This window comes from Lycorma delicatula, chromosome 8 (assembly GCF_047948215.1).
Source record: "Lycorma delicatula isolate Av1 chromosome 8, ASM4794821v1, whole genome shotgun sequence".
Classification (NCBI taxonomy): Eukaryota; Metazoa; Arthropoda; class Insecta; order Hemiptera; family Fulgoridae; genus Lycorma; species Lycorma delicatula.
In genome coordinates, this window is record NC_134462.1 from 17,061,506 (window position 1) to 17,133,594 (window position 72,089).

General features: G+C 28.7%; 2 protein-coding genes across 3 annotated transcripts; both read right to left on the minus strand.

The window, feature by feature from the left end:
* Positions 1 to 5,188: 5,188 nt before the first annotated feature.
* On the minus strand, positions 5,189 to 11,454 carry LOC142329077 (dehydrogenase/reductase SDR family member 12-like). The gene is made up of 4 exons (XM_075373402.1): positions 11,343 to 11,454; positions 9,044 to 9,138; positions 7,949 to 8,168; positions 5,189 to 6,712 (listed from the first exon to the last, which is right to left on the minus strand). The coding sequence occupies exons 2-4, from the start codon at positions 9,110 to 9,112 to the stop codon at positions 6,657 to 6,659; spliced, it is 345 nt and encodes a 114-aa protein (XP_075229517.1). The 5' UTR covers positions 9,113 to 9,138; positions 11,343 to 11,454; the 3' UTR covers positions 5,189 to 6,656.
* Positions 11,455 to 22,732: 11,278 nt separating this feature from the next.
* Positions 22,733 to 55,079, minus strand: LOC142329076 (alpha-1,3-mannosyl-glycoprotein 4-beta-N-acetylglucosaminyltransferase B-like). Of its 2 annotated transcripts, XM_075373400.1 has the most exons (7): positions 54,847 to 55,079; positions 47,263 to 47,365; positions 44,705 to 44,855; positions 41,519 to 41,632; positions 35,124 to 35,262; positions 25,149 to 25,459; positions 22,733 to 22,852 (listed from the first exon to the last, which is right to left on the minus strand). In XM_075373400.1, exons 5-7 carry the CDS (start codon positions 35,168 to 35,170, stop codon positions 22,773 to 22,775), a joined length of 438 nt encoding a protein of 145 aa, XP_075229515.1. In that variant the 5' UTR covers positions 35,171 to 35,262; positions 41,519 to 41,632; positions 44,705 to 44,855; positions 47,263 to 47,365; positions 54,847 to 55,079; the 3' UTR covers positions 22,733 to 22,772. The 2 variants fall into 2 exon arrangements, with proteins under 2 accessions (XP_075229515.1, XP_075229516.1); XM_075373401.1 differs by lacking the exons at positions 44,705 to 44,855; positions 47,263 to 47,365.
* Between the last annotated feature and the right edge of the window lie 17,010 nt (positions 55,080 to 72,089).

Genomic DNA, 72,089 nt, shown 5'->3' on the forward strand with positions numbered 1-72,089 from the left:
CCTGAAAGTGATAGGGCTTTTTCTCGGTCTCCAGAGTGGCTTTACAAATATGTGTTTCTTGTGTTTGTGAGATAGTTGGGCTACAGATAAGCACTGTGGAGTTAAAGACTGATAAAAAAGAAATCAGTTTACCCCAGGAAAGGAAAATTTTGTCAATATTCCCCTTGTTGAAGCAGATCGTATTATTTTACCACCTCTACATGTAAAACTAGGCCCGATGAAGAATTTTTGTTACATAAATATGAAGATGACGTTAAAAATTTCGCTGAGATTTTTTCACAATTAAGTGAAGACAAATTAAAAGAGGGAATATTCATTGGGCCACAAATAAGAAAATAAATTTGTGAAAATGTATCTGACAGCAAACTGAATCCTAAATAACTAGCACCATGTTAAGTCGCTCAAAGATGTCATTGCTGGTTTTCTTGGAAACAAACACCATGATCAGCTTATAAAATGAACTCTTAGTGAACTACAGAGATTTAGGCTGCAGAGTCATTGAAAATCCATTTTTTACATTCTCATTTGCATTTTTTCCCTTTAAACTCGGGTGACATCAGCAACAAACAAGAAGAAAGGTTCCACCAAGATATATTGCAGGTGGAACAAAGCAGATGGGATGAATCTACTGCTGAATGATAAAAAGAGAAGACTTCACTGAACACAAAAGGAAAATAATAAAAAAATAAATTAAGTAAGATAAATGTAAATGTTTAAAATGGTAGGAATTTTAGTTGTAATTATTATTATTTTTGTATTCTATTATTTAAAAGGTTTCTTAATATTTTAAAGGCTCATAACTAAAAATCTTATGGTGATGAAGAAAAACTGATTTCATTTTAAGATTCAGCATAAAAATACATTCTACTTTTTCACATTCAGCATAATTCACCTACTTTTATCTCGGTTGCAAATTTTTTTTTTGTGTCATGTTATTAGAAATTAATTATATCTCTGATTTGATGGAACTCTAAATATACAGTGTTCCAGGTCGTATTAGCTGAATTTCAGGAACTAATTCAGGACATCAAAATGAGCTAAGAAATGCATATCGACATAAGTCCTAATTTACTTTGTTTTTGTTCTGGATGCCATTTTGTGATTTTCAACAAAAAAACTATTTCTCAGGAATGGGGAAACCTACTTTAATTAAATTTGTTAATTCCAAGACCTTTTTATTTGTTAAATAAAAAATGTTGATAATGTTACCTTCAAAAATTTTAAAATGGTGGCCATCTTAATTTTTTAATCTTCAATAACTTTGTAATTTTATTTGTTTGATCAAATTTTTATGTTTACAAAATTTATTAAGCACTTTATTTTTAACAAAATGACTTCTCATTTGTAAAAATCCATTGACAAAGAATCACGTTATTGGAGACAATTAACCTGGCAATATGCTTGTGCACTATAATGCAAGGTGATAATTTTTATTAATTTACTATTATTTATTACAATATGTAGAGTAAATAAAAACTGGTAAAAAATTATCAACCCTGTATAACAGATTCAAATGAAATAATAAATGTTTCATTAGTTATTAAAAATGCATTGCACTCAATATAAACTTTAGAATTTACCTATAACCCTTAAATTTATCTTGTACTGGTCTCACTTTTGATTGTATTAAACTTATTATTTAATATTGGAATAAAATAATAGTTGTCTCTAGGGCATTACACCCAAAATGCATCTTGCAGAAGTTGTGTAGTTGTGACTACTTTGGAGCAAATCTTGCAAGGAGTGTTTTAATGTGGTGTGAGCATGACATATCCAATAGGGTGAGCATCACAAACACAACTACTGTAGGAAGTTGCAACTTCTGAAGGATCTATCTTATACATAATGTTTTTGCAATGACTAACTCACTTGTTTCATTAAATTAAAACAAATATTTACATTTCATGAAAATTATGATACTACAATCTAAAATTACTATTATTATGCAATGTCCAAAGGCATAATGCTTTTGCAGTGACTATTGTCAATTTTATTATTCTAGTTTGACTTAATATATGTTTCATCAAAATTGGAGGTTTAGACTATTGTAAACACCATTACCTTGAAATTAAAATATATCCAGTTATAACATTACAGATAAACATTTCCAATTACAGCAGTAAACAGTACATTCTTACTATAAAAAAATTACATATGTAATTAAAGAAGCTCCAAATTACATAAATTATTTACGTAAGCGTATGATTACGATTAAACTAGTATGTATAATAAATAAACAGTTCTTCCTTTTATTGTGCCATCCTTGAACAAAGGTTGGCTGCCATTATTTGTATCTTATTCATAGCAATAACTCTTAATAACTTTTTTGATGTGCAATTAAACCATTTTATAAAGTTGCACAACCAGAATATTCTTTGTCTTCTGATTCCTTGCTTTTTGTTGATCTTTCCTTGCATAATCACTCTCAGAAGTCTATAATGTTGTCCTCTAATCATATGTCACAATATTCAAATTTGGGTACTTTTATAATAGTTATTAATTATCTTTTTGTTGACATTATATGCAGGACCTCTTCATTCATGACCCTGTCTGTCTAGGCTATTTGTAACATTTCTGGGTAACCAAATCTCAGAGGCTTACAGTCTTTGGATTATTAAGGGTAGATATGTCGTTTCCATAGAGGAGAATGTATATAAAAAATGAATATGAAAACATATAAATGTATTGTATTATCCTTGCCTTTATTTTTTCGATATTATCCTTGTTTGTGTTAATCCACGTCCCTTGATATCTATATTTATATACTCGCTTGATGTAGGTAATGTATATTTTTAACAAACAATTAAGACTGGTAGAGAGAAATTGCATCATAGTTGATTTAAACATTTATCAAATTTGGTAATTATCACTAGTTTTATAAACAATGATTTATAAATTGAATAACAGATTAGATGGACTGAACAACTCATTTACCTAAAAATGTGTAAAATGTCCAAAAGATGGTAATAAATTGGTAGTAATGAAATAAAAAATTGCATAAAATATAATATTTATTATTAATTTTTATTATCATTATTCATTTTTTTATCTTAGGAAAATAAGAATTAACCTATTTTTTTTTTTGTATTTTAAATTAATTTACAGATTGCTAACATTAGGTATTATAAAATGCCAATAGTATGCCAAACTGTCTATCATTCTAAATTTCAGTGATGTACAGAAACTACTGGATTAATTGAACACTGATACTGGCAATTAACCTTACTTTATTACCTCCAGTTTCCAAGAAGTTACTTCTTGAAACATTACTTCTTCAAACATTCTTGGAATAAGCTGCATCATTTTGTAAGAGATGCAGCTTATTCTCTTACTGAGGAGAGATTATTGTTCTGTACATTATTTTAAATTTGTGTATAGGTATAACTAAACATGTATTTGACAAATGAAAGGTTATACATTTTTATTAGAAACAAACACATAAGCTGTGTTTCATAATTATAATGGTTGTAGGTGACCTGACCTAAATAACAAGTAACTTCAAAAACTGATGTTGCATATCAGCATTCCAAACCCATTGAAATATAAAACACTCAACCACTCATAAGCATCATATAAACTTGGATAATGGTAGTGATTGGCTATATATTGAACAATATTACTTTAAAGCAACTCTTACTAACACCTGTAGTAATGCAGGTGCGTTACATGAATAACAATATTAGGAAAGAGTAGGACCTCTTTCTACAATGACAGTAGAAGTAAGTAAATTATCTGCCAGAAATAGAAGTAACCTTACATTTGGCACATTAATAAGTTTATATTTCAAATTATTCGTAACATTTTTTATTTACTCCTACTAACGAAAGCTGTTTCAGTTTCAGATGAAACAGTTCAGTGAAACTGAAACGGCAACCACATTTAAGTATTTTTTAAAACGTGTAATGCATACGCTACTATGATTTCCTTTTAATCACATAAATCATAAAATAAAGAATTTTATTAATCTTTCCAACACTACAACATACACAAGCACAGATTTCTTAAAGCCAGATTTCTAAACAAAATGATAATTGCTATTTTCAATATTAATACAATTTATTACTCATTAGTGTAATAAATAATAAATTATATACAATTTAACATAAAATAGATGCTGTTAGTTAATTATAAAACCAAACACAAGAAAAAATAATTGTAAATTACAGTGATATCAATCTAATGAAACATACATACTTTTTACAATTGTAATAGTTGGAAAAAGTTGGAATAACACTGTAAAGACATAGGTTTCACAAAAAGTAATTTCACAACTTTACCATTTAAAGGACATTATAATAATTTTATTTCATGGATAAAAATATTACACAAGAATGGTTATAAATGATCATGCTTGTTGAGTAAATTATAATAATGCAGAGAAAATTTATTCTAAAATTTTTCTTCCGCTATCACATATTTAAAAAGGATTAATTATGTTAATAAAATATAAAATTTTATTTTCAAAACAAACGTTTTTTAAAATTAAAAATTATTCTAAAGTGGCAAAAATACTGATATAATAATTAATGGAAAATATAAAATTAATAAGGTCTAATAAACGTAGGACATACAGCAAAAAGGAAATCTTTGAAAAGTAATAATATCACAGGAAATACATGGTGACTAACTTTGATCAACATTATTTATATGTGTATGTGAAAGAGACAATGAACCTATCAAAATTTATACGCAATGAAAATATTAGTAAATCAAAATTTCTGTTAATTCACAAATTTTTTATATGTAACCATTACTTCCTGTTTTAAGGAAGTATCCACCACTTAGTGTAATAAAAATGTTTAAATATTGAAAGAAAATGATCAACAGCAGTAAAAATTTGATTGCACTACCACTATGATATTTTACTCATTAAAACGACATCTGGGTGGCTAACAGTTAATGTAATGAAGATGTTGAATAAGAAGTTCAATCACGGCTGAAACAGCAACCCTCCTCTAAACAACTAGTCATAATTGTTATCAATCTTCATGGAATTTACTTTGAATTTACTTTAATTTACAAAATTATTTTCAATTAACTATTTTGCTGAATAAGTTTTTAACAGTCATTTGTGACTTGCTTACTGACACTCACATAATAGTAATTTAAACAGAATAAATCTTAACAGATATACTTTGTACTAAACTATTAAAAAAGTTATGTAATAAACACTTGGATTTAAAATATGTATAATGTGAAATTTATGTAATTTTACTTTTGAAAATTTTAATTTATTTTAAACAAACATGTAGGAATCACAGTACATTACACTTAAAAGTATTGTTTTTTTCTGTTATTTAAGCATCGTAAAGTCTTTAATAATTTTTTATTAAAATAACGACCGATTGCCAATAAAAAATTATTGCAATAATGAATCATATGATGCATATGCAGTAGCCTTAACTGTTTCATTAGGAATTGAAGCTACTTGTCAGCAATCTGTTGTTGTTTGCCTTATTGTTATCTGTGATTAATTATGGCTGCAAAAATAAACAATCCTGCTGGTTGTGAAATCCCTAGTGTGATTCAATTTCTCAACACAAAAGATCACAATGCTTTCAAATCACTGTGAATTGTGTGAAATTCACATATGCATTGCATGTAAAAGGTAATATACTTTACTCCCTTGCTGTGTTTATTTTTTAATGACCTACCATCCCTTTCTTTTGAAATATTTTGAAATACACCTCAAAAGATTACAACTTAAAGGTTTGTACAAAATGTTCTACATATGTCTGATGCAACTGTAATTTTTTTAACAGGCAACCAAAATTTCTAGTATTTAATATCTCTTAAAGAAGTTATGAACAGTGATATTGCACTACTGGGAAAAAAGTGAATATAGAGATTGTTTTTACAAGTAATTAATAATGATTTCTACAATTAATTTCAGGGCAAATTAAAATTAAAAATGGAAATATGGTATGAGTCTGATAGGTAAACTGTTCTCAGTCTGTTAAAACAGGTCTTACCAGTCAGAATTTTATATGCCCCAGACAAACATTAAATTTTATCAGAAAAAAAACAGTAAATATTAATTTATGAATAAAGCGGATTTAAAAAACAAAAACAAACGATATGCTTACATTCACTAGTAGCACTCAGCAACAGATAACAAAATCATGCAAAAAGCACATGTAACAAGCCAAAAATTATTATACATCTGCATTATTACATCTATATAAAAGAGTGTAAAAATATAATCTATGTGATTTATTAGTAATAAAATATAATTTTATTAAACGCTAACAAATATTATTAATAAACAATATTACAGTACCTAAAAATAACTTAGCAGGTGAGGTAAGACATGAGCCTTAGGAAACATGAATAAAGGAATTGCAATTAAAAGAAATGACAGCAAACAGTTGCTGCTATACAATGAAGTCTACTACTCATGTCTAACCTTGATTGTTATAATTACTATAAATACATAAAAATTATTGTGCTCCTGTGTATTTAATAAACATTACAATGTATCTAAGATTCGTTGCAAATTAAAAAGAAAGTCCAGCATAATACAAATAAATAATAAAAGATAAATGAAATATTCTGAAAAATTTCTTTGTACAAGTGTGTAAACATATTAAAAATGATTTAACGTTTTGTTTTTCTCTCCATCAGATGATCCAGCTGTTTAATAAACGATTCCTCTTCTAAAAGCGAAGCTTTTGTAAAAGACATTGCAAATGTGTTGGTATAGCTGTTCTATCTGTAAAAAAAAATTAAAAAATTTCAATCTAATATAAATGTATTTACGCAACAAACTTATTAAAAGAAATCATTAAATGAAATTTTAACATAAAAGATCTGAAATATTGTTAATTTTTTTTTTATTTTTACGTCAAAATCCAATTTATAGCATAGTTTTAAACCAATGGGTATTATTTACAAAAATGTGACGACTTTTTTTCAAGGATTCACTAATGAGAATGTTATCTTTGTTCACGTTAGCAACTGGCAACTTATTATAAATCTAATTCAAATGCAGAACTGAATTTTAGTGTTGAATTGAAAATTACAAAAGCAACTGGCAATACAGAAATTTTTATAACTTTTCACTCAGATTTATTTAATCCCTTAAATAATACATTTGCATTGTAAATTAAAGCGGAACAGTTGTAAAATAGTATTTTTACGCATCCATATTAATATTTTTGTACTTTGAACCTTAACATTTTGTTGTAGTTATAGTCCCATTAAAAGCGCTATAATTATTTTATACTAGCTTTATATTGCATATCTGAGAGGTATTTGGAGGGATAGAGAAATGGGGTTCTACATAGTTAAAAAAAAAAACCTGCATTATGGTGGGCTTTAAATTCCACAAATTTAAGAAAATTAGAGTTTCTCGCAAAGTTGAGAATTTTAAAGAATTTCTCAAAAATTTACAAAAAATTAAAAAGTTTCTTGCAAATTTGAGAATAATTTAAGAATTTCTCACAAATTTGCGAAAAATTTGTCTGCCATCTTGAATATAACTTAATTTATTTAAATAGTAAGGTGAACATATAACATATGATTGTGATTTAAAATTTGACAAGAGTAACAATGGTGAAACCTGTTTTTCTGTTAATGACTTGATTATCAAGTTATAAGTATTCAAAGTTACAATGACAGAAATATCATGTTAGCAATAAAACAAGGTAAAATGCATGAACAATTTTATTGCATTTTACATTCAATAAAATGTTTTTACACTATTTTTTTTTACACCATTTAAAATTTATTTTGCTTTATACCTTATGAATGATTATACATACAATTATAAAATTTAAATACTGAACAGATGAAATGTAAGATGCAAGTGCGATAGATGAAAATAATTACATTACACTAAAACAAAAATAATTGTAAAGGATTATAATTGTAAAAAAAATAAAAATCTGTAAAATTATAAAGGTTTTAATATAACCAATATTAAGTACAATAAAAAAAAAATTAGTACCTTGATAAAAAAGGCCACTGGTATTATTAATAGGTCGTTCAGCTAAAGCCAGCCACACAACAGTATCAGCACCTTGTTTAGGTGTTCTAAACCTATCTTTCATTTGATTATAAAATTCTGGCATCGATTCTTTCATGCCATCTGTATCTACCCAACCAGGATGCATTGAAGCACAAAATATATTTGGATATTCTCTTGAATAAATTTCAGCAAGTACAACCTGCAATAAAAAATAAATAGTATTAAACTCACAGTACGAATGAACTGTACTATACATCTTGCATCTTCACTACAAATCTAATAAGTCCCCTGAGAACAAGAAAAGGCAGAGATTCTCTTACCAATATATGGATGTGATATCTGTTATATTAGGTCATCTTACAAAAAACCTTTGTTGTCAGCAGGAAGGAGAATGTGCAGGGTTCACTTCACATTTTATTGCTTCACTGTTCAGATTGACTACCTATTAATATTCACTATTAAGATAAGTAGCTAATGACTATAATGTTTAGTTTTCTTTTTACATTATACAGTTACCATCATCAGTTTTTGATAACTACAATCTGCTTTACTCTCGAGTTGTCAATGGAATACTGGAATGAGATGGAAGTACCTTCATTGTGAGTATAAAGAGGGAGGGAGAAAAGTAAATATATATTTTTGAAATAAAATTAGTTAATATGATTGTGTTGAATTCTAGCAAATACAACTAACAACTACAACCTGTGAAAATGCTTGGTTTTCTGCACTTAAAATTTAAACAGTGCAAGTTGTACAAAGTAGGCTAGAAGGTCCTCAGATTGGCAAAGCTTTACATAATATTATGGACGTAACATGGACACATATTTTACATAAATATATCATAACGTATGCTTAATTTACATTATTTTTACGGTATAGAAAATAAGAAGCGCAAAATAATTTAATATAAAAATCTGTACTTATTATAACTTATCATTAATTTGTGAATATTACCATTACTGTAATTATGAAACTAAAAAGTAAGAAAATAAATAAAATAAACATAAAAGCCGATGTTAACTTACAGACTATGTTTTGAATTTTATTTAATAGAATTTTTTTTAAATAGTACACCAGCTCCAAAATATATGGCACCACGGTCAATATGTAGAATGGCTTGGAAGCCGTGAAAGCAGGTGTCATCTTGCTTCTTGACCCTTTATAAAAATCTGAAAATAAAAATGTTAATTATCACTCAAGATACTCACTTAATATACTCCTGAGTTCTTAAAATAACTAAGAATTTTTGGAGTTGTTGAAAATTAAATCCTTAATAAAATAAGATTTCTTGATGGATCATTTGTATTTTTAAACGATCAGTTATTTAAAAAGTAGGTGCAACTTTTGTCTTACTAATTAAAAATTATTATCATAAGGAATTAACATACCACAACCTTAATATCACCCCGCTACTTTACTTTAAGTGTATTCTAAGTTTTAGTCGATAAGACTGTTAAGACTGAATTAAATTTATAAAATTATCTGAAATATTTAAAATAAAAATAACCTGGACAGTTTTTGATGATTGAATATCATCATCATTATGACTTTGCACTTAAATTTTTTTAGAAGTCCAATAATCTGGCACAGTCAGGATTTCAGCAACACTGGATTACTAAACTGCATCTAGTAATAAAGTTAGTATTAAGAAAAATTATCCTAAATACAAACATGGTTTATTTATTATGAACGTAATTTAACAAAAAAATTTTGATAAATGAAAATAATAATAAAAAAAAGTAGGTTAAAACGCTATATTTCTTTCACAATGCTTACAATAAACAATACATTTTTGTTTATTATTTAATGTGGATTCCATAACATTTTTTTTATTTGCCATCAGTACTGATGATGCAACAGAACTTGAAGTTGATAATATATAATGCTTGAATTATATATTGACAAATACAATAAATGAATTAATTTTACTAAGTTAATGCTTGAATTACATTGTTTGAAGCCCATTTTGAGTAATGTTTGAATGACCATAGACTTTCTACTCTTTTTCTTTAAATTAGTCATTACAAAAAATATAAAGATTTGTTATTTTTGCAATGTTTAGTGATTACAGCGATTTTATGAACTTATTTAACGCATCCAGAACCAATCCTTAGTTATGTTATCTTCTTCATTATTACTTTCCATTTCTTTTGCAGAGTGAAAGTTTAACACATTTTTAATTATAACCTAATCGGTTACGTCTTTGACAACAGGCTCATCTTTGTTAATACACAGCTGTATACAGCAGCTCAGACTCGTGATAAATCGCTAAAATTCATTAGACACCTCCTGAACATCCACTGTAGAGTCCAAATGTCACGTGTAATTTCCACAAGTGGTTTCCTAAAAGAAGCTTTAGGAGGGAAAAATTCAATAATGAGTCAAGCATTATGTGTGCAATTTGTTGCCGGGGCGGCCATCTTGTTTTTTTGATGAGGGGATCATGAAGCTACCTATCTGATGGAGAAAATGTATTTCTGTTGAAGGAAACTATATAGAAAAATAAAGTAGTCTATTTGCAATTTTATTTAATATCAATAAAGATATGTAAACAAATTCCGGTTTATATTTGAGTGACCCTTGTAGATATATTTTACTGAACGTTTCAGAAAAAAAGTATGCAAGGTTCTTGCTTCAGTTAGGTGATAAATAAAAAGAAATTATGAATCGTGCGTAATATTACACGGATACTTCAACCATACATATTCTACTAACTACAAAACGCCTAAAAACATATTCTCTTGTTTTTTCTCCATAAATTTCTTTTGTACTGTTTTTGATCCGTAAATTAGCAAATCGGTTTTAATGAATTCTAAAGAACATCAAATTTGATTATTTACTTTTAAATCTTTTAGAGACAAAATTACAGATTTTGCCAGGATAGTCAGCATGAGCAACAGGGAATCTAAGGGTATTCTATTTTTACCCGTTTCTAACAATTAATTAAAATTTCCCCTAATTTCTTAAATCTTTTATATTCTATTTTATAACATTCAATATGATACCTTCAATCACAAAAAAACTATGTTAATAATTGATAATTATGCTCCTAAAGATGTATTCATGTTTGTCAGTTTGCAGGCCATGTTAAAGTTTCTAAGGTCATCATTAATTAAATCTACTTTTACTTCAAAAGTAGCTTGAGTGGTTCTTGAGATTTTTCAATTTTAGGTTAGTAATAATTGAATTTAATATAATTACAGGGTTATTTATCAATGTACAGATTTTATAGTTCAGAAAAAAAAACAGTAATGACGGTCATTTTTTGACTAATTATTTCTCAATGCAGCTTAACTGGCCAAAATTCATACAACAATTATAGATCTAAAATAAAGTTTAGCAAAAATTTTAATATACAAAAAATAAAACTTACTTCACTAAGAATGGCCCAATTATCACTTTCAGAATGTACGGTTAACCTCAATTCTGAAACTGCTCCAAGTTTTTGACTAACAACACCTTCTGCAATACCTCTTGAATCGAATTTACCTTAAAAAAAAAATTAACCGGTTTATAAAATAGATTAATGTGTAATAATTATATTTTCTTATTACCTCTTCAAAAACTAATACATTAATTCAGACTGAAAAAATTAAAAAGTTCTAAAATACTAAAATAATGTAATGTAAAATATTAAAAAAATGTAAAAAATACAAATTCGATCAATTAGTATAATCTCACTGTTAAGAAGTCACATCAGATTCACAACTAAACTTATAGACTGTTGAAGTATTTTTTATATTCCTCATAAAGCATTTACTACAGAGATGCTTATGACTAAAAAATCTTGGAACGATTAGAAATCGGGGAGGAAATTATTTTATTTATTAACAACAAAATGATAAATAAATCTCTATAAAGGGCATTTTAATTAAAATGATTTCTAGATTCAACGGATAAGCAATGATATATAGTGTAGTTTAATAAAAAAAATCAGCTATTAGTTTTTGAGTATTTCTAGTTCACCTGAATCTATAGATGCAAAGAATTTAATGCAAATGGAATTTGCATTTGACAATGAACCCTTAGACTCTGGTAGTAGTAGTAACTACTGCTTGAATATAAGTTCTGAGCGGATGAAGTATAAACAGGCACGAAAGGACACAAATGTGTAACATATTACTTATGCTAGTACTAATTGCATTAAAAGAATTAGTCAATTTTTGAGAAATAGCAAACATATTAGTGCATTTCAGTCAACTAATAGTAATTACCGCTACAAATACAGCTTAAGTAAAACATTACTAACACAAACATGATCGGGTAATTCCGTAAAGAATTACTATAACTAGTTAGAGCTTAAATCGGAATGTCAAATCCATTTCAAGAGGCTTTAACAAGATAAATATTACTAAATCAATAAATTACTAAATATTATTAAAGATCTGCAAATTATAATAGTCGATTTCTTCAAATTAATCAAACCGTTATAAAAATTTAGTTACCCAAAAATAAAAACGAATTTTTGTTATCTTTAGAGAATCTAACTTACCTATTTTACAGCGCCCATTTCATGACATTTTATTATTATTATCATTATCATCAATTCTGTAAAGCAGCCAACATCTTTTTTTTACTTGATGAACAGCAATTTGGTCTCATAAAAAAAAGATAAAAAATTGACTGTACAGCCTCCAATTATTTTAGTTCATAGAATATAATTAAACTCACACACGAGTAAGTTAGTTTCACGCAGTCACCATATGAACCTTTTTTTTCACGATTACAAATCATAAACTTGATAGAAAAATAACAGAGGCAGACACTAGCCAAAGTGAAATTCTTATTTATTATTCTCAAATAAAATCGAGGAAAAGTATATTATGTATTGTATTGCAACAAAAAAAAGTTAATTAATTTGTCGCTCTATATTATTTATCCTGTACTTCTTCTTATAACAGCTCTGAGATAGAAGAGGTATAAAAAAAAGAAGGTCCTTCATTTGACATTACACATCTTAATTGTGAACAAATATTGATATCAGCTAAGTGCATATCAATAATATTGATATGCACTGATCTGCAGCAGTATATTCAACTCATAAGGACATGCGGTCAGCTTAAAATATTGTTTACTGATGCCCTTTTTCAGAGGGGAAGGGATCTCTACTTTAAACTTAAAATGACAGCCTCCAATCCAATCTGGAGCCTTTTCCAAGAAAACTCAATTTAAAATTGTTTGAGTGATTATAACAATTTATTTGCATACCTACAATCACAGCAGTGACAGCAGTTTTGTGGCAAATATTTGAGTCTTATAATCTAGAGTTCTTAAGTTCAAGTCTCCTTGAAATTTTTTTTTAACTTTTATTCTTTTCTTACTCACACTAACGGAAAAGATTTCTTATTATATAGAATTTATAAGAATCTAGCAAAAAAAATAAGAACTTGATGTACCTGATCATCATTTTATTTTTTATTTGAGACTCAATTATCCTAAAATTTTTTATGAGAATAACAAATAAATTTATTTTAATTTTTCAGTATGCCTGTTACAATCCATAGTATGATAATTTAAAAGAATACTAGTAAAATACAAATATTTTCAGATTGTAACAGGAAAACTAAAAATATAAATAAATTTATTTATTTTAATTTTTTTCAAATTTTATAACAAAATCTGTAAGGTTAATAATAATTATTTTATTTGAATAATAATTATTTAAATATTTGTTAATAATAACAAATAATTATTTTATTTGAATGCAACAATTGTTGCATTCAAATAAAATAATAATCAGTAAATGAGAAATTCACATATTTTTTTCAGATTCTTATAAATACCACAGTAAAATTCCAATTATCCGGACTGATCTTTGCAAGGCAAAATCTAGGTAATTAGAAATCTGGATAACTGAAAAATTAAAAAAAGGGTTAATCATACATTCTGGGCATATCACTCACGTGCATAACGGGCATCATACTTAAAGAAACAAAAATGTAAAAAAATAAAAGTATTTCAGTAAAATTAAAAAGATACTTCAGAACTCAAAATCATATACGAATTGAAAAAAGTAAATTAAAAGACCCACTAAAAACAAAGGTAGATAGAAATACATTTGTTGCTGAAAACTTTATTTGAACAGTATTTTAGATTTTTATAATAGTCTATTAATTTATTTTAGATTGCCTAGTGCAGATGTAAGTGGTCCAAATAGTCAGACATCTGGAAAATCGGCATTCGGATAATCATCATCCTACTATATATATAAAAAAAATCATCTGCATCGGTGTATATGTTAGAAAAGGTAAATGTTAAAACGATAACATGGAGACTCAAACTCAAGCCCTCTACATTATGAGACTAGAATGCTCACCACTCGACTGCTGATACCGCTATAATTGTAAATATTCAAATAAGTTACTTGAACCTCACAAAAATCTTTAAATGGAATTTATTCAGAACGGGGCTGACTTGGAAGTTGCCTTTGGATTTAAAGTAAGGATCCCTCTCCTTCTACCATCCTGCAAAAGCGCATCAATAAACTCTGTAGTAAGCCGACTGCCTGCCCTTGTCAGTGAAGAAGAAAGGAGCTATGATGCCAGGAAAGTAAGTGTTTTAACACTTCAGTCCTCGCTTTTTACATAAGCTGAACACGGAATTCTTGCTATTTTATGTTGTTAGGCGTGACAATATTTTTCAAGCAATATCCCAGAAATCTTTCACCAGAATGAAAATATTGTTCATACTGCACCGCCTAGAAGATAAGATGTTAATAATTATCTTTTTTATTTTATTTTTAATACAGTTCTCAACAGTTCTCTCTCCAAATCAGATCCTTCAAATTTTAAATACAAACATATTTAAATGAAAAAAGAAGAAAGTATATAAAAACATACCGATTATCACATAACCGTCACTTGTCATGTTCTCTGAAGCTTCAGATAGCGGAACAATTTTTGGTAGAACCTCTAAAACCTATCAGATAGATGCTCAGCATTTCCACTTCTAAATAAATAACCTAAACAGAAAAAATATCATAAGTTAAATTTATACTAATTCTTTCTTCATAATTTTTTATGAATCTGCATAATAATCTGTGACTTTAACTTAAACCTACTTTCCAATCTAAAATAGCATTACCTTCTGGTAAAAACAATCGTTTAAATTTTGTACAAATGTGAATGCTGGTGTTTTTGTGATTTTGAGTCAACCTTCTTAGAACCCATCTCAAAAACATCCTGTGGTATTTCAGTTTATAACTGAATGATAAGTACAGATATGCCCGCTATAAATTTCAGCAATTTACCAAATTTCAATGCATCTGTTCTTTCAAATACGATTATTAATGTAATTCTGCAAAACAGCAGTTGAAATTTCCACCAGTCTTCTACTGTCATGGAAATCTGTGACACTTGTTCAGCTCTATTTAAACTGTTTGATTTTTACTGTACTATTTTAACATCCGTGAGTGAATTTCAACCGGTTTTACATCTTCAAAAAATAAAAATCTTATAACAGTACACGTTTCAAGAGGAGAGAAACAAAACATATGAATTACTGTGACTGGTTTCTCAAAAACATTGTCGATGGACAGATAGACCAGATGCTGTATTTCATATTAGATGAGGCACGGCATTTCTGGTCATGCTATTTCACACAACACTGGCTACTGGATGACTGAAAATCTTCGATAGGTATTTGAGGTCCACTTCACGATGAGAAAATTGGTGTACGGTATACCATTTCTGGTAATAATAGAGCGAGCCCAATATATTTTGACCAGACTGTCAATTCAGAGGCGCACTGTATAATTATCAAAGAATTCTACTCTTAGTTAACAGGTCATGAAAAATAGTGTGGCTTCTTTCAACAAGACAAAGCAACATCTTGCATATAAAACAATATTGCACATTGAAATGGCTTTTACAAATAATGAACAGTCAGCAGAAGACGGTAGCTTCTGCATTCCCCAGATTTATCTAGCGAGTTCTTTGGGGCTATTTGAAGGATAGAGTTTACGAATCAAATCCCCGATCGATGAGATTGAAATGCAAGTAACCGTATAGCTCAGGCAAAGCCACGATAGGGATATTAAATATATAAGCGGTAATGCAGATAGATTCTAGCACCTTGGTACAATACTGTGTATCAAATGATCAAGAAGAATTTGACATACAGTAATGCGGCGGTTATCAAAAGGGTGCATTTAAGGACCACCAGAAGACATGAGGAATCCACGCATTAACCTGCCCAAATGCAGATGACTGACACCTTCTTCATAGCGACTGTCTTGCACCGACTATTTCCAAGGTAATATTCTCCTTGGGGGGGAAATTCTTTTTAAATGGTTGAGACACATTCACACATTTACTGAGCTTAATATGAAGCAGAATTATGTTGGCAAAATTTTGAGAAAATTGATCCCAAAGAAACTATCTACCCCCCCCCCCCCCCGCGGAGATATTGATCCGATAGAAGATATTGTATGTATATCCACGTGTACATATGTACATACAAATGTTACCCCCCACTTTTTTTGTCGTTTTTTGGGGTTCTGGCTCATGGAACATCAAGAAATGCAAAAAAAACCCATACCCCATTTTTGACTGATTACCATACTTCCTTCTTGTAGCATAGCTCTTAGCTATGATCCCAGGAAATTAAAAACAATCCTGTAACAAAAGACTTGTGAAATCTTACTGATATCGTATTTATTGTACATTATTCAATATTATCTTCTTCTTTAAAAGTGTACATGTATCTCACTTTTTTTATTATCAAATCCATTATTGATTCTAGAACTATTTTTGCTATTTATACAGGAATTATACATGATGAAGACTATAGTGTCAATGATAAGATATGTCATCACGGTTATGGCAACATCAATATTAATATAATTAACAAACTAATTAAAACTTTTACATTATGCACAATAATTACCCAAAATTTTAACCGTTAAATCAAAATCTTAATTATATAAAATTGTATCTTTAATCTTACAGAATGAACTACTATCGACGAGGTTAAGTGCTAAAAAATTTGGATGTTCATTAGCCTTTGTTGATTGATTTGAGTGTTATTTTCTGCCTGTACTAGCATTGTTACTCTAGCATTTGTAGTTGATACATTTCAGAGTACCTCCATTCTTAACTACTTTTAGCACTGAGTCTTCCTGAGATGGGATCATCAAATAAATATCACTCCCACTAACCATCCGTACTGTCATGGTCTATTATACTTTGTCCCTCCTGCTCTAATAGTTATATAATTTCTTGAAACTAATCCTGATTCTTCATTTTAACAATTTTAAATTTTTATAAAAAAATTTCATCAGATTGAGTGTTTATTTGTACATTAATTATCGACTGATCTTTAAATTTCAGCTTGAATATTTCCATGTCTTCTAGAATATTTAAAAGTTTTCCTTTAGCTGCGTGTAATATTTTAAAGGATTTTTATCATTTCACTGGTAATATGTCCTTTTTGTACCAAAGGTGTTGCATTATTTGATTCTTTTTTTCCATATTTATATGATTTTATACTTCATTAAATCCTGTTTTAAACTGTCATCTCATTTGTCCTATAATAGTTTCTTTCTTCTATATTATTTCTAAATTTACTCGTGATGGTATTATTTGTGGTAAATATTTTATTTATATTTATTTTTAAAAAATACTTTATATTTTACTTTCCTGTAAATTTTGCTCAATTTTGTTTCTCTTCTTCTGGCCTTCTGTTGTACCTTTTTTTGCTTTTTTATCTTTCAAAATAGTTTTCTTATTATTCCTTTTTCATAATCATTACTCACTCTTATTTGAAAGATACCTAGTTCTTTTTTTTTATTACACTTTACTTGACGATAAACTGATTACTCTTTATTGATAATTTGAACTGAATTTGATTATTTCCTGCATAACAGTAATCGATTTAAGATCTTCATATACTTGTTGCTGATGTGCATTAGACACTTTTGTGAGCGTTTTTGGTTTCAAATGCTCAATTATTTCGTTTATATTTAAGTCCAAGTAACCAATAAATTTTTTGTAGACTTAGATGTATGCTCCTTTTTAGATAGTATATGCTTCTTCATGTACTGGTGATGGTCAAGAAAAAATCCTATGTACATCATCTTGGAATAAAGTGATGTCAACAAAACTTACTGGTGAGTATTCCTGTATAGGAAGTTGTTCCTAGATACTGTAAACGTGACATAAGTAGACCTGACTAACTGACCTTCACCCTCCATTTATCTAACCGCTTTCAAAGACTATTTAAAAAATTTACAGTTTCTCCGAGGTAACACGTGGATTTCTATAAACAAGAATGGCTATCAGTTTAAAGCAAATCTGCAGTGTACATTTAGTACAATATTGGGCCAAGAACACTTCCCTTGTTGAATACTGGATTTTATATCGTACAAATCTGTGAGAACATCTTAAATCTAGTTTAAAACAGCTTACTTCCAGGTATAGAACTATCTATAAAACATTATGGTAAGTCTTTCTTCTTTTTACATTTTAAAAAAATGCCGCACCTAATCAAACATCCAGATACACAGACAAAACAGTTCCTTTGATTCAAAAATACTGTTGTCCGATCTGACAACATGGAAAAACTTGCTGTATGACTGTCCTTTCATAAAATCAAAGAAAAATGATTTCAGCTTCTGAAGAACAGTTAAACACTTTAAGCAATACTGGAAGGAGAATAATGGATGAGATTTCACACCACCTAAATATTTACCAGCTTATGAATCATAATAGTTATGCTATTTTCAATAGTCTGGAGAAATGTCTGATTCATAAAATGATGTTGAAAATAACTGTAACTAAAAAATAGATTTATTTTTATAAATATTTAAAAATATATATTATGTAAATATATATATTTAAAAATATAAAATTAGATTGTAATGTTTCTAATACGTTCTTCTGGTGATGCTTCTAATACGTGACCGGTGATTAAATTAAAACCTGGAGTTAAATTTGCATTTATTTATTTATCTATCAATCACTTTCAGAACTTCTCATGGACTAAAACATTTCACTGGCAGAGACACCTTAGGAAGGAAATTTGTTTTTGTTATTGCCTTCTGTACTATTTGAGACTGATAAAATTGAAATACTTAAGGGTGATGTTCCGCAAATAACCTCACTTCAGAAATTACATCAATGTTGCTATATTTAAAAAATATCCTGTTCTTGTTTTCCTCCTAACAAGCTGTTTGCATCTTACAGTGAAATTAGTAATGAATGCCCCGATTGACTTGCTGGAAATAATTTTCGCAAGATCAATTATGTGATCCATCATCTATTCAATAATATGTCAAATCTGTAAAACATTTGTTAGGTAGCAGTCCTAACATTGCCAGAATTTGATCATGACTTTGTTCTGTGTTATTAATAGTATTTTGATAATAAAAATAACAGTCAGCCAACTTATATCAGATGTTCAACTGTGTGTGTTGAGTTTAGCAGCATAACTGTCTGCTTACACAAATGTATGTATTAGGTGAAATTAAATTAGGCTTACCATATTTTTTTGGGTCCGACCCAGGACATATTTTTGAAATAACTTAAAAGTCTTAGCAGTTTACTGAAACATTAAACTTTATTTATTCAGTTGTATTTTTTACTAGACATAACAATTTTTTTTCAGAAAAGATTTCTTTTAATTACATCATAAAATTCATAACAAGAAAATTCTGAAATAATTTTAACATTTAGCAGATGGTTAGCAGTAGATACTTATAGTCTACCCCTTTCTACAAACCAAATGTTCCCCGTAATTGAAAAACTCTCTCAACTGGAGTAGATGTCCCAGGCAAAGACATCACAAACATAAAATATCGGTCTTCCAAAACACCTTAAAATTTGCATTCCACTTTTCTTCAATAATATCTGGTATTTGTCAGAACTTGAACCACAACCTACCGTTTGGTTTTTTAATTACTGGTTCAACAATGTACGTTCAACAAATAGGTCATCAATATTTATGGAATCTTCTTTTATAATTTCATTAACAACTTGTGTACTCTTTTCTAAATCAGACCAGCCAATTTCAGTTCATAAATTTATCCACTGAAACTTACTAACTTTATCAAAACTGGTTCTCCACAACTCTAGTACTGAATACTAGAATTATAACAATTGTCTACGCTCGACAAGAATATTTGTTCCTGAACATCATTATTTTCTTTTAGAGTGCATAGCAATTCTATGGCAGAAGATGGTATAAATTTGTGGGTTTTTCTTTTCTGAAGTCGACAAATTAGTTCAGAATATGTCTGAAATGCTTCTGTTACATAAAATTAGCTTCCAATTTCAGAACTACATTATTAAATAACTGTAGATTACTGTATAAAAATTTCAAAATCAGTCGCTTTCTAGATTTTCAAAAAAATCAATTAATAATTTTGGCCATTTTTCACAAGGTAAGTATGATTTTAGGCCATCAAAAATGGAAAGAATTCTTTCTATTGCAGGTAACAAACTAATGAACCTTGTGCTGCTATGAGATAATACTTTTTTGTAATCCATTTCTATAAATTCACAAAACTCTTTTTGTGAATTGAAACTTTTTTTTAAGTTTCGTTATTCTTACTGTATAAATGTGAAAATATTTATACATTTTTATAATAACTTTTATGTCCAGGGGGAGAGAATCACATGTTGTTTGTACTGAATTGTGTACAATGCGGGCTGAACAACCGGTTCCTAAAATAGGTCTATCTAAATCACTTTGATCTTTTCTGAACACATTTTCATTCCTCTTTCTCTTCACACCACCAAAATTACTGTTAGTGTTATCAGCAGTATAATAAACCAAATTTTCTTCAAGTTTGTATTTTTTCACACACTGCAAAAGATACAGAGTCAAAATTAAAGCAGTTTCACCTGACACATCATCAAAATTTAAAAGTTTAACTTGAATCCCCTCGTCCAGACTGAAATATCTTATAACAATCAAAAGAAGTTTCATTTCACTTCTGTTTGAGCAATCCATCATTATTATTACATAATTAATATTTTCCAAAAAACGCAACACAATATCAAACATAAATGGTGAAATAGCGTTAACAATAATCGCCTCAGTTTTGATTCTAGCAAATGAAAATTTTGGGTCATATAACTTTTTAACCGGTTTAGATGTGCGTCTGATGTTTTGAAACGGAGTTCATGTCTAGCAGTGCGGTATGAAAATATAGATTCTTTAGCAGGACACTCCAGATCAGTGTTATTGTTAGTCCCATCTTTGGCTTTAAAAAGATCTCTTATGTTTGCTGAAGCATTAGCATTAATAGCACTCCTATGTTTAGCCATTTTCACGTGGTCTTCAATATCACCCTTTCCTTTATATACATACTGGAGAAAATTCTCCAGTATGTAGTGTGCAATAAACACGTTCATTGTTACTGTCATTACACAATTTCAAAGTTTTGTATTCCTTTTGCAGGTTAACATTAAACGTGCATTTTCTTTTGCCCATTGCTAAACAATGAGACAGAAAACAAATAGAGATTAAACGATCAAAAATGTATAGACAAGTCAGTTCACACACAACATAAACACATTGCCCCTGATGTGTTGCCAAGTGACTAGGTAAAAAGTTGTGGCAAGACCGGTAGCCATACCTCCATCAAAATCAGCACCAACGCTTGCTCCAAGGTCGACTGAGAGATGTACAATCATAAGAGAATATTTAAAAATGCAATGTCGAACATATAGGTCTAAAATTAAAAACCATCCTCACCGGTCATAAAATTCTCAAACCCCGGACATTTTTGGAACCCTGGACAGCACTAAAAAATCAGGACTGTCCGGGCTAATCCCAGTTGTACGGTAAGCCTGTATTAAATATATGAGAAAGTTGCCAATCTGTGTTGATCGGAACGATTAGATTAGATGTGTTGGAGAATAAGTAAATTATCGGTTGTAAAGGCTTGTCTATAAATTTTAAAGGTATTTTTTTACATAACTTTAGTATGGAGAGATCAAGCACACTGGAAATTTATTGCGTTCACAAACTATAATGAGATGTTGTAAGTAGAGATGTTATTAATTGTTGAATATGAGGACTCTATAGTAGTTTTACGATGTTGTTTCTGCACAGGATTATGAAATCATCAATATAATGATGCCCAGTGTATTATTTATTTTTCTATATATTTCAGCTTTCTGATAAAAAAATGTCTTCAACATGTAGTAAATGTATTTCAGTCAGAAAGCTAAAGACGGGTAAACTTGCCGGCAAACTAACTTTAGTGCGTATTTGTTTTTAATTTTAGTAATATGATCCTTGGACACGACACACAAAATACGTCAATGAAAATAAATAAATAACGGGGAAACAAAATCAATAATGGGGAATGTAAGATGGATGCAATGTGTGAAAAATCTACACCTTGATCAGGAATTGAACCAAAGTCAAATGCATCTAGAACCCAGGCAACTTTGGTATTAAGTTACAAATGAAGTAAATTTTCTATATAACGGTTTGCGTTAAGGTTTTCATTTTGATGTGTTCTGATATTCCGTTATTGCTTTTTAATTCTTCTGGCAATATATTGGTTTCTTTAATATATATGTATATAGGACTAAAAATTAAATTATACCAAAGGATACAAGTTTAGATTTTTCTGAAATGTATTAATCCTGAATTTTATCAGAAAATTGATTCTTATTATAATAATCATTAACTACATACCGCATTCAAAACTCATTACAGATTATAAAATTCTTATACATATATCTCTTAAATGTAAGAACCGAATTAAAACTGTTCAACAAAAGAGATTTGTACTAACAGAATCTTTTTTCAAGTTGCAGGCCTTTGAATAAATCATATGATCTAACGATCAGTCAACAGGTTTATCACTGTAGAACATAAAGAAAAACTGTACAAGCCATGGCAGTTCCACATAGCTGAACATTTTACCTGAAAAATAAATGGTTGAAAAATTATTAATTTCTAAAAAAGATACTTAAATACAAACAGTAACTTATATGATGATCAAACGATTAACTGTTGCAATGTCATTTGTCAAAAGTAATTAACAGTTTAAACTACACTTATTTTTAATGATGCAAGCAATTACTTTTAAATAACCAAAAATAAACAAACGATGATAAAGTAATACTTCAAAACACAAAACAAAATATATTTAATTAAAGTTAGAGCTGTTTTAATTATAAAAGGATTACATGGTGCATTGCATTTTCCATATATAATAAGTAATATATAAAAATATACGAGAATATTATTCAACGAGGCTAACATACTAACCTACAAGTGAATCGACCTTAGTCGCATGAACTTAAGAGGAATTTCTGGAAATTAAAATCATTATTTCTAATTGTATTACTTACATCATTTTGGGAGCACAATTTACTCCTACGATGAATAACTAATTAATTAAAAAATAATATACAATCGTTAACTCACCCTGCCATAACAGCTTTTAACAGTTTAAGTTTTGTAGTTTTTATTTTCAATTTTTTAAGTAACAAAGTGAGAGTTACTCAACTTTTGAACATTAATGTCATATTAGCTACTGAATAAAATTTAATCGAAATAATTAGATATATTTAAATCTATCCCTAAGTACTTAGATAGATAAATACTTAAATTGAATTGAAAAATTATGATATATTTTTTAGACTTGATATGTTATTCGCTTTCAATTTTTTTAAATAAAATTTTCTCAAAGTGTAATTTGATTGTAATAATTTTACCACTATTAGTACAAATTACAGATTTTTAACAGGGTTTTACAGGAAAAACTGTGAGGCAACTGTAATCATAAAAATAAATAAAAATTACTTTAATTTTATTGTGCAGTGTAAATTATCATTTTAATTTTTCTGCACCCATGAAATAGCTGTTTTTTTTAAAAAATGTTTTTATAAATGGAGTAACCGTTACAAATTGTCTCATATTTTATCACTTATCACACCACGTTTATTACATGATGCATGCATTTTCAATTATGTTTATGGTTGTAAATAGATATCAGTCAGAGTTGTCTCCTTCAACTGTTGAATTATATCAATTTCAGTTAAGTGACTTCCTTATATTTTCCTAATCTCTGCGATGTTCAAAGCAGTTAAAACTCTTTTTTATTCTTCAACACATATACAATACTACTTTATTTACATGAACAATTTTAAGAATGAAATTTTATAGTAAAGTTAATAATCTTCATTTACAAATAAACACAATGTAAAAGTTTGAAATTTATTTTTTAAATTTCATCTAAATAATTACTAGGCTAGATAACATGTAAATAACATTACTAGGCTAGATTTTGTATGCTGTACATTAAAGTTGCTTCTAAAATAGCAGGAAAAAGTGCACATTTGTTCACTACATACAGAATACAGTACCCATCACAGGAAATCAAACACGATTGAGTTATCCACATTAATTGAGTAATGTACGCAATAGAATTATCGGAAAAGGCAAATATACCAATTTATTCCTAACCTAATTATTTTAATGCTTAGTAATAGATTTTAGAATTCTGATCTGTCAGATATTAATGGAAATTTAATTTTTTTTTTAATTTTTCAAGCGATAATTGTTATACTGAATCGTACAAAGTACAATGTATTTTGTGACAATTTTATCATATTATGTGAATTCTTTTCCAATATAATGTACATTTTTATCAAGCAAACACGTTATAAATCTGTTATGGTTTACCATAAATGCTAACAAGTATGCAAATGTTAACTATACCGTGTTTGTAAAACAAAATATTAGGTCTATTTTTTGTTAATGAACATGATAGTATAAGATATTATTGAACTATTGCTAAGAATTGAAATAAGCAAAGCCGATAAACAAAACATATAAAAGTTTCTTAAGTTTGACAATGCTTACGTTCCTAAACAAAATCTCTCCAAGAAATGATTAATAATCAAACGATAAAATATGTAATAAATATTCATTTTTAAAAATTAAATAACTAAAATTTTACGGGCTTCTTAATAAAAGGTTAACGCTCATTAAGCATTTAACATTAAACAAAAGTTTTATTAATGATACGATCAGATGTATCATGAAAAAAGCTCATTTATCGAACAAAAAAATTATATAGTTTCAGCCAAAAAAATTTGAAAAAATATTTGTTTAGAGTAAGAGCTACATAAATACCTGACCGCCGGCATATATTAAGCAAAAAATTAAATTACAAATAATTCATCTGAAAAACTTAATTGCTCTGTCTTACCAATAAATCCAAGCTGACAAAAATCTAAGATGAACCGACTCTGTTTATTAGTGATACGATCATAAGCTGCTATTTTCATAGTTGTTATAAAGTGTGGTTTAGCTAAAATGTTGTCTTCTAGTTGAACATAAAAAACCGCTTTAGGCTGAGAATACATCATTAAGTATGCAAAATCTAAATTCTGTTTACTACGCCAACAAACTCTCTCTGGAGGATCACCTAATGTTATCCTCAGTCTAGACTTATCTGGATAATAGGCTGGTGAAGGAGAAATCACTTTTAATACTCCTGAATTAAGTTCATCCTGAAAACTAAATACGAAATCGTGATATGTTAAAATATTTTAATTTTAGGCAGGAAAACAAAATTCTTGTGAAGATGGAAAAGAAAATAATTCATTCCAAATTTGAGAGTAGATTACTTATACAAGACGTATCTTGTTAATTAAAATATCAAAAATATTTTCTTTTAATATGAAATTAAACTACACTGAAAATATTCATAATTTCAATTAACTATACAGTAGCCAACATGTAACGGCGAGCTTGGATGATCACTGCCCGCACATCACTGCTATACTATTATTCTCTGAAATATTGGCATAACGTGATTAATCATCTCTTAGTAGCATAAACATGAAGCATGATATGTTGAGTAGCAATCATCACCGCTCTAAGCTCGTCGTAACTTGGTGGCAACTATAACCTTCTCCTTCTTATATGCCAGGATTAACAAATCTGTCATTTAATACGGTACGATTTAAATAAATTTTTTCACATATACTAGATAAATATACAATTATGTAAATTAAATTTGAAAAAAAAAAAATCGGTAAATTTAAGATATCTAAAAAACATGTTTAAAATGGGTGATTTAATGCAAGATAAGTTCAAACAAAGTAAAAATTTTAACTGATTTACAAGGGTGGAAGTAGATAAAGAAAAACAACCAAAAAGCTATTGAAAAACATTGGTATTCTAAAATTTAAAAAGCTTAAAAAATAGCATTTAAAATATTAAAATAAAGCAAAAATTTAAGATATTTTACATTTTACAACGAAATTGAATTCCAATTTCCTAAAGGCATAGTGCAATAAAGCATTAAGATTATGGTACAGCCAGTTTAATTTACAATCGGCAAAGAATTAACTAGTAATCATATTGTATTAATTCACATTCAACAGAAATTCTCCTGATAATTTTGATCAGAACTGACTGATCAGAAGCCTAATGAAGAGAAAATAAAGCAAATAGTTACAATACATGAGCTGAAAGTTTCCCCTTGCGGACTGTTGCATCTAGTGTACTAGTTAGTTGTGTTTGTATTTTATATACAAATGTGTCACGTTAGCCGGATGATGTAATTTAGTTAGATAACAAACCTTGTTCACCCATGCTGCCTAAGCCAGCTGACAGATCAGTTAACAAAGTTAGAGTCAAACCTTCAGCGCACTTAATGTACAGAAAAACAATAAGGGTTTGGAAAGGAAAGAGACACAAGGGTCATAATCGGGTTAATTATTAACTGCTGTGAGAGGTTTATGACTTAGAAAGGCATAAAGAAATAAGTGTATTATTAAAGATACGGATAAAATGCCTTCAATCATGTCAAACTAATGAAAATAATAAAAAGCCAGAGAACAAATTGGAAAGATAGAAGATGTAATTATTGCACCTGAATCAGAAAAGTGTTATACAATCAGGGTATGCACTTTTTTAATACATTTTAATTTGAACATGCATATGTTTGAAAGTAAGATTTCTTCTTCTGATGTGTATTTATCTTAGATTTTTATAATCTGTAAAATCTAATTTATTATTTTTACAATATAATTTAACCAAAATAAACATTTACATTTTTTTTCTTTTTTGTAAAATGGTTACGATAGATTTCTCTAATATTATGTACATGGATAGGAAGATATCAGTAGTAAGCAGAAATACTTTACTTGGGCTCTCAGAGAATACTTAAATAATAACATTATCAGAAAGAGAAAGCAGTAAAAATTAAATGAAAGCCCAGAAACGTTCATTTTTATGTATCTAGATTACACCTAACATTCAACGCCCTCACAGATTACTTTTTTAAAAATAATTGGCTCACACATATGATTATTTTGCCATGTAAAATGAAATATTTAATAACTTGGTTTACATAAAAATAATAAGATACACAGATTTCAATTTAACAAAGAATATATGTATGATCACAACTTAAAGGAAAACTAAAATCTAAAAGTAATACAGGTAAGAAAACTAGAACAGAACATCCTATAGAAAACAAATGTTACTAAGATTTTCTTGAAAAATATTTTGTCATTATTAGTACAGTGTATCAGATAGATTATATCACGATTAAGCAAATTTTTAGAAATCACTCATCGACTGCTTTGCAGTCGATGAGTGATTTCTAAATTATGCTTTCTTTATTATGCTTGTCTGCTCTGGAGCAGACACTGAAAGCGACAATAATTTTGTGGTAAGAAAATGTAGATTGGGGTTTAAACACCTGAATAATAGGTGTCAGATGAATCTGTGGAATTTAGAGAAGCATCAGAAAGAGGAAGTAAAGAAGATTATTGAGGAGGACATCGCAAGAGGTATTACTAAAAATAAGGTAGAAAATGTTGAAGAAGAATGGGAGAATGTTAAAAAGGAAACTCTTAGATCAGCAGAAGCGAACTTAGGCAGAACAAAGAGAACTAGTAGAAAACCTTGGATATCAGAGGATATATTTCAGCTGATGGATAAATATAGAAAATATAAGAATGCTAGTGATAAAGAAAGTAAAAGGTATTGACAATTAACAAATAATATAAACGGGAAGTGCAAACTAGCAAAAGAAGAGGAGATTAAAGGAAAGCGTTCAGAAGTGGAAAGAGAAATGAACATTGGTAAAATAAAAGGAGCATACAGGAAAGTTAAGGAAAATTTTGTGGTATGTAAATTAAGATCTAATCTAATCTAACCACTCACCAGTAAACAGTCTTTTTAGATGTCATTTAAAAGCAATTGATTAAGTAAAATTAAACAAAAAATTGTGGTGATTTGAGATAAATTCCAATAACAGTTCTCCTTCAATATGTAAAAATAATTGGGAAATGTAAATAAGTAAAGGACATGTTAAAGGCTGCTTAAAGCATGTAGTTGCAATGTGCTGAGCAATGGGTCACCATTACTTAAACATCTTCCTGTTTTCTGTGGAGCATTGTATATTAGATTACAAAATAAATAATTTACAAATTTACAATTTTCAGTGTATCTGAAAATTAAACATCTTTATTTGGTAACAAAAATGCTTCTTTGAATTTTTTTGCAATTCTTGTTGATTTCTTCTAAAAATTCCTGACTTTTCCTTAGGAAAAGATTCCTTGACGTCACGATGTATTTAGAAAATTAATTTTGAATTATGAGTTGAGAAATAGAAAAAAAAGATGGTTGTGGAAATAAATGAACTGGAGAAAAGAGAAAGAAAATTAGTCAAAGCATAAAAAAAAAAATGCTGAAAGAAATTATCTTTAACACTGTCTATCAACAAAAAAATAAAGTAAGATTACAATAATTACATAAAATAATAAGTAGTATAGACAGTGTATAAACACACACAGTAATAACTATTTGACCATTAAACATAGAAATATGACATTTTTTATATAATGCCACCACACCTCAAACCCCTGTGGTTGGGACACTAAAAATGTTAAACTGAAAGGGTAAGATTACACATCGTTTTTAAAACACAAGAGATAAATCATATTTTATCTTTTATTTATGTTATGTGTTAAAAAATTCAAACTTAAACCTGAATGTATACACACATCTACCACTCGTCACAATGTAGGTTACTTGCATCTGATCACATTAGTTTTTACGAAAAGAATAGTGTAGTGTATGTTTTAAATAAAAATCAACCTGTTATCTGTGGAACATTGTTTATTAGATTACAAAATAAATAATTTACAATGCATACCTTAAAATTAATTGACAATATTAATATTTAAGTGGATATTAAAGTTTAGACTTCACACTGTACAATTCCAGCCTCTGCATAATACCTTGGTTATGTAACTGTATACATTAAGTAATTGCCAATACACAAATTGAACACTTCTTTTATTCACCTTTAATTTACATACTGAATTATAATGCTTTACAATAAATAAAGTCTAACAATATTTAATTAAGCTGGTTCAGTATATAATAAATGAATCTTAACAAACACATTATAAATTAAACTAAGTCATTCTGAAATTTTTTACATTGTGAAGAAAATAATATTTATTAACACATAAAAACACAATTTATAATATTATAGACATATTTCTAAAACTGAATCGATTGCACTTTTTATTATTACAATAACATATTCTATTTCTCCAAGAAAATTATTTTCTAAAAAATTAAGAAAAAATATTTTTATATAACAATTACATAAACTTGCAATAGTAAAATTTTAGCAAATTATTTTTTGAGAGCTATTAAAATTCCAAACACCCGAAGAAAAGCTGTACTGTTAGAACCTTTTTTTTTTGTTCTTTCGAAAGAATGGCAAGTAGACTGCCGTTCCTGTGGATATTCATACTTTACGTAAAAAAGGAGAAAAAAGAGAAGTTAATAGTCACAGAGGAAGTTCTCTTCTTTCAGTAATCTTTTAAATCTTATAAAAGTTGTAGAAAATAGAATAGAAGAGAAGAAGACATCGATAAACAATTTGGAGAGTATATTAGAGTTGTATAGAAATGGAAGACCTTGGCAGAACAAGTAGCTTGTGTAAAAATGGTAATCTTAGTTAGAATGGTGATATATAACAATTATACAATTACATTTTTATATTTTAAAAAGGTATATTATTCTGCTGGGGAAAAAATTCCCAATGCCTTTTCTACAGTTAAAATTATTTGGAATTGTCGGAACAATTAAAATCAAAAAAGGGCGTAAGATAACAAGACGTTGACTCTGATCGATTTTAATTGTGTTCTAGGTAGTCGTAAAAGAATGGAGGAAAACATTGAAACTTAATGTGGTAGAAACAAAACGTTTAGGTTACAAAAAGGACAATCCAGGAATAGATTAATTCCAACGAAAAAACAAATGTCTCACAAAAAATTTCTTAAAGAAATGTAACAAAGAATTTTTTTTTAAATTCTTAATTTTTTTTACGGAGGTTTTTACCTTGTTGAGTAAAAAAAATATAACATTTTTTTACACTTTCTGACAGTATATATTTTCAAAAATATTTCTATTTTCAAGCATCAATTCATATTTGCAAAGATATAACTTAAAATAGTAGAGATCCAGATAGAATTTCAGAACACAGCAAGTGACTTGGCATCAAATCTCCATTCTGTATTGATTAGGTTTGCAGTTCTTATCCATTCGAAACACTTTTTATACTGTTAACAGAATATATTTGAGAATGTAATAAAACTATCATGATTTGATTACGGACTTAAATTTGAAAATTCAATCCCCTCACAGGTTACTTCTATAAAGAGAAAGCCGATAAATATTTAACCAATGAAGAGAAACATTCATTCTTCCGTATCTCAGATTATACCTAACATTCAACGCTCCCACAGATTACTTCAATAACTACATTATAAGAAAGAGAAATCCAATAAAAATTTAACCAATGACAAGAAAAATTCACCATTCAACGCCCACACAGATTTTTTCTATAACTTTCTTATCAAAGAGGTAAAGCCGAGAAAAATTTAATCAATGACATGAAACGTTCACTCTTCTGTATCTAAGATTACACCAAACATCTAACGCCTTCACAGATTACTTTTATAAATATCATAAAAGAGAGCGAAAGCCGATAAAAATTTAACCAGTGACCAGAAACATTCACTCTTCCATATCTCAGATTACACCTAACATTCAACGCCTTTACAGATTACTTCAATTACTACCTTATCAGAAAGAGAAAGCCTGTAGTTTTTTTGGTGTTTACTGTCACAGTAAATAGCTTTAATCGCTTCATATATTGACTGCCAACACTGTAGGATTTACAAAGCCTTTTGTACGTACTTAAATTGTGAGTTTGTTATGCATAGAGTTTCACTATTGTTTAAAACTCTTGTCATTCACTTAGCATGTTTATTTTATTTTAAATACGCACAATATGAAATTTAATTCATAACCTAAAGTTGATTTTTATTTTTGTGGTATAGTACCTTTTTTAGTTTGGATTTTTAAGATAACAGCCAATAAATTTTTTCTTTCATTTAACTACTATTAGTGTAAGGTTATACACACGATAGGCACAGATTTACAAATTATTTTATACAGTCCACTACTATTGAGAAGAATCGTAAAATATACTTTATTGACAGGACAAAAGTCAGTTAAATTTATCAAATGAATTTAGTTCATAGTAAATAATAATAATAACAATAGAATAATTCACTCGATGGAATAAATGATAGATTTGCATAAAATTTGTGTAATAAAATTTATTTTATTTAATGGAATTTACAACTACATACATACAGACTTTTCGTTACCTCTTTTATAACCATTGAATTGTGCAGACAGTGATTAATAGTTTGCAGTATCATTATAACATTTATATTATACTAGTACATGCAATTTTACCCATCATGCCTGATAAAGGTATTTGAGGTTCTTTATAGACTGTTGGTGTATGTCTTTCTGTCTTACCATTGTGGATCTTGAAGTTCAAAACTCTCAGTTTCCATTTCCTGAGCAAACATTCTTTATTTAACAAACTTCTTGTTCATTAATATTTTATTAAGCGACTTGCAAAAATAAAAATGATACAGTATTTGAATCTTTGAGGAAGAGCCTGCAGTCACAAATTAAGTTTTTAAAAGAAATTATTAATGAAATATCTTTAATCCACTCCATGTTAGTATTATTACTTTTGGTACTTAAAAAACAGTGACAATTTGGTCAATCACTAGATTTTGCTGTTCCATGCAAATCTATCTGCATAGATTCGTTAAAATGTTTTCCTACTTCCATAAATGTAACTTTCTGTATGAGGTTAAAACAAAACGTAACTCATAAATCCATACAAAATTTTTCATATTTAAAATTATTATAAATGATTTCGCTTAAATAAATCGTTTACGCCATGGAAATGGCACACAGCAAGGTTGACATTATTTACATCAATCTTCTTATAATTAAATTCTCTACAATTTATGTTAAAAAATGTATGATTTATCGCCAATTTAACAACATTATTGTACGTCAAATGTAAAAAAATGTGTTTTTGACCCTATTTTTGGCGTTTTACACAGGATATCTTAGAAACTAAGAGAGATACAGTTCTGGGATCTATGTTTTTAGATTTCCCAGGTCAAAAACCATAAGAAACAATTGAATTTGCCCCTAAATTGACCTTCCCAGAATTTCAGAAAGCCTTAATTTACCCGGAGGAACTGAAACTCAGGCGAAATCTTTCACCCTGTATAACTCGCTGACGAAGCATTTTCAGACCTATGTTTATATGAACTTTTTTCTTATTTTTATTTAGCCTTTAGAATGAGTAGTCAAAATATTGTCCTATCCTCCTGAGTCACCTGTATATACTTATATTTAGTTAATGTAACAGTCACACACTCTTATTATTAATGAAATAAGTCATTATAAATTCATATCGATAACAAAGTATAAGTTCATATTGAATACAGTAATATTGACAATACAAAACATTATAATTTACTTTATAAACAAAAATAATTACTAAAAAAATAATGTAAAACTTAAAACGACAAGTAGGTTACTCTTATAAGAGAACAACTGATAATAAATAATTTACAAAACAAAAAGTAAAATGAAATTTAAGATATATAAATGTCAATGCATTACATTGTAAAAATACTTTAAATAAGATGTACAAATGTACATATCCACCACAAAAAAATTAGTGCACAGTTTTAAATATAATGTCCCTCATCATCGACATAAAATTTGAACTACAGATATGTTTTAGTAAAAAATTTCTGCCGTTAAATATATTCTTATTGAAATAAAGAATATAGACTAAAATGGTAACAAAATATATTGAAAAATAACTTTAAACATTAAACAAATTTTCATTCTAGGTGTAGTGCAAATCGTTATTCTTTAAACATCTTAAAGCCACAGAATTCTTTAATCTTAAATAAAGCTGTAGAAATTTACAATTTAAACATTTTCAATAATTTGGATCGCTTGCCAAGAAATGAATTTTTAAAAAATACATCTTTCAGTCTCTATTATAAATAAATAATTACACCCACTGTAATAAATACAAGGTTTACTTACGTTCTGTCTACAGATACCGATTTAAACTTAAAAAATTAAGAATTTCAATGTAAATTTTCATCATAAAACAGAATTTGAAAGAATCATTATTTATATTCAATTTTTAAAAAATTTGTACTGGCCAAAAGCCAATAATATTTTAAATAAATTAATAAAGTTTTTAAAATAAAATTTAATTTAACCCTATATTATTTTATGTGAACATATTTTTATAACTGCCATGGAAAACCAGGAAATGAAAGATAAAAATTTATATTCACCAGTAAACAAATGATAAAAAAAAATTTAATTTAATTATAAAATTTAACTAATCTTTAAAGATTTGCAAATAGATTTAGACAAAATTTCCTGATCAAAACCGCGCTAAAGAATGGGGAATCCAAGTATAATTACAACTTTTGGTTGATTTATTAAGAAGTATGTATATAAAGATATTTAATAGAGTTAAAAACCGGAGAGGAAATTACTAGAAAAGGTATAAATTTAATCAAGTAGTTTAACAAGTACGACGCATCAACAATATGATATTATATGTTCTGTCATAGTAGAAAAAGAAACAACACTATTAGTAATACTGATCTGTAGAGCGGATCGCTTCTAAACTTCTGTTTGCAGATCAAAAAGTTATAATTTAAAAACAAAGGATGAATAATCATCATCGCATAAATTAAGTGCATCGGAGAAGGTACACACATGAAGGTATCAGAAGAAAAAACAAAGTTAGTCTATCTTACAGAACTAATGTACATTATCAGCCCATCATTAAAATGCACAATTAATTCATAAACTAGTTTTTTTTTGTGCTAATACCATTTTAATAAATACACGATATTGCAGTATATGAGAAAGAAGCTTATATTATGCTTCCATTACATTAATTTCTAATAGTGATCTATAAAAGTTTCTCAAAAAAATTATTTAAAATAAAATATATAATTAGCACTAGAAGAAGGAAAATGAAATATATTGTGGTTTTCTGATAATAAATCAGATATTTATTATCTACCTGATAAATCTGACAATGAAGACAGTTCGTTTGAAAACTTATTTGTCAGTTGTTAAGACTCTTATTTCAGGATTAACCCCGACTTTGCAATCATTTTAATTTATAACCGAGCTATTTACACGACCCCTTTCCAAAACGAAATTTAAAAAACCTTATATATTGCACATACGTGTGTATGTATGCATTGTATTTCATTGTTTTAATGAAGATATAGCTTGCAGTATGATGGAGCGTGGGGTGAGGTTTTTATTTATAAAATACTACTAGTATAGCGACAGTGTGATGTTACGTTTCATTTTTTTATGGGTATGCCTGCAACTGCTCAGTCTTCAGATCAAGGACCGATCATTTTGAGATTGAAGAAAAACAGGTAAACTACAACTGCACCTACAGTTTTTCTAATTTACCATTACATATTTATTTAAGGTATAATAATTTTGAAGTTGTATTTAGGTTATCCAATTTAAAGAAGTTACTTATAAATTTTAAGTAGCACCGTTACAATGTCATACAAATTATAAAAATTGAAGTTTATGTTAATAAAGCAGTTGTCTACAATAATGAAGCATAAGTAATGCTGGTAAGATGCGTACTAAACTTAAGAATTATGGTGTATGTAGCCAGTGTTGTTTTCCTAATATATAATATCAGATAAATCTGTATTCAGTAAAAAAAAAAAAAAAACATTACCAGAGTTTGATACAGTAGTAGTAGTAGTAGTAGTAGTAGTAGTTCATAAAGTAGTTGCAACAGAATCAGGGAATACTGCTGCGGTTATTGAAAATTCAGCCCCACAAGCACAGCCATTGAACCTAACGATTCTGACATTCTAAGTAAAAATAATAATATAAATGCGTTATGATCATTAATGTAGTCCAGCATAATCAAAATATAAAAACAAGAAAAATAAAAATTATAAATATGGCTTTTTTATTCATATCCTTGACAATCTAAACTTAAATATAATAAAAAACTCCCTTTCAGCGCACCGGAAGGCAGTGGTAGTTTAAGTAGTGCAAAGTAGGGGATAAAAAAATTTCTACCCTAAAGTTACAACAATGAATGCATCTTCTTACAATTCCAGCAACATCCCTTTTATTTTGGCCATATCAAAAATAGCTTCAAAGATTTTAGGTAACGTTTAGAGGAATAACGACAACTTTAAACCGATTCGATACTGTGCCTATTAAGGGAAATGATTTTTTGGTCTTTGTGACCCCATTTTTTCCATCCCCTGGGCCGATGGTCGGGGATATCAAAAAACTTTACTTAGATAAATTTTAGGCCCTTATCCAAAGAATAGTATGAAATGAATTTGATATTTTACTTAATAAGAAAGTTATAGCGATATTGGTTTTTTTTTTAAAAAGCCCCGCCGCCCATTTCCACCTTCATCGTCTGATTTTGCCCATGTTCACAAGAAAGTGAAATACATAAATATAGATATGCTAAAGATTAAAGTATAAACAGTTTACCACTAAGTGTACAGAATTCAATATTGCTTCTTACCTTATGCTTATTGTTTTTTTGTAACAGTGCTTTCAAGGATTTCCCTCATCATCGGATATAAAATAAAAAAAAAATTGTTATGCAGCTAGGTAGCCACACATACAGTACTGCACTCAATTTTTTTTTTAATTTTATAATATTTAATATGACTACATATTTTTACATGTTTACAATTTTATTCTGAATTTAATGTGCGATTTTTAAAAACTGATGATGACGGGAACCCTTGAAGCACTATTATGAAAAAACAATAAGCATAAGGTAAGAAGCATTATTGAATTCTGTATACTTAGTGGTAAACTGTTTATACTTTTTGTCTTTGGTGTAATTAGTAAAGGAGGGAATATGGACAAATACAATAACAAAAGAATTGGTTTTGCTAATATAGTTTTAGCTAATAATATAGTTTTGCTTGTTGAACTTTTACCCATTACAATAGGTAGCTTTCTTACGAAATCTACCTAAAAATAAGATTCAGATAATAAGATTTTTTCCAACTACTTGCCCTGTTCAGACTATTTTTGAATAGTGTTGTATTCTAATGTTGCGTGAATAGTAGACCTTGATCATTTTGTATTGAACTTAAGTGATTTCTTAAACAAAATTTAATTGATATAGTGAAAATTGAATTTAAAAAAAAATTTTAATTCACAATGTTTTTTACTCATTGAAAAAAAAAATTATAACTTTTTTAAACCGATAAACTGACAACCCCTTGTGTCTTTCTGCATAATTTACAGCCAAAAACACCAGGTAAGAATCTTTATTGGTTATTGAGAAAACCGGTCAATTGTGTAAAAATATAGTTTAGAGAAAACTAAAAAAGTACATTACATATAATGCAAGTTGCATACATTACATGTACGCAAACTAACCGTATTTTTAGATTTAAAGGTAAAAGTTATTTCAAATGTCTGTCTTTATAAACCTTTACAAACCTCTTTACAGAGTTTACACTTGAAACAAACAAAGGAAAATTTCTCTCCATAAAAGTGAAATTTCCCGACTCGACAAAGAAATATTTTTGAACTAAAAAAGTTGCAAAAAACAAATAATTATTAAAAAAAATTGAAAAATGCTTCCAATGAAATATTTCTTCAAAAAAATCAAAAAATTTTTTAGTCAACACATTTTATAAGAAATAGGATATTTGTATGACCACAAATAAACAAAATGACAAAAAGAAGTAATAGAAGAGGGCATTAATTTACTCCACCATATAGAAACTCAAGAGTAATTAAAAATGGGGTTTACTGTTGAGATCTAGTAGATGCGACTCCTCTATAACAGTTAGCAATTTATGTAGCCGCTTAAATAAAATTATGATTTACCACAATATTTTATCAAAAACTTCCAGTTTCAAATACAAAATTATTTAAACCGCTGAAACTTAATGTAACAATGGAAATTAAGAAAACAGACATTCATTAGCGGAAATCAGCTAAAATAAAAAAAATAAAATAAAAAATCTGTACAATATAGAAATATTTGAAACAACACAAGGTGTAAGGCAAGGATGCACACTTATAACTTATAAGGTGCTTTTTAACTTAGCCATATTACAAATTAGAATAATGTCTTGTTAAGGTATAGTAATTAAAAGAGTTTTCTTATAGATCAGTTGGCTTTCTCCACTCATTACAGCAACACACACATTATTAAATTATTCACTCGTAGCAATTCTTTAACACGTTCAATTATTACAATCTTGATGCGTTTTATATTCAAATTAAATTCAACCTCAACTATAAGTGTACATTTGTAATTTAAACATTTTCAACGGCTATCATCAGACAACATATTTTCTCAAGTTTTTACATTTTTGTGAAAGTGTAATAATTTTTTAATTGTTTGTTTACAATTCAATTATTTAGACATCAAACACCATTAAAAATTGCAATCCTTGAATGATTCAAGGGAAGGTGCTAACCGTTTTTGGTACTCCAAACCAGATACTAAATGTAAAACCCAATATGACTAATAGAAGATTGTGTTAATTTTTGTATATGTGAGCATTAGACAATAGCTATGTAATTGGATGTCAGACTCAACATTGTCGAGTGTCAGCTGTTTACTTGACGTCGCATAACATCCCCATCAACATACCGGCGAACAAGCATTATCAAGCATTGTAGCTGCTGAAGTCATTTATTAACATATCAAAAACTATACACCTCAGTAAAGATCACTGTTCAACTGTATACCTGCATGGTTCTTCATGACACTGATACAGTGTCTAATTAAAAAACACTGAGCATAGAATGTACAAAAAAAAACTCTGCATGATATTCAGTCATACATTACCAGTGTTTTGAAAGCAAATGAAAATACTTTTAAAAGAAGATAAATTTCTAGTGTGAGATGCAGAGAATGATCTCAAATGTATACCGCATAAAATGATCCGATATATAAAATCCTTACTAATTTAAAACTGTGGGATGAGACTAAAAAAAAAAAAAAAAATCAATAATTATACTGATGCAGTTTTTTTTTTTTGTAGCGTGAAAAAGCTTTCGCATTATTGAATAAATATATTCAGAACAAATATATTACAGAGGCGTTATGGACGGATGTCCTCTCTGATGTAGATTAACATATGTGTAACATAAATGTGTATAACAATATAACAAACATTGGTATAACCAAAGATGAGGGTGAATAAGTTGCTACTTTACAGCAGCTACCATTTAATGTAATATAGCAAGTGGAATATTTTCGAATTGTTGGAAGGAACTTCTACTTATATAATAAAAAAAAGAGTAAAATTATATTAATATTAATATCATGTTTCCATATTTTATTCCTTCTGTACTTTAGAATCCTTATTATAACTACTGAATCAAGTTTCCAAACAACAAAAGTATATTAAATGTAAAACACACAATAAATTAATATTTTATGTGATCAAATTGTTTTAATTGGAATATACATTTCTTTACATAAATTTTATGATTTTTTTTAAATTTGAGATTCAATTGTCATATTTAGCTTCAGAAAACTTGCTTTCATAATATGCTTCTTCAGTACTGATATTAAAAATAAAATTAAAATAAATATTTAAATTATTATTAATTAATAAATAAATTATTTTTAATTAAAAATTTTTATAAGAATATACAAAACATTTAGAATATTTTTAAAATAATGAACTGAATATACAGATGACTGCACCGCATTGAACATATTAATTTTTATGTATTGCTAGTAATTAATAAATAACTGTCTTGTAATTGTTTAAATCATTAACAATTCTTGCTGTTGCATTGATAAATTAATTACTACTAAATCTCCAAGATGGAATGTTACTCATTTGTTAAATACTCTATACTGGTTGTGAGAGCACTAAATCTCACAAACTTACTCAAAAAAGTAACTTACTGACCTGGAACTTCTTCAAAAGGGAAACTACCATGTCAATCACAAAATATTTCAGCACCTGTTTTCCTTAAAAGGAGCTGTGATAGTAGCTATACTGGGATAGAAATTCTTAATAGAATTTACTAGAAAACCATCACAATCCCTAACCCATCATATTACGACTATCTCAGTTATAATAAATACTCTTTTCTTTTATGTGAGCGGACTTATACCTCCTCATTCCTGCATTTCGATCCTAATGTCAACTTACATTTTACTCCACGATTGATTCAAACTCTGGAATAAATTGATGAATGTGATGTATTAGAATTCCTTAAATCAACATTCAACAAAAAAAAAATTCAATAATAGTGTTTGTTATCTGGGCATCTCAACCCTGTAGGGGGAAGAACGGTAACGTCACCAGTCGCCACACCACACCCTCTGTTCCAAGCCCTGAGGGGCTTTACTGGATGTCGTCTTTAGACCCTCTGATTACATCTCACAGATTACAGCCAGGCCTCAGTTAGGATGCCACCGATGTAAAATCCCCAAATCAAACAATACCAATATAACCGTGGCATGATGCCAATACGCCTACCTCCAACCAATCCAAAGCCTAGGCCGGAACCCTAGCCACCCAGGATCCTACAGTCATCAAATACCTCAACTGAACTCCCTCTGCAGACCTACAAAACCAACCGGATCTGTTGACTAGGTGTTTGAATGTCTGTGAGGGTGTATTTCCTCCTTCCATGAGTAATGCACCAGCTGTATCAAGAAGGATGGGTAGCCAGGGGTGATTTAGTCTGTAGTGTGCAGGAACACATACATATTTAATAACATCTTGCAAAACCTGTTAGTGAGCTCGACACTGCTGGCACTCATAAATGGGGTTCTCTTCCACCTCTTTAAAAAAAAAATCATACTAAAAAAAAACAAAGAAAATGGCTCGAAGAAAACCAGCCACTACAGAATACTCCTTGCAGATCATCCAGTTATTATGGAGATCCAGAAAGGAATGCATTCTCTCAAGTTCCCTAACAACTTATGAATGTTCGACCTCGTATAGAGACAGACAAACAGGACATGCTCCACTGTATCATCAGTCCCAAAATCCAGGCATTGACTCGAATCCACCAAATGATACCTAGCCAAACTCGTCGATATACTGACTGGGGGAAACCCATCTAATCGTACCTACAACAGACACTATAGGAAATATACCCTATGCGTGTAGCAACCTGTGTGGGATTCATCCCATCTGACCTGCTAAGACAAGGCTCCAGTCTTCCATCTCCTACTTTCATTCTGATGTTAATAGGTTATTTACCTTGGAAATGCAGTGTTCCTTACACTCATTAGCCAAGATATCTTGGGTTTGACTTTGGCTATAACACAGATTGCCTCCCGCGAGACTGTTCTGTAACTGCTTATAACAGCCAGAAAGAGGAGTTGCTGGGCTCGTAGCAAAATGTCTGCATAGCACCTAAAAGCCAAGCGGTGAGCCCAGACAGGTGTAGCATATAGCATAATTGCCTCACTGACACCACACCTTTGTAAAGGATACACAGTACGGTAATTCAACCCCCAATCGGGATGAATGACGATTCCATAAAAAGCATCAGCATTTTTGCTACAAACTGTAAAGTCTTAACATACTCAATTGTGGAGACAAGTCATCTTAACCCTGTTATCTGGGAGAACAACACCAGTAGTAACCAAAAATGATCAAAAGTGGTACTGTTTAGAAATACATTACTATAATTCCACTATTTATAAAATGTCTGGCTTGTCTAAAAAATTTAAAGTAATATTCATTTCTATTGCCACTTCACAAAAAACGCACATTAAAATTACAAATAACAATGCTTTTTCTTTAATTACGTTTTGTGTTTTTCAGTGAAAAAATTTCATACTTGTTTCTAATCTTTCCCTGTCCATAACAGAAAGGATTACAATATTCTGGTTTTCTAATACTGAAGAGGTTTGTATTATTTATGTCCTCTTTTAAATTCATAGATTTGAGGGTGAATTTATTTTAATCAATTATATAAGAATAGATAAGTATGAAACCAAAGAATAGGTATTATTTAGGTATTATTATTATTATTAGTACTTTAATAATTTTGTAATTAGTACTAATGAAATTTTATTGATACCACTAAAAATTATAATGTACTGTCTTGTTATAAAAAGCAAAATGCAATTTCACTCACCTGATTTTTTTTTAATGGAACACTTCATTTTTCACCTCAATTTAAAAATTGTTTCACTCAGGACAATAAAGTTTCTTACATCCAAGTTGCTTAAATATTGATAAATTTTCATGCCTGTAAAACAAAAGTTAAATTAGAATGATTAGACGTTAAAAATAAAATACTATTAAATGCTAAATATTTATTTTAAGCAAGCAAATTAATCCGAATACAAATATTTAATAAAAAATTAATTTATGTTGATATAAAATCATACCTGTACACTTTAAGAATAAAGAAAAACATATTAATTAGTTATTCACATATTAATTATCTTAATCACTTAACATACACGATTAAACTAAACATATTTTGATTTCTTCATCATGAAACATAACAATATTACTGATTAATTATGTCAGTTTTTGCATTCCAAGTAGGTTTTTTACTACTGCCTAAAGTTTTTCATTTGGGTTGTGTGGGATTGCTTGGCCACAAGACCACTTTAATGTTTCATTCTTTGAAAACATTTTCTACTTTTTTGGCAGTATGGTATGGTACAAAATCTTGTTGCAACACTCCGTTGCCTTGCAGAAATTGGTTATGAAATTGTGTCACAACCCTTTCTCTCACAATCTTGATACATCTGTGATAAACATCTTGAAAACTGACATCTTTTTAAGTACTAATTTACTTTACATCCAATAAGAAAATGTACCGTTCAACCTGGTGTCCTAGAGAGCCAGTGTCTCTATGATCAGTGGAAATAGCAAAAATTGGCCAAGAATTAAGACAAACCTCAATCTGTATCAACTGTATAAAATTCCTCTAAGATTTATGATATTTGACACTTTTGACTGCACTTTCCCACAAACCACTACAATGAGAAGATGGAGGAATAAATGAACAGCTAATTCCTTGTGACGTAAAAAAGGTTTGAATATTTGTTTAAACATTCTGTTTTAACAATGAAAGTTTAGTCAGAAAATACATTTGTAGGTATATCTAGTGAAATTAATCTTTTGAAGGTGGAAAAATGATTAAAGTCAAATCAGTAACTAACTAAATGAATAGCCTTAGTGGCTGCTAAACATATAAAAAGCGCTATACAAGCCTTACTTAATGTTTTAGATCTCTGCCTGCCATGATGAATTATAATTGGGCCACTGCACAAGAGAATGTTCAGGAAGGAATCATTCTACCAGGCGGTAATTGACAAAGCTGTTGGGATTGAGTTTTGCATCACATCTAAAGGAAATTAAACACATGAATGATTGACGAAATGATTCTTTTTGCAATATTATCCAGTATCTCTGTCGCAGTGTAAGAGTCTTAAGTGTTTAGAGTTGACAATTAGATTAGACGTAAATAATCCAAACATGGATCTAGTGAACTAAGCTTACTTTGCTTATCAATGACCTCATTCTTTATCTCACTGAAATACATGAATTGTGATTGACATATGAAAAAGTAAAGAGTATGTGATCCAACTCCTTAGTAGTTAAAAGTACTAAAATTATATTCAGATGGTTTAGATTTAATATGGTGAATGGTGTATGGTGTATGAATATAATAATAAGGCCAATGAGTCCTAGAGGATCACAGACACCTGCTGCGATGGAAAGAGTATTCCTTTTAGTATAAATGTTCAAATTGTTAGAATGAGTGATTTGGAAATTTAGTCTATCGGACTTTTTGTTCCATAGAACTCTTACAAGTACATATGTTGTGTTCTTGATTAGATGGTATGGATGAATTACGACTAGACATACAAGTACTGCAATTGTTAGAATACCACATGTGAAGTGAAAAACCATCCTGTTGTAATAATTTGGAGATATCATTCTTTAATAGAATAACTCCATTTAGGTTATCTGAACCGGTAATGAGATCATCTATATAGAAATCATTTTTAATAGCAAGCAAGAATATATTGTAATTTGGTTTCTTGGAGAACAGGATATTTTAAGTTTCAAATAAATTTTGTATGTTAATAAAATTTTAGTAAAATTGTGCTCCAATAAGGACATCAATTTTATTTGATATTAAATTCAGGATCTAAAATATAAATTATGAGGCAAATTAAAATACGATATTATCAAATGTACATGTCAGTAGGCTATCTGGTGTTAAAACAGCACACTGCAATTGGAGTGAAAAATTCATATATAAAGAATGCAGTGTCAATTCAACACTACATTCAGAATGAGGAAGTGTTTTCCTAAGATAGGAATATCATTTTTCATAAATTGAAGTTCTAATCTTCATGTGAATTCATAAGTACAAAAATTTGCTCGACTGCCAGAATCTAGTAAAACCAGAGATGTTTGAGTACTACCATGTGCATCATTGGTAATACATAATGTAATAGATAAAATTATGGTTTTATTTGACCAATTTAAACGAGGTACAATTATTATTGTCACACTTATAATCATAATTTTGAATTAATATTATTTTTAAGAAGTGTGTAATGTATTTGAGAACAAATCGCACGTATATGTTGAATAACAATGACCCTTAACTAAACAATTGAAACAACAATTATGACGTTACAAAAATTCCTTCCGTTCATCAACAGAAAAACTATTTCTTGCAACAATGTAAATAATGATTAAAATACAAATTACAGATTGATTATAATTAAATTTTGAATAAATAAAATTATTTTCCTTGTATTGTTTATCAGCATTTATATTAAAATGTTTAGTACAGGATTTAGTTCCAATGTTGTATCGCTGTCCCTTGGAAATATGTCTTGCTGCTGGTTTGACTTATTTGCATTAATATTTTCAAGCATCTACCTTCTAAATTCAAGGAATTCTATGAAATTGAGGTGAACATTTCTCCTTCGTAATCTGGAAGGAGAAATGTAAATATTTGTAAACATCAAAGTTAGAATACAAACTCTAACTTTGATGTTAACCGAACAATAATAAATTCATATGTATTGATTGGATTATTCATTGCTTCAAGAGCACTGAAATATGAAAGATTAACTTTGATGATTAATTTGGATAAATTATCCAATGATTAATGGAATTTAGTTGTAAAATACAATCTGAATTATGAGAAACACCTAAATTTTTAATGATAGCTAATGCTTCATCCTTCAAGGAGGTATGTAAATAAAGAAGTTACTTAAATAATTTCTATTATATACTAAATTACTAAAACAATAATAATGTTGCCAGTCAAGAACATTACCTCTGTAAAATTGTAAATTAATCTTTTATAGGTGAGTTTGCTTAGTTGCTCTAACTACCTTCTTGATCAATGGTAGATTGCTTAAAATTATCTATTACACATTGTAATTTACATTCAAAACTGCATAAATCGTCTGCAACCTGTACACGACCTGCACAAATATCATAAATTTCAAGTTGCATTTGAATGGCATCATATTTGCCTTGCAGCAACTCTTGTTTCTTAATTTAATTCGTAAAAGATGAATATCAATATGAAGTTGAGGAAACATATTTATCAGTACATAATATATTTATCTTGTTATAACATATCTATAACAAGTACAGATTCTTGTTATAAAGGATTTAATTGATCCTTTGTCTTAATTGTTCTCTGCTCATTATAAATTAATAGTCTAAGTTAACAATGATAATTAAATAAAATTACTTGATAATTAAGAAATAAGTTGTAGGCTGCATTTCATTGGATAATAGGCAACCGCAAAACTCGTTTATAGAGCCATAATTGATATGTTGAAAGATTTGTAAACATAAATTGGTCTTAAGTTATGTCTTCACATATTCGGCCTGGACGACCAAAAAAAAAGTGTTCATATATGTCTTTTATTGCACTTACCAGAATTAAAAGAACATGCCGCTGGTTCAATAATATTTTTAATAAATACCTCGTTACTGTGATTAATTATGTTTTTACAATAGATTTAGATAAATTTTATTTGTTAAGATGTTTATACTATTAGTGTTATATTTAGATTTACAGTTTTAACTTACATTTTACAACAGAACTGACATTTTAAATACATTTACTTTTAACATCTTTTTAAGAACCGATTTGTTTTATATTTTTAGACAGAGTGTAATACTTAATAGTATTTATAAAGAAAAATATATATTATAACAGCTGTTGATAATTTGTATGGCTTACATAAGTAAGAAGAAAGAGTTGCGCTCTATCATAAATAAGGTCTATATGAGACTGAACAAAATTCATTACTTTTCAATACACCACCTACTGGAAGTAATGTACAAACCTGAAACATTTTCCTGAGGTTGTTTGTTGGATTTTAGCAAGTGATGTATTTTCATCTAATGCTTTTAATGTACAGAACCCACTGCTCCTTTACATAAAAATTTGTCACAGCATTGTCCAGTATTCTTTAACACACAAGAGCAGTTTTTTGCACATTACTGGAGATAAATGCTACTTTTCAGCAGCCTGATGAGCTTTCCAGCCTGCTGCAAGAATTAGGCATCTAACAATGTCATAATTACCAATTTAAGTCCAGGCAGATAATTTTGGATCAAGTTTACTTTTACTCACTTATGATCGATCCTGTTTTGGAGGAGGTTTTCCTTCACTGCAACATTTTCCTTTCCTTTGAGGTGAAAATTAACCAACCGGTTTCTTTAAATTGTTTTAAAATAACATTCACTGCCACTTGACCAACACAACACACAGAAGCTATTTGTCATGTCCAATTGATATGCTTAGAGAGAAACAATTGCCAAACGCAATCTAAAAGTTTTTTATTACAATAATTATAACTACAATAATGAAGCTAATCGATTAATGCCAGTTTACTTCTGGAAAATAATCTGACTTTGTGGAATGATGTAATCAAATTTATCTTTCACAAAATGGATAATACATGTGAATCAAAAATTATATAAAGAAGTAAAGTTTCATATTTGAAATTATAGCAATATTTTTTCAAAATATCTATCACCATAATATTTTAAGTTATTCAATTAGTCTTTTATATTGAAATTACTGATTCAACTTAAGTATAACATGTTAACTAAATACCTTCAGAGTTTTCTTAAAGAAAGTAAACATGAATATAATTTCAAATCTGCATCAATATTTTAATTATGAATTAAGTTAAAAAAAGTTTAATTTAATCTTAGAACTTTTAAAGATATATTCAATCTTTTCTTATTTTTGTAGTATTTAAGTAACTGCTACAACTTTTTAATAACACGATGCTTGTGATGTTTTAAAACCCAAATAATTTTCATTAAATTATCTGTAAAACTCAATGAAAATTTCATTATATTCAAAAAATAATTCTTAACTTCTGGCTGGAATATCAAAAATGCCACTAAATCAAAAAGATAAATTCATTAAACTTTAAAAACAATTTAAACTTTTAACCTTTTTTTTTCTTTCTGTAAACTATCATCATATGTAATGATACTTTCTTTATATTGACAGTTTCACATACCCTAATCCTTTTAATAAATATTCTTATTTTTTACCAATTACTTTAAGTTCATTCACGAAACATTTCATACATGTTTCTAATGTTTCCTTGTCCATAAGAGAAAGGATTACAATAGTGTGGTTTTCTAATCCTGAAGAGGTTTGTATTATTTACACCCTCTATTTTTTTAGTTGATAGATTTGTGTGTGAATTTATTATAATCGATCTTATAAGAGAATAGGTAAGTATGAAAGCAAAGAATAGGTATTATTATTATTAGTACTTTTGTAAATAACAAATCATGAGATAAAGTTCATTACTCTTGTTATAAAAAACAAAATGCAATTTCACTAACCTTTTTTTATGAAACATTTCATTTTAAATTTTGTTTCCCTAAGGAGAATAATAAATGAAGTTTCTTACACCCAAGTTACTTAAATGTTGATAAATTTTTATGCCTGTAAAACACAAGGAAAAGTTAAATCAGAATGATTGGACTTTAAAAGTAAAATAATATTAAATGCTAAATATTTATTTTAAGCAAGCAAATTAATCCGAATATAAATATTTAATAAAAAATTAATTTATATTGATATAAAATCATAGCTGTACATTTTGTGAATATCTAATTAATATGTTTTTCTTTATTCTTAATCACTTAACATACACGATTTAGCATCCATGCAACAAGTATACCAAACATTTACTTGATTTCTTTATGAAACCATAACATTACTGATTAATTAGGTCAGTTTTTGCTTTCAGAGTCGTTTTTTTACTATTGCCTAAAGATTTTCATTTGTGTTGTGTGGGATTGCTTGGCCACAAGAACACTTTAATGTTTCATTCTTTGAAAACATTTTCTATTTTTTTGGCAGAATAGTATGGTGCTAAATCTCGTTGCAACACTCCACTGCCTTGCAGGAATTGGTTTTGAAATTGTGTCACAACCCTTTCTCTCACAATCTTTATAAATCTGTTCGAAGCATTTACCATTGATTGAATAACATTTTTATAACAGAATTGAAAACGCTTTAAATAAATTTACTTTTAACACTTTCTTAAGAACTGATTTACTTACATCCAATAAGAAAATGAACCTGGAGTCCTAGACAGCCAGTGTCTCTTATCAGTGGAAATAGCAAAACTTGGACAAGAATTAAGACAAACCTCAATCTGTATCAACATTGGATAAAATTCCTCTATGTTGAGAATTGTTTTTCCTATTACACTTGACTGCACTTTTTCACAAACTAATTCCTTATAACGTAGAAAAGGTTTGAATATTTGTTTTAAATATGTCTGATCTTAAAAGGTGATACAAGTTGTACAAAATGTTTCTAACAGAATGAAAGTTAGCAGAGTTATCAGAAAATATATTAGTAATCTACTGCACAAGAGATGTTCAGGAAGGAATCACTCTACCTGGCGGTAATTGACAAAGCTGTTGGGATTAAGTTTTGCATCACATCTAACGCAAATTAAACACATGAAAGATTAATGAAATTATTCTTTTGGCACTATTATCCAGTATCTCTTGTCGCAATGAATGATCTGTTCAGTGTAAGTCTTAAGTGTTCAGAGTTGACAATTAATTTCAGAACGTTCACACTCAAGATGTAAAACAATAGGATGTTTAACATGATTGTAGGAGAGAACGTTGAAGTCTGCCTCCTACACAGATTAGACTTAAATCATCTAAAAATCTAGTGAACTAAGCTTACTTTGTTTATGAATGACCTGATTCTTTATCTCATATAAAAAAGTAAAAAGTATGATCTAACTCCTTAGTAATTAAAAGTACTAAAATTACATTCGGACGGTTTGGATTTAATATGGTGAATGAATCTGAAACAGAAACTAAATGTTTCTGTTTGTATGTAAAGATGAAAATCTTTGTGTTCAACCATATACAATATTAGATATACATGAAGTAAATATAGTTTGACGCCTTTCTAATAAGCATTCAGAATTTAAATTATCATCACTGAACGTAATATTGTGATCAGTTGGCTAATGAGAAGAAGACAAATAGCCCAGGAATACCACACCACCATAGTGACATATCAAGTAACCTGCTTTGTGAAAAGCTCTAGACAATGTGTCTGCTGGATTATCAGAGAATTTGATGTAATACCAATTGGTAATTGAATTGTTTCGTTGAATGTCAGAAACTATTACCTATAAGTACTTTCCCAATTCTAAGAATGTCCATGAATGCAACAAAGTGCTATGATGTTATCAGAGTATAAGTGTATCTCATCAAAGTGTATAACGCAGTTATACAACCTTCACAAATAAACGTGAAAATAGTAAACAACCAGAGTTCAAGTCTGGGTAATATGATTTGTTTCAAGGGGCTAACTTTCATTTAGAACAGTAACTTAGATGTAATTACATGGTTGGAGTATGAGTGTGTTTATAAATATAACATCCATATAGCCATTAATACAGGCATCAGAAAATCCATGTAATTTAATAGAATGAATTTTTCTATCTTTATTAAACCTAATGGATTAACTTATCGTATATGACTATTAGATATAATTGATTATATAGTGAAAGCCACTGTATTAATGGTTTGGGTAATATTTTGTCCCAGTCAACTTGAGTTGTCATAATGACTGCATAAACTGTTTGTATGAAAACATAATACGGCCAATGAGTCCTAGAGGATCACAGACACCTGCTGGGATGGAATGTGTATTCCTTTTAGTATAAATTTTAAAACTGTTAACGAGTGATTTGGAAATTGAGTGAATCTGACTTTTTGTTGGATGAATTATGATTAGATGTCGAAGTACCGCAATTGTTAGAATACCACATGCAAAGTGACAAACCATCCTGTTGTAATAATTTGGAGATATCGTTCTTTAATTGAATAACTCCATTTAGGTTATCTGAACCGGTAATGAGATGAGAAACATAGAAATCGTTTTTAATAGCAAACAGACAGTAAGAATATATCCTAATTTGGTTTCTTGGAGAAATTTTCAAATTAATTTTGTAGGGTAACAAAATTTAAGGAAAATTGTGCTCCAATAAGGACATCAATTTATATTTGATATATTAAATTCAGGATCTGCAAAAAAACAGATTATGAGGCAAATTAAAATACGATATTATCAAAGGTAGATGTCAGTAGGCTACTTGTTATTTCTGTTAAATCAGCATATTGTCATTTGAGTGAAAAATTTGACACATTTGACAAATTTTCCTTTCCTTTGAGATGAAAATTAACCAGTTTCTTTAAATTGTTTTAAAATAGCATTCACTGCCACTTGACCAACACAACACACAGAAGCTATCTGTCATGTCCAACTGATATGCTTAGAGAGAAACAATTGTCAAACACAATCTAAATGTTTTGTATTAAAAAATGAAATAAATTTTCAAAAAACATGAAAACTGTTAAATAACGAATACATAACCTAACATTACACAGACAACTTAAAGAATGAGTGTTATACCCACAATATAGAAATTACAAAAAATTCCCTCTGCTTGGATTAATTTACATGCTACAATAATGAAGCTTATCGATTAATACTTCTGGAAAATAGTGACTTTGTGGAAAGATGTAATAAATTTATCTTTCACAAAATGGATAAAATAGTTTTGAAATTATAGCAATAATTTTTACAAAATATCCACCATAAGGTTTTAAGTATTATTCAATTAGTCTTTTATAATGAAATTACTGATTCTTAAGTTTTAAATGTCTTTTCAGTCTTTTTTTATATTAGTATTTAAGTAACTTTTTAATGACACGATGCTTGCAATGTTTTAAACCAATGGATTTTTCATTAAATTATCTGCAAAACTCAGATTTGTCACTAATGAAAATTTCATTATATTAAAAAAATAATTTTTAACTTATGGTTGGTGTTAAAGTTTTTATATCATATTTTGTTTACATTTAAAAATATTGTAATGGCAGTTTTAATTGTCGTAATTCTTTTTCTCGCCGCCCAGCTGACTTTATTGTAGATAAGACATGATATGTAGTAGTACAGTTACACACAACGTATTCATCAATTCTATTCAATTTATTAACATAATACTACTCAATATATTCAATGTGTTATTGCAATTACGACAAATAAAATTACCAAAATTCAATCAAAAATGTTTCAATAACAAATGTATTCAATCGATAAATAATGCATAAACTTAATACATATTCGTCTATAATCATTCAAACTTCAAATAATCAACATATTTATTGATTGGAATAATCAACATATTATTTTTCTGGAAGACATCCCCGAGAGAGTATATCGGCAGGATTCGAAGGTGATTCAATATGATGCCACTTAGCATTAAAAGTCAACTGTTGAATTTCTGAAACTCGATTGGCTACAAACACTTTCCAATTGGTCGATTGACCATGAATCCAATGGAGTGCAATCAGTTGGAAAATAAAAAATGCCATTAAATCATAGAGTTGATTAAAATGTAAAAGTATGTAAAAATACAGTACCAGAGAATTAAGGGGGGGGGGGGTTGAACATTTCACCTTTTTCTTTCTGTAAACTATCATTATATATAATGTCCTAGGTAAAAAAAACACAGTTTCATGTACCTTAATTCTTTAAATATTCTTATTTTCACTAATTACTTTAAACTGTGTTCATTCACAAAAAAATTTGATGGCTGTAAAATACTGTAAAAACTAGCATAATGGGAGAATAAGAATATAAAAGAATAATAAGTGAAGAAAGAATATGCTACACGCTAGGAGATTTACTGTATTTAGGGTTAGTTTCCAAACCCAAGGCGACTACAGTATGTGATTTAAATGTCAAACTGCTTTATCAGAAGAACATATTAGACAGGATGTTTAAAGAAATATATGATACCAAGTTACGAAAAACAAAATAAACATTTTAAGTAAATAAGCTTTTGTGCTGACGCATACTTGAAGCATAAAGTATGCACAGACCTAATGTTACTGTCAAACATCACACTTTTAAGTAATAACCTCAACTGGCATATTTAGTGACAACAAAATGGATAAAATACAAAGGTAGGTTATATATAAAATTTGTAATTTAGGATGAATGGAAATCTCAAGGAAGTGAGATTTCATAAGGTAAATGCCATGCCTGATAACCTCTGGAAGCTTAGTCGTTGATCTTTCAACTCATCTAATTTATGTTAAAAAATTTTAGGCCTGCAGTTACGTCAATAGGTAAGTGTTATACATGTTAGTACATACTTCAAATATGAGCTATATCATTTAAAATTTTGTACAGACAATCAAATAAATTTCAGAATTATTTTGGTCATAGCAGGTTTATGAAAAAAGAAATTAGTTATCTCCTCAATCTCTAGTAACTGAAAATGTAACAAGAACTGAGAAATGTAATTTTCTATAAAATCAGAATCATATTAATTAAAAAACTAGAAAACTTAAATTTTCATTTGCATTTTGATAATTGTTCACTTTCAAGTAAGGGAGTGAATCACATATACTCTTTAACTGTGTAAAATACAGCCTAATGTTTGACATTAGGCTGTAGTTTAACACCAAAAGCTCACAGCAATAATCAGCTACAAAATACTTTGCATTTAAAAAACATATCGGCGTAGTATTTAGTTCAGTATCCTATACAAATATTTACCTACACCAGTAACATACGCTTTGTAATGCTAAGCAAACGTTACATTTACTGTTAACGGCTAATACACAGGAACCTGATAATTAGACCAAATAATACTACTTATTGGTAATACTTGCAATTTTTAAACAACATATAAGACAAATATTCTCTACCGACTTCTACATACTGTTATCTTTCAGACTTTGCATTGTTGCTTCCACCATGTTGTCCGGGATCGCTCTCATTTCTTTTTGTATGGAGGTTTCGTCAATGGAGCTGGGTATGGGAGGCTAGTATAGTTTTAACAATCAATGTGTAACTGCTAAATGACTAATCACAACTAAAAATTCTTAGGTAAGGTTATGGGGGTTGTGGTAAGAAACTACTGAGACAAGCAGCAATCTTAGCAAAACAGGATTGCCACTACTGTAAAAATAAGACCTCTGGTCTTACAGACCAGTAGCTCTGTTAAAGTGTTAATTGGATAAAATTTTTTTTACATGATTTTTTATGTCAATTTATTTAATTAAATACTTTTGTTTTAAATATTGGGTGGGCTTAATAAAAAGGTTGCCGTATTATAAAAAAAAATAAAAACATAAATAAAGATACAATACAACCCAAATCACATAAAATATATTAGGAATAATAATAAAAATGAAAGAGAGGATTTAAGGAGAATGTATATAATGAAATTTATGTACATTAAAAAAAACCAAGATGAATTGAATCTCTGATTTTTTTATTTTACATGAAATAATGAATGTTGTTTTGGTAACAAATTCAATTTTAAAATAAGTAAAAACAAAAATAATAAAAAGAAAGTGAGATCAATTACAAAAGTAATTAATATATTAGGAATTACTAATATGGAAAAGTTGGGAAGAGAATTTGTAGATGCAGATAATTTGAAGTAAATGGAGAGAATAATAAGACTGTAGGATTAAGACCAAAAGAAAAGCTCAGGAGATGGATAATTAAGATGAGGATATAAGCAAGAAATGTGAAGTGGTGTGGTGATTAACAGAGGAAGAATGGAAGCAGGAGACATTAAAATGGGGAGATACATTAATTCAACACCTAATCCATGACCTTGAATAAAGGATTAACATGAAGAAGAAAGAGCATAGTAAAATATTAGTAGCTATTAACATTTTAATAAATATATGCATTTTTTTTTAAAAAGTAAGACATTAAAAAGGTTGTTTTCTATAATCAAAACAACTTCCTAATTAAGTAATTGGAAAATCATTTAAACAAAAAAAAATTTAGAAAAGAAAATTCCATTAGTCGTCTAAAATAGGTTCATGATTAGTGAATTGATAATTCAAAATTAAAAGATTTTAAGGAAATTTCAAGAAACAAGCTAATATATTTGCGTAAACAGTAAATCACAATTCTTGTTAAATTGATTTCTAACATCATTCATGGAATTACAATGCGTCTTATAATTTCATTATTTTACTTTTCCTTAAAGTAAAATTATTACAGAATACTCAAACATTTTTATTAAAATAATTCATATCTCCATTATAAAGGTATGATAAAAGGAATAAAGAACCCTCAAGTTGAAGAGGAAATATCGAATCCAATTTTAAAATGGAGTGAAGAAAGAAACCAGATTAAGGGGTAAAGGTTACAAAAAATGGTTCTGGCATTGTAAAAAATGGATAAAATGTGGAAGTTTGAAAGTTGGATCATATTTCTAAAATTTCCTAACCAAACAACCAACAAGTTGAGAAAATTATTTTGATATTTTCAAAATATATAATAAATATTATATAGTTTCTTAGTTTCTAATAACTAAGAAACTCAGTTATTTATAAAATAGAAAAGGGAGTAGCATTATTAAATATTTAAGTTATAGTATTTTGTACTACACCAGAATTGGAAAGTATTTACATTCTTGATTTTATAAGATTCAAGTTGACTATACAAATAAATAAGACTGGTTTTATTTCAAATCTTCTGGAAAGGAAACAAGAATCCCTATATGCTATCACAGTAACTTAGTTAAGATAGAATGGTAAATTAAGACAACAGATACTTTATTAGAAGTTGATTGAGCCTAGAACAAATTCAGCCTGGTGATATATAGCATATTTACGTTACAATAATGTAAACTTATAGTACCAACGTCCAGTTTTACGAACGTCAGAATTTTATTCAAAAAATGCTAAGGTCCGGTATTTACGAATTGAGAATTCTGTTTGAAAAATGCCAACGTCCGTATGACAGGACGTCTGGAAAATCGTTCATAAAATAATATTGTTATAATTTGCCTTGAACACTATCTTATTTATATATATATATATATATATGAAACAACTTACCAAACTCGTTAAAAGAAAAAGGTAAAAAAAAACTAATAGAATTATTCAACGCGGGATCTCGTACACATAATTTTAGATTTAAATCAATCAATAACGATAACGAAATAACAGTTTAAAAAAACAAACTCCTAGACCACAAACATCGTAACAACAACGCCATTGCCCAATACCTTACACTTGCCAACTGCTACAACCCACTATTATATCTTTAATTAGATATTCAAAAACGATTATGTTGATTAATCATTTCTCATTTTTATTTAAATTTATAAATACAATATTTTTCAAGTATATTCATTTTTTTACTGTTTATTTTTATAATCAGTAATATACTACGCTTACATTACAATTAAATTATTAGTTGCATCTATGTCGCAGACGGTTTACATAAATCTCAATCGTTAAAAAGAATGTGACAAATTAACGAGCTCTTTCATCAGAAAACTATGTGTTACAGTTTCCAGTCTGTGTGGAATGTACAATAAATTAAGCCTACATCAGACAGTCTTATTTACTTCAAAATAAATAACCACTTCGGTGTAATTAATCTACAAATATGAACTTTGCGGTTCATATTTCGTAGTAAATAAAATACAAGTTACGATCATTACACGTTAACATTTAAATTTTATATTACATTGTTGAAAAAGATATGTTAATGGGTGTGTATGTTGGGAGTAAAGAGCTCTAAATTTGGACAATGATGCATTAATAATGAATCACTAATATATAAATATCAACTAATAAAATAGGCTAGCTGAATATATAAATTTAGTAATAAAGCAGAAATTTTTATAATTAAGAATTGATACTCGAATCTGAACATACTGCCCGCCAAAAATCATGCTATCATTTTTTACAACATTAAAATTAAATGTTACAATAATATGAAAATATATATATACTTGCACACTTGTACTAGTCTATACAACTAGGATTTCTTTAAATGTGTTCATGATGCAGAAGACTGTCTGTCCAATGGTCTGAATAACCATGGTGCCATTGGATAGAAAGTTAATGATGACTTATTGCACCTTTAGCTACTTATCGTATTTAACATACACACAATATCTGTGTTGCATGTATGTGCATGTACATGTGTGGGTGTGTTTATGTGTTTATTCATGTGCATGTATGTGTGCATGCTATGTATGTGTAGTATAATGTACATGTAAACCTAATATAATAATTAGTCTAGAGTAGAGTGCTAGAAGAGCAGTATGAGTAAGATATCCACCGGGTTGGTCTAGTGGTGAACGCGTCTTCCCAAATCAGCTGATTTGGAAGCCGAGAGTTTCAGCGTTCAAGTCCTAGTAAAGCCAGTTATTTTTACACGGACTTGAATACTAGATCGTGGATACCGGTGTTCTTTGGTGGTTGGGTTTCAATTAACCACACATCTCAGGAATGGTCGAACTGAGAATGTACAAGACTACACTTCATTTACACTCATACATATCATCCTCATTCATCCTCTGAAGAATTATCTAAACGGTAGTTACCGGAGGCTAAACAGGAAAAAGAAAAGTATGAGTAAGATATAAATATACAAAATACTACATTAATAATATGTAACATTTATCACAATTTAAAGAATATTCATACAATACAATAATTAAATCACAATGATAAAGTAGTATATTATCAATCAACAAAATTATTTTAATATTCTCAGTTACACAAGAAGTACTTTTAATATTCAATTAATTGTCAGACAATGTTAGCAAACAATTTAGGCATAGATCTTCAGAGCTGACCATTAATAGAATTTAAATCAACAACCCTGCTACGTTGTGGATAACTTACACAATGTGGATGTGTGTGTTGATTCCAACGCAAGATGAAGTATTCTTGTTGATGATCAATACTAAATTTCCAACAGAAAGGTTACATGATAAATGGTGTTGCTGCAAATAGATTGCATGAATTTTTGAAGTAATTGCAAATGGCCTAAACAATTAATTGGAATTTTTTTGGAAATTAGGTTCAGGGAAAGACCTGAATCGAATCCAATTTGTTCAGATTAATGTGTTTTCTTCTACTGATAAGTGTAAACATATCCTGTCATTTTATTTTTTAACAATGAATCGACTGAGCTTAATTATTGTTAAGCGATTAATACCTTACTACTTCACCTTTAAAATGTTACCTAAAATCATTACTAATTTTATATCTGTTCTAGCTATACAGTATGTTTAACATATATTTAAAAATGTGTAAACTAAAGTATGAAATTATTGGGATTTAATATGATTAATGTAAATTTAACGAGTGGAAGTGTAAATTTTCCATAGTTTATTTATCTGGCAATTACTTTGTATGCTATTACCACAACCAATGTATTACACCGCAGCTGGAATGGCATGGCTGTACATTAATTTTGGTCATCCGGGCCAGATACTTAAAAAATTGAATAGACCAGATAATTAGGTTGTAATATTGTGATATATATAAATACACTGCAGCTTAGCAAATTCAATCTTCGTCGGTGATCTTCAATTATAATAATTAACTTCTGATTGAACGAAAATATTATTTTGGAGTTTTTTCACTACATTATCTACAATATTATTATGTTATTAATAATATTAATATTTGTCTTAATATTAAAGACAATTAACAATTATTAAGACAAATATCAATTAAAGCCTCCATTACAAGAATTGGAACATTCACAGAAATTTGGTACGGCAAGGTCACAGCCACACCTTGCAAGTCAAATTACAAAATCTGCTTGAACTGTACTGCAAATATGATTCCATTCTATCACAATTAGAAATAAATGTTGATAATTTGGCTATAGATCGAGAACAAGTCTAAGAAAATCTATGCGACAGGATGTACGGCAACATTTATGTAAGTAATCAAGAACATTCTGAAGATAGCTACTGAACAATTGCAATTGCAACAAATCAATTTAACGTTGTTTAAACATGACATTCTTTATATTTAATGACTTAATCCACACTCGAAAAGATTAAACATTCAAAAATTACATTATTTACATTTTTGTTGATAAGAGATGAAAGCTTTAGCCATTGCTAAAAATCTTTCAATTAACAAATGAGAATTATAAAATCACAACTTACTGATAAAACAATGAAAAGAGAATCGCATTTCTTCATTTGTCAACTCACTTGAGGCGATGAAACTTCCAGTTATATTGGAATTCATTGTAATTCACTTTCTAACCTCAGAGCTAGTTTATAATTCTGGCAGACTATGGAATAAAAGATTATCAAATAAGAGCTGTCCAAATTTTCAAGAATTCCTAGAATTTGAGACCACATGACACATCCTGTAAAATTTTAGAAGTACTATAACCTCACAATTCACTACTGGAACAAGAATCAAACTGTAAGAATCAATTTTGAAAACTCGATCATCAGTTAAAAAAATGCTATAAATTTTTTAATTTATCTGATGAATGAAGAGACTAACAAAGACAACACACTCATTCATACTGATAAAACTGATTTTAAGTTCTCATTTGTGTAGTCTTGTTTGACTCAGGCAGTCAAACTTTTGCACATATGTTTGCTCGCAAATCGAGACTTCAACTCGATACTTTATATACTTATATTTTAATCTGAGCCCGATTTTATTTAAATCTTATTTTGCCAACTCCGGCTAGATATATTGAAACAATTCTAATCTCAAAGGGGAATATTCTTGCGTTTATGCAAGAATAATATGCAAGATAAAAACTAATTGATTTCTCTTCATGATACACACACTTTGTGGCGTGAATCTCCAGATCAACATTTTGCACTTAGAACTATAACATATGTCTAATTCAAATATCAAATGAAAACAAAGTAAAATCATTTCTCTTTTTTAATAGTACCTTTCCATCCATTCTGTCTCTGTGCAACAGAATTAAGTCTCCAATTTGAGTAGTCATTCATAGAAACTCAAAGAGATTTATTTCACAAAGAGGTATTCCTACCAAAATCTTTTCCGATAATGGTCCATCCGTTTTGCCAAGAATATTTTGTAAGACCTATTTAAATTCTTAAATTCAGAAAATCTAAAATCAAACATTCATCTTTTCATCCAAACAAAATATCTTGGTCATTCATTCCAGCCTCATCAGCCCATTTTGGTGACTTATGGGAAGTACAATTAAAAGCGTGAAATATCTATGTTGTGTTGTAGGACAAACAATCTTGAACACAGGTTTAAGCCTGTCTAATTTTCATTCCATTTCATTATTTTATTATGTACATTATTACAAAGATTATTCTACTATTCTTATGTATTATCCATAATTTATCTGGCAATTAGTGTATTCTATTACCACAACCAACGTGTTACACCGCGGCTGGAATAGCTGTACACAAACAGTTTCAATGATAATGATGAATAATTAAATTATGAACGATAAATTTTGTCAAAACTGTTGTGAGAAAAGACTAGGTATACCACTAATTGATATGAATCGATTTAAAGGTTACGATAAAATAAGTCAAGTCAGATAGTAATTCCAGACGAATAGTATTGTTAGAAAGACAAAGCTTGAATTAAGCCTTAGTAATGAAACAAAAAAAGCATAACAGGAATTGATCAGAATTTTAAACACCTGCATGCCATGAATAATTTCAAAATTTCACAGATTGAATCACGGTACTATTTATAAATAAGAAATCAATAGATTCATTATTGAAAGTACCTAGTAAACTTCCAAATTTACCAAAATAACATTCAATTATAATCAGATCCATCTCTGTACTATTAAAGATTATTTTATCAACACTAATCTAAAATCTACAGTTATTTGATGTCCTGTTAATATCAATGGATCAATCATCCATCAATTGTTAATATCAATGGACATGATACTAATAAAACTGAATTTCTAATAAATGTCACAAATTATTAAGTCAAATTTATAATTCATGTCACAACTAGAAGCCACATTAAGAAATATTTTAAATCCTAGATTGATGTGAACATCCCTTTACGTTACCTTTTCATAGTCATTTGAGATCTTTATTGAATACTGAAAATAACCTGGCAAAAACTTATATGCATTAGCATATTCGCTCTGTAACCCATAAAATGAATGATAATTCAAATTTTAATAAATTATTTGGCATACTGGTTTATAATTGATTACTAGATCAGGATTATATTTGGTCTAATCCATTCCTAACCTTAATGGTTTATATCATTAATTGTTGACCTTAGAAACTTAATTCATTATAACTGTTCTTTTGCCCGTATTGAATTTCCAAAGAATGTTTTTTCTTTATTGTTATCTAAATAAATAAGCAGACCAATATTGATGAAATATTATTTTCTTTTATGTTTCTATCATTCTTCATAACTGGTTGAAAATGATGGTGAATTGAAACAAAATGGTAAATTCAATAAAAACCTTACATTAATATTTGTTATATTGTAAATATATAAGAACTCAAAAGTAATATTTCATCATAAAAAGGTATTTGGAAATTTAATTTCTGTTTATTGTTAATGAATAGAAGACATTAAAATCTCCATATCTTGAAACCAATGGAATTTGATAAAAGTTGTTTCAACTACCTTATAAAACCAAAAACATGATTGTGCTCACTACCCGGTTTAAACAATTTTAGATAGCTGAAGAAATGTTAAATTCTTTCTAAGTTAATGAAAGTAACCTCTTTGTATAGCAATTGTTTTTGATAATAATAAAGATATTAATTAAATATGAAAATATGAATAAATTAATGATAATATGAATTGCTGCAATATTTCTAATATCCTTTCCCTGGTATTAATTATGAATTAAGTATTGAATTGTAGAACCTTCAATATCCGTGATCAGAGGACCAAAATATGTTTAACTAACCTATTTTGGTATATCTCAGTTACGTTTAGATCGTGCAATAATTTTATTTCCTCGGTGAATTATTTTATTGGTCGATTAAACTAAAATTTATAACCGTAATTTGTTTCTGTTTGTTAATTTTTGGGATATTATTTCGCCGGTATTATAAAACAATGTTAGAAATGTTTGGGTATACGAAAAAGTTAATTTATTTTGTAAAAATAAGAGTGCAAATTGTATTTTAAAATTCATTACGTGATAAGTTTGGATACAACAGGCAAACAAAAATAATGGCATTTATTTTAAACTACATTAAAATAATATATATAAGAAATTCTTACCTCGATCAACAACGAGGGTCATATGTTTAAAATAAGCAATGTATAAATATAATAATAATAGTAGTTAAACATGACTGACACAGACATGAGGATCCAAACTGAACTGGCAATCAACCCGAGATGACCGCTGGATTCCATACCGTCACATACGTAATTTCTCTGTCGCCCCCCCCCCACAGCAACAACCGTAGCTTCCCGATAAAAAAAAAATGTTCAACTGTCATAGCAAAATTATGAAAATTGCTCACCGTCTAAAATGTATTCCTACACTGCACCGTTTCATCTCGCATAACAAGCGACCGACCGACACCTACAGTTATATTAACTTATATATTTTTTTTTTAAATCATTTGATAACTTATAATTATAACAAATAATTGAAAGCAAATTTTAAAACGTATATACACGTTAACAAAGGAACGTAACCAAGGAATCCAAACGGTAGTAAGGTTTTCAATTATTTCTTTTTAACTAATATTCAAAATTGCACTTAGACCGTATACTCTGTAGTAACTAATCAGAAAAACACAACAGGATCATTTGTTTTAATACAGATGATAAAACATATTAATGAATAGTACATGAAGGGATTATGATATAAAACTATTATTTCCAAATTTACCTCATCAAGTCGACCACCGTATTTCACAGTACAGCCCAGCACATCTATAATACAAATAAGCGCAATAACACATGTTACTAATTGCACGCATAATCCTTATAAAAAAATAAGTAAATTTAGACTCGATTTGATCGCTACAAAGTTCAATATTTCTAATGTAAATTTCTTTAATAAGTTCAAATCTGAGTCTTCGTTCAACGCGATTTTTTTCAGCATTTTAATAATTATTTTTCTCTCAGATTTGTCACCGCATTTAAGTCACATAATATTTGAGATATGGAGGTCCGAATAATCGACGTTTCAATAAACAGTAATCTCAGATTATATTTAATTTGAATCATAATTAATCTCTCAAATAATTCGAATACTACAAGCAATAATTTATGTAAATTTTACGGATAAATAAAATATTTAAGTCCGATTAACCGAGAGGTCGGATGTATAAAATCAGTGATTATAACTGATTATATAACGTAAAAATTGAAATAAACACAAAAGCTATTAAGTATTATTTTTTAAGTTTTTTTTAACACTACTACATAAAACTACAAATATCATATAAGTTATTGTCAAATGGAGAATATAACATCGATTTCAAATATTTTAGGATTTTTTTTTTTTTTTTTTATAAATAATAGTAAAATTATAATATATCGATTCGTTAATAAATTTAAAAAAATAAATAAAAAAATTTTACCGTGAAAATTAAATTTTTTTTTTTTTTCATTTTCCTTACCGGCTAGCTTGGAAGGTTTCTATGTAAAAGTTTTGAATAAGTGAAAAAAGCAACGCAGTGAATAATATCATGCCGAAATTAGCTGGCAAGGAGGTAAGGGGGAAGTAAAAATCAGGTTAATTGGCAACTCAGCACCTGTCAATACCTAATGTTAGAACTATTTCTTATACAAGCTTAAGATTAATATTAAGATTCTCCGTATATTAAGAGGGGGGGAGAGTGCAGAGACTCTCCCTCCTCGTTACCTTGGTTCGTGTCGAAATTCATCAAACTGCGTGTGTCAAAATGTGTGTTACGTTGATGAAAAATTATATTTGTTTATAATTTCGTTTCCATTATACGTTTCCATTATATTCAGCGATGTAGAAAAAATAAACAAATCTTACATAATAATAATAATATCAGCTTACATTTTCTTTCTGATAATTTATTAATCTATTAAAAGTGTTGTTAACGAATAACGTTGTCATACAGTAAATAATGTTTTATTTCTTTTCTGTAAATAGTTTTGTTTTAGTGTTTTAAAAATCGTATCAAATTTTGATTATTTGTATTTTACGTGAATCTAGACAACCGTTTAGAAAATAATTCTACGTGTAAACTAGGTAAGTTCTTTCAAATAATAATATTTTGTAATAAGAAAAATGGTACACAAATAATGTGATTATTGGTTAACTTTGGGAATTTAATGAAATAAACGTTTTCCATTTGGACATTTTGCTTTGGCAAAAATCATTATTTTTAGGTTAGTCAAATATATTTTTATTCTTGTTATTTTACTTAAAATTAAGTACAGATTACTTTATAAAAAAATGTAACTAAAATAATTTGCTTTCAAGTTCCGATACACTAGAACAGGGGTTTTGCTGAATCTTTTGTAGACTAAACGTTTTATTTACGTATTATTTATTTTTAAATGTGCTCTGCTTAATTATTTCGGGTTTCAATATTCTATTGAAGTTCTGTTTTTTAGTTTAGATTTCTGTTAATAACAAAACCTTTTGCCTGTCTCTACATTTGGTGATTAATAAATTAGCTATCTATTTTAGAAAGATAAATTACCTTTGTTGTTTAGTATGAAATACTTTACAAATATTTTCTCACTTTTCTTGCAACCTACATTATGTTCTGCAGATCAAATAAAATCAGATCAGATAAAATTTAGTTAAATGTTTTCAGTTCTAAATTACTCGATACAACAAAATTTGAAAAAATTTAAACGGTTTTGAAATTTAAAAATTTGTTACAGATTTAGAAGGTAAATCGGTTATTATTTTACAACAATGCGAATTATTAACTTCTTTATTTTGGCTTTTATTTCAACATACAAATATATATATACTAGTATCCCCATACCGCTTCGCCTCCACTATCTTGTGTTTCCCCCGACGCTGTCAATTTTTCTAATTTTATGATTTTTAATCGACTTATCGGAAGGCATGTACTATTATTGTATATATTATGAATGTAAAATACAATAAAATTGTTCATGAAGCGCGATTTACCTCGTTTTATTGTTGAAACGATGTTTTCGTCATAGCAAATTTGATTTCTTATCGCTCGACAACGAAGGAATTAACAGAAAAACGGGTTTCACCATTGTTTTTCCTGTAAAATTTTAAATCGAAATCGTGGGTCCACCATTCTATTTAAAAAAATTAAGTTTGATTCAATACGGCGGACAAAATTAAAAAACCCAACAATTTTTTTATTTGTAATTATGTCCATTTCTTTCAGTTTCCAGATACTTCTCAGATACGCAGCAAAAAGCTGTTCCCGAACTTAAATATCACCCGGTGATATTTAATATTTATATTAAAAAGTGATATATTTATTTATAAAAGAACATGTCCTGAATGATCGACTGATTCGTCAACGTCCAGCAAAAATGAGTATATGTTCTTTTTGCGGTGTTTCATTTCAATAAAATGTATTTTTAAAACATTCCGAATATAAAGAGTTAAAACGGAGTAACAATGAAACTTAGTATTTCTTCTTTTTTTTTAATTTGTCGGTAACAAATGAAGATATGAACTTTGCTTTTTATGAATATAATTTTCATTTAAATATTTAAAAACAAGTTTCTACATTTTTTGTTGAAAATCAGCATTGAAAGTACTAAGAAAATTTAAAAAAATATATTTGAACATTCCTTGCAAATTTTCTCCATTTCCGACAATCTTAAACGAGATACGTATTCACTAGATTGGGGCTTTCAAATACTCCTTCAGATATATATCGAAAAAACAGTTTTCGGTATTTTTTAATAAGTGTGATGACTTACAGTACAAATTAAATTTTTCTAAAATATTGGTTTTATAAAGATTATTAGAGTAATTTTCTCCATTAATTATAATAAAAATTATTAATAACAAATAATAATATAATAAAAATTATCAGCTTTTAATATTTGATTCCTTCTACGTTTATGCTTGGAAATGAAAAAAAATATTTATATTATATCAAGGTCACATTTATAAACTATTATAATGGTTCTTTCTTTTAATTCTGAATAGCAGTCGAAACATTTTATTTGCTTTGCCTATGCGCGCGCGCGCGCGCGTGTGTGTGTATGTATTGAAACATAATGGACGCACACTTATATCACAGTCACAAAAACAAAAAGAGAGAATATGAAGAGATTTGTTAGTTATTTATAATAATAAATCGTTTATATTACAGAGCATGCTTACTCACTCTCTCATTTTCTCTCTCTCTCTATCTCTTTGCACAAATATATATATATATATTTTTTTTTACTGGACAGCTGTCATTATTTTGTCTACTATTTTGAATGATTTATGGCTTTTAGTTCTTGCGGTGTCACTTTGTTTTTTAACGGTAATGTTTTATACTCTGTAGTCTGCAGTTTCTTTGTTATGTACTAAATCAGTTGTATTCTTTCTAATGAATAGAATAACATTTCTTTAAAGATATATTCACTTCCATTTGAATTATTAAAAAAAATCAAAAAATTATTTATTTTTATTTTTTTCTTTAAAATATTTTTTTTTCGAAAAAAAATGAGATGATTTCTAAAAATATAAGATAAATTATAATTTTCAGTTATTATTAAATAATCAGGTGTTTTATTTTATTTCACTAATAACTTCTGATTTTTTTTCATATTTTTTTTATTGAATAATTTTAAAATTCCTTTTACAATCACGGATTAATAATTATTAATAAATTAATATATTTAATTAAATTAAAAAAAAAAAACATGTTAAAAAATGGAAAAGGAGATGATGTCTGATTCGAACCGATATGACTTTTCCTTATAGATCCAGATATTTCATAAATTAAATTTTCCTTTAGGTACTCTAGAACCGATGGAAAAAAGTACCACTTGTGATATATCGTTGAAAAGCTCTCAATGAAGGCCTATTACTGCAGTTAAGAAAAAGTCCAAAATGAAATTTATTTTGGATTTCGGGCTTTTTTGGACACTTTTCATTCAGTGAAATCACCATTCATTGTCATTTTGGAAACCATTCATTGCAATCAAAAGGGAAGGTAAACAACTAGATGTTACAGCAGTAATAAATCCAAAATTTCAACATACTACGGCTAATCGTTTTGTAGTAGTTATGCGAGATACGTAAATACATACATACTTGCATACATACATACATACATACGTACGTTCGTACAGACGTCACGGCGAAACTAGTCAAAATTGATTCAAGGATTGTAAAATGGATATTTCCGTTGAAATCTTGAAAATTTTCGCGATCACGATACTTCCTTTACTTTGGACAAGGAAGGAATTAAAAATAAGAATTTACAACAGAACTTTTTTAATACAATTCAGCGCAATATCTCGCCGTACGAGAAAGGGCTTTTTTATTTAATATATTTATTTTAGGATTATTACGTATTAATATATTTAAATAATTAATATGGATTTTAATGGTATCTATTTTCATTTTATCATGACCTCACTGATATAACGGGTTATTTAACACCGATCAAAATAAAAGATTTACTTAATTACGGCCTACATCATTCGACATAAAAAATGACAAAAAATAAAGTTATATCCTAGAACGACAAAAGTTATTTGTATGATTCCTTTTATTCTGAAATTCAGTCTAGAAATACATCTTTTTTTGAGTAAATTTTGTTTTGGAAACTGTTTTTGAACGTAAGTTGTTACTTAACTTGTACGAAGTATTGTGTGATCGCGAAAAATTTCGGCTTCCACATTTCAACGGAAATATCCATTTTGACCATCCCCGAGTCCGTTTTGACTAGTTTCGGCGTGACGGCTGTATGTACGCATTTATCTCGCATAACTCAAAAAAGATTAGATGTAGGATGTTGAAATTTTGGATTTAGGCCTGTTGTAACATCAAGTTGTGCACATTTCTTTTTCATTGCAACCTACTGAACCAAAAGTATCCAAAAAAGCCCAAAATCCAAAATCGAATCAGACTTCATCTCCTTTTTTTTAATTTAATTATTAACTTCTCATTGTAAAAAATGTTTACGATGAGTAACAATTCAATAAAAAATAAAAAATACCAGCCGTTTTTAATGAAATAAAATTTTGTGTACTTTTCATTTAAAAAAAAAAAAAATGTAAATGTAATTTAATAGGCGTACAAGGAAGTCGTGTGTTGTCCATATCAGATTTTTTTTCATATTTATTTTAGTTAAAAAGTTAAAACGTCTTTCTATTAAAATAAAATGTGAATCTGAGGTATAAACTATTAACATAAATGTGACTATAACATTAAATAAAAACGATAAAAAGAAGATAATTTTTACAAGAAAAATATCAAATCTTTAAGCGTCGCATGGATCCCCCAGATTTGGCTCGGATTTTAATCAAAGGATTTAGACGAGAAGTTAGATAAACTAAAACTTTCCGCTGATATAACATAATTTTAAAAACGTAAAGTAATAAAAAATGAATTTCAACGTTAAAAAATATCAAGAGGTAATGATAACGATGATGAAAATGACTGTGATTCTGATGATGATTTTAACAGCAGTTTATCCGGAAAATTACCTTACGGAATTTCTGTTGATTAATCATTAGCGGGCCATGAGAGAAGATTAATTAGAGATTTGTGGGGTTCCCCCTTCCATCGTTATTGAAAAAAACTCAAAAAAATTTAAAACTCATTTATCTCGAAGTCAGTGCTTCGTAGAGAAAACATTTTTAAACAAAAAATGTAGAGGACATTCTTCTCTACAATTTATCTCATTGAGGTGATGCTGTACGATGGAAAATGCTCACAGTATGTGGCGCTGAAAGAAAAAAAACGTGATTTTTCGCCTATAAACATTTTTTTTTGTAATTTTTTTTAAATGAGAACGTTGTTTCTCTCAAAAATATCTACAACTTTTACTTAAACTATTTTTCTGTCCGACTTACCGTTTTGAGGTTACAGCTTGCCAAAGAGTATAAATTGTTCTATAAACGTTTTAAAACGGCTAATAAGTTTTGTCACAATAGTTTCATTGCGTATGAATGTTATAATGTTTTTTTTTCTTCAATTTATTAACAATTATATATAATAATTAATATTTTATTTAACAATTTACAATAAACAATTGAGAATGATGTCAATATTAAGAGATTTTGGAGAACATTTTTGGATAGTATCTCTAGTAGTAAGAAATAATATTATATAAATAGTAAATAGTAATAAATATTAATCTAATTATAAGAAATAATATTATATCTAGTAGTAAGAATAAAAAACTAATATTACAGTTATTTAATTAATAAAATAATGATAGAACGATCTTTTCAAATGCACATATCGAAGTTTGGTTTCTAAAAAAAGAAATTGTTGTTTCACTTAATTATATTTCAAATATATTTTACAACATTTATCAATTATTCTTTCCTGTATAGTTTATACATTGTTATGTTACTTGTGTTTTATGTATTAATTTGATTGATATGTTATATATGTTTTCGAAAGTGCTTGTGAGATTCAAATGTTGACCTTGGGGTTTAATTCTTAATTTTTCTTATCTTCGGCCTATCCTTTTTCTCTGCGGTTGGTTAACTGGAGATTCACTTCTGAATCCTTAATTTTATCGTAAAATATATAATTCTGGAAAAATAACGAAATTTATAATACATTACATTTTTTTGTTTAGAACCCATAAATTTTTCAAGCGGTTTTATTCATCGGTTATACTGCTATTCTTATGATCTGCGATTTCATTTTTGTAAATATCTAATTTATAATTGTTTAGGGTCCTGTTTACAGTAATGTATTTGAAATCTGTTTATTCAGATAGGTAAGAAATGTTCATTAATAAAGGGAGCGATTAGTACATAAATTTTCTAAAAAAAAGTCTAAACAAACGTAATTTATTTTTTATAATAGTAGGTGAAAAAAATATTTTTTTAAAAGAAAATAACGAATCAATTAATTTTAATTATTTGTTTTAAATACCTGAAAGATTTAGATCTTTTGTCTGGATATGTCCTGAACACAAAAAGTATTTTTTTTTAAATTATGATATACAAATATTTTGATTAGAGCAGTAACACAAATTTTACTGAAATTAAGATAAAAAAATATTGTAACGTTATGGAGATTTAGGTTTGATTGATTCCAGCGTTCAAGTCCTAGTAAAGCCAGTTATTTTTACACGGGTTTGAATACTAGATTGTGGATACCGGTGTTCTTTGGTGGTTGGGTTTCAATTAACCACCCATCTCAGGAACGGTCGAACTGAAAATGTACAAGACTACACTTAATTTACACTCATACATATCATCCTCATTCATCCTTTGAAGTATTATCTAAACGGTAGTTACCGGAGGCTAAACAGGAAAAGAAAGGGTTTATCACAAATCAGTGAATGGTGTTATAAACAACATAACCCAAGTTGTTTATTATTATTATTCTGAGCTGTGTACGAATGTCGTCACCAGCTGTCGCCAGTCTGCTCTCTGTGTGCGTTGGGCGAGGTATTTGTGAACATTGTTTTTTGTTATCATTGAATTATTATTTATTGTAAACGTCTTTTTACTTCAAACACTTGTTAATAATTATTAATAAATGAATATATTTAAATTTAAAAAAAAGGAATCAACCGATGTGTATTACCCTTGTAAGAACAAAATATTTCATTAACTAAAATTTTATTGGACTATAACTCTAGAACCGTTGAAAATAAGTACCGATAATTTTAATCTATTTATCAAAGGAACTTGTGAACATCGTTCAGCAAAGTAAATCTGACTAGCGTCTCTTGTATCTTAAGTATTTTACACGTGCCACTGACATAAGAAAGATTAGGACAACAGGTGGAATATATTAATAAATTAATTAATTGTTAATGAAAGCCGTATAAAAGTAACTTCCTTTACTAGGATTTGAATCTTAAAACGCTCGACTTCGAAATCAGTTAATTTGTGATGACAAGTTTAACCACTAGACCGATCCGTTGGGTTAGGAACGGTCGACCTGAGACTGTAGAAGTTTACTTTGTTTATGTTCATACATATCATCCTCAGTAGTAACACTTTTCTTTAATCCACTCTTCTTTCGCCAGTTTGCACTTCCTGTTTATAGCATTTCTTAATTGCCGATAGTTCCTTTTACTTTCTTCATCACCTACATTCTTATATTTTCTACGTTCATCCAATAGCTGCAATATATCGTCTGAAACCCAAGGTTTTACTACCAGTTCTCTTTATTCCGCCTAAGTTTGCTTCTGCTGATTTAAGAATTTCCTTTTTAACATTCTCCCATTCTTCTTCTACATTTTCTACCTTATCTTTTTTACTCAGACCTCTTGTGATGTCCTCCTCAAAAATCTTCTTTACCTCCTCTTCCTCAAGCTTCTCTAAATTCCACCGATTCATCTGACACCTTTTCTTCAGGTTTTTAAACCCCAATCTACATTTCATTATTACCATATTATGGTCGCTATCAATGTCTGCTCCAGGGTAAGTTTTGCAGTCAACGAGTTGATTTCTAAATCTTTGCTTAACCGTGATATAATCTATCTGATACCTTGCAGTATCGCCTGGCTTTTTCCAAATGTATATTCTTCTATTATGATTTTTAAATTGGGTGTTGGCAATTACTAAATTATACTTCGTGCAAAACTCTATAAGTCGGTCCCCTCTTTCATTCCTTTTGCCCAGCCTGTATTTATTTACCCACTATATTTCCTTCCTTGCCTTTTCCAATGCTTGCATTCCAATCTCCAACTATTATTAAATTTTTATCTCATTTTATGTGTTTAATTGCTTCATCAATCTCTTCGTATACACACTCTACCTCATCATCATCATGGGCGCTTGTAGGCATATAGACGTTAACAATCGTTGTCGGTTTAGGTTTTGATTTTATCCTTATTACAATGATTCTATCGCTATGCGTTTTGAAATACTCTACTCTCTTCCCTATCTTCTTGTTCATTATGAAACCTACTCCTGCCTGCCCATTATATGAAGCTGAGTTAATTATTCTAAAATCACCTGACCAAAAGTCGCCTTCCTCTTCCCTCCGAACCTCACTAATTCCTACTACATCCACATTTATCCTATCCGTTTCCCTTTTTAAATTTTCTAGCCTACCAACCATTTTTAAACTTCTAACATTCCACGCTCCGACTCGTAGAATGTTATTTTTTAATTTTCTGGTGACCCCTTCCTTGGTAGTCCCCACCCGGAGATCCGAACAGGGGACTAGTTTACCTCCAGAATATTTTACCAAGGAAGGCGCCTCCATCATTGCTATATGAAAATGCAGAGAGCCACATTTTCTTGGAAAAAAGGCAGCTGTAGTTTTCCATTGCTTTCAGCTGCGCAGTACTCAGAGGACTGAGTGATGTTGATATGGCCGTTTAAGTCATTCTGACTCACGCCCCTAACAACTACTGAAAGAGCTGCTGCCCTCTTTCAGGAATCATTCCTTAGTCTGGCTCTCAACAGATACCTTTCCGATATGGTTGCACCTTCGTTCCAGCTACTCTGTATCCCTGAGCACTCAAGCCCCCTCACCAACTGCAACGTCTCATGATTCATAGAGGAGGTACTGATAACTTTATTGAAAATATAACAAAGGTTTATGATAAAAGTAAATTTAAACCTGCATACAAAACAAATAATCATATAATAAAACATTTAAAAAACAGTAATCATAGTGATTCATATAATTTAAACAATTTGTGTTTTATAAAATTAAAAAAACAAAAATTGCAACTGAAGATGTGAGGTTACGAAAGTGCTATTGTAAAAGTTATGAAAAAATAAGGTGTCATCTTATTTGCTTTTTAATTCCTTTACTTAGGTGGATCAAGTTGGATTATGTATACAATATATATTAGGACTGACGGATAGAGATTTTGAAAATACTGACTTTAAAAAAAAATATTTTAAAGTATAATGTTTTAGCCGTGTTGAATAACATTACAACAAATCAGACGTACAATTTATTGATTTATTGAAATGAATTATTACAATAAATAAAAAGTTTTGAACCCCAAAAACAAAGAAACTGCACGGGACCCATACTCATTATAACATTTTTTTTTAATTTTAATTTTCAACATTGAAAATCCGACTGTATATAGTAATAATATAGAATAATTGGGAGATTTTTTTTTAAAAAATAGGCTCTCATGGGACCCGACTTAAGAATTTAAATTACAACTTTGAATTTTTTCTTGAAATTGTGCAGAAATCGTTCTTTCAAAAGAGATTTTTTAATTATTTAGCCATATCTTCTTTAATTACTT

Bases quoted from the DNA above. Each gene is read 5' to 3' on its own strand.
- LOC142329077 (XM_075373402.1), bottom strand. From the start codon at position 9,112: ATGACACCTGCTTTCACGGCTTCCAAGCCATTCTACATATTGACCGTG. The intron at 8,169-9,043 runs GTGTACTATTTA...TTTTTATTGCAG, and splicing joins TGCCATATATTTTGGAGCTG to GTTGTACTTGCTGAAATTTA. The intron at 6,713-7,948 runs GTACTAATTTTT...TTTTTTTTACAG, and splicing joins CAGTGGCCTTTTTTATCAAG to ATAGAACAGCTATACCAACA.
- LOC142329076 (XM_075373401.1), bottom strand. From the start codon at position 35,170: ATGAACTACTACTACTACTACTACTACTACTACTGTATCAAACTCTG. The intron at 25,460-35,123 runs GTAATGTTTTTT...TTTCGTATTTAG, and splicing joins TACTACTGTATCAAACTCTG to TTTTCAGGATGAACTTAATT. The intron at 22,853-25,148 runs GTAAGACAGAGC...TTTATTTTTCAG, and splicing joins TTGTCAGCTTGGATTTATTG to GTAAAATGTTCAGCTATGTG.